The sequence below is a fragment of the Lepisosteus platostomus genome, chromosome 12 (assembly GCF_059453375.1).
Source record: "Lepisosteus platostomus isolate fLepPlt1 chromosome 12, fLepPlt1.hap1, whole genome shotgun sequence".
In the NCBI taxonomy this organism is placed as follows: domain Eukaryota; kingdom Metazoa; phylum Chordata; class Actinopteri; order Semionotiformes; family Lepisosteidae; genus Lepisosteus; species Lepisosteus platostomus.
Window position 1 is genome coordinate 9667821 of NC_142622.1, and position 70961 is coordinate 9738781.

Genomic DNA, 70961 nt, shown 5'->3' on the forward strand with positions numbered 1-70961 from the left:
TAATTATTTGCCGTGAGCTGTTGCAAAGATGACGCAGAAAGCACCTACACACTGGTAATGGCAGCACCCTGTTACTCGACGTTACCATTACGGCGTTGAATTTTATGGTCATATAGAATGATTGTACCGAATAAGCACCGGTAAAGCGTTTTCACTGAAATGCGTGTCCACTTATAACGACCTACGGTTTATGCATTTTGATTTATCTTTTTTTAAAAGATCGGTCTCCTTAGTAGTTTCAAAGCGAAAGGCGAGACTAGCACAGGTTTTGAGGGCTTCAAAGGTAGATGCGGCTCAGTTAGCATGGTGAAGTGACAGTTTTCCATTTCATTCTGTTGATTTTATTATGCTCTTCAACTACAAGACTTGAGTGCCCTAGTTTACCACGGTAGCCGATTAACAGAAATCCATTCAAATAACTGGAGCACAGTTGCATTTAAAGAGATTTGCGATCCCGAATACCAATAATTTTTCTTTGAACATCTGTAGTCACTTAGTTTCCCTGCAAAACAGGGTATTTTTTTTCCCTACAGGATGAAGCTTTTTTGACATGTGTGGAATTGCGAGGCGTTCCTTGTTCTGCGGTGTTTTGTATGTGGCCTTTATTTAGCCACAACGATTGTTCTACTGAAGGTATATAGGAGTTCCAAAGTTTTGAACAATTAATTGAATACTCCTTCTCATTATGTTGGAATCTATCGTTCAGCTACTTTTAAGAAGCACGACGGTGATGGTAGATTGTGATTTACGTTGTTATGCATAGGAGAAGCACCGAGGCCCTGAGTTAAATTCCTGGAGCGCTATCTGTATGGAGTATGTTTGTTCTCCCCAAGTTCACATGGGTTTCCTCTGGGTGCTGCCTCCTACAGCCCAAAGACACCCTGGTAGTTTAATTGGCTTCTGGGAAAATTGGCCCTGGGGTGTCTGTGTGTGTGTCTGCCCCACGATGGACTGGTGTCCTGTCCGGGGTGTCTCCCACCTTGCGCCCGTTGCTTGCTGGGATGCGCTCCCGCTCTCCCGTCGTCCCTTACTGGATAAAAACCGGTTGAGAACTGGATGGTCGCAATGGAACCGTCTTCTAAGTGTCTCTCCCCCCCGCCGGGGGCTTCTTTCCAGCAGGTAAACTGGTGCCCGTCGGCGCAACATGACCGAAAGCTTCCGGAACATAGAAGATGAGCCGTTCCCCAGCTTTCTGTCCAGCTCCCTGAGCAGCAGCACTGGCACTTTAGGGAATGTGACCCTGGGCTCCACGCTGGGGCTGCCTGTTGCTGCTTCCACTGTGGCTAAAATTAGAGCAGGAGCTGACAGCAGGTGGGTCCCGGCTGATGGGGGGGGGGATTGGGGGCTCTTTTTTTTTTTTTACCACGGGCCTCGTTACAGAACGGGCTTCCTGCTGAGTGGCCGATAACTCGGCCTGAGACCAGCTCCCTTCCTGTTTCCAGCCCAGACTGTAAATAAATACAGTGCAGAGAAGAGTAACAAAGGGGTCTGGTTTTAAAAAACGGGTTGCCCCGAGCTGTGCTCTGTAGAAACTGCTGGGCGTCGGGATGGTGGTGCGACTACGAGGAGAGGAGAAACGTTCTTTGAACGTAATCTTCCACTCTAGCTGCTACTGCAGTAATTAAAGCCAGAGTGATTGACGTACACAACAAGCCTCTTTTCGAAAAGGATGCGGAAAGCCCATTCACAAAAAGATAATTTATTGTCCGTTAAATTCCCAGCCTCTACAGTAAAGTGTTTAATTTTTTAGCACTGAATTAAAAAAAAAAACAAATTGATTCTGACACATGATTTGCTATGGCAACGTCTAAATCCAGTCTTTGATTTTTCTTTTCCTTGCTGCTCAGTTCTGTGTTCCAGTCTGTCAATGGAGCATGTATTTTATCTTGTGCAATAAATGTTGCCTTAATTGTAAAACACGGTCACACAGGGTATAATAGAGAACATTTGAAAAACAGCGCTGGGATGAATTACTGAAAACATCAAAAGTAATGTTTCCCCCCCCCCCCCCTTAATTTCTGGTCTGTAATAATGTAGCAGCTATTATGCTAGATCCGTGCACAAATGTTAGAAAGAAACGTTTGGATCATTCTGTCATGGGGTCCTATGTGGTGATGAGTATATTAATGGCCTTCTCTTATTGGTAACCGGCCCTTTGTGCAAGTGGATGAATGAATATCGCCTTGCTTCGTTCATTTGTACCCAATTCACAATTTTAAATGCTGGACATCTTTTGCAGAGCTCCCGATGTCCAAGCATCCTACCTGGAAGATGGCCCACTTTCTCTTTCAAACTCCCAGTCATCTAATGGGGACAAAAGAAGATTTTCTCTGGGTTTTAAAGATGACTTGTAAGTAACCCTGAAAAGGATCTCTCAAAGTGTAAGGAGACTGCTTCCTTTTAGAGCTGGGAAGACTTTAAATCAGCCATGTCAGTCACAACTGTGAGTGGCGTCAAATCCAGTTGGAAGATCTTAGAAGTGAACAGATACGATGGAGTTTTTTAGTGACGACCCTGCTGGCCCTCTTTACCATTAAAGTGTATGGGAAGAATTCCTTGAGGAATGGACTGCAAGGCTTGTGAGATGTGGCAAGATCTCCCTGAGCACTGCTGATGGAATTTAAGGGATCCCACCTTGTTTCTTCTCCTTGTTGCATTCCTGGGGCCTGAGCCGAGGTCATTCTTGCTCTGTTGTAAAACGAATTGCCTGCTTCTTCACTGGTGTGTTGACCTCAAACATTCCGGGACTCGGATCGTGCCTTTTCCAATAGGTGATTTCCGACAGCAATACATGCAAACGAGGCTTTAAAAATAGTGCAGGATTTTTGGAAATTGCAGAAGTATTTCAAACCTAGTGCTTCCACTTTTAGTTGGAATCGAAGTTTGAATTTCCTCTGCGAACAGAGAGAGGCATTGTGGTGGTGGGGGGTGAAATGTTCGGAGGTTCTTGGGTGGGCTGCAGCATCATGGGTTTCCCAGCGTTCTTCCGAGAAGCTGTTTTGCTTTGAGGGGTGAATCGGACGCTTCTGGGCGGTTTGTTAACGACCGTGGCCCTTGTTTTCCTCCTCTCTCCACGCAGAGGCGACGCCGACAGCTTCATCGCCGCCCATCGGATCTCGGATGCCCTGGTGAAGGTTCAGCTGGACGACACGCAGCCGGCATGCGAGGCCGAGCCGCGGGGCCGGTCCACGTGGAGGAACTCGGAGCACGGCGCCGGTACTGGTGGCTCCGTCTTGATTGCGCGTCCGCCGTAGACGCGTCGCGCGCCGCCTGTAGGATTTGTAAACGATAACTGTTGGGTTGCATGTTAATGCAGTGGTTTTCGGCCTTCTTAACTGGCTGACCCATTGGTCAAATGTAAAAAAATCTTGCTGTAAAACCGAAGAGGGGTTGTTAATGGGTGCGTGGCTGTTGAGTTGGAGAGTGATGGTGGTCTGACCCGTTTGGCGAGTGTGGGGTTAACCCTGGTAACTGCCAATATGGGTAAATTGAAAAGGGTGCCTGGAAATACTGTGCATTTTATGCTGATTTTGGGTGTTTGCAGTGGAGACATACCATGAAACGTCTCAAGTTCTGCTTCTTCATGAGGCTTTGGCTGGAGTGTTCTAGCATTGAGATGTTCCATTAGTCTATCAATTACATTGATTTTTTTAAATCCTCTTACACCTTCCGTCTCATCTTCAGAATTGTCAAACTCTGGAGTTGTGCTTCATCCTCACTGCCTAGCGTGTAGCCCATAATAACATTTTTATTTGAAATGCTTTGGTTTTCTTTTGGCATATCCTGCTATCATTGATCAAGATGGGCAGTGGGTACCGGCATGAACCAGACTTCATGTCTGTGTCTTATTGCAGTGGAAAGTCTACTTTAAAGGCAGAACGGAAGCTAAGGAATTAATTTCACACATGTTTTAAAATGAGTGAAACTGAAGTTAAGTGTCCGAACGGCTAAAATTCTGTTTGAGCCCCTAAGACAGATTAGCAGAGGTTTGAAAGTGGGTTAGCCACATGATGTATTGAGCACTTTGTAACTGGTCAGCAATATGTATAAACAATATAGTCTGTAAGTAAAATTTCCTGTCAAAACTTGTGTACCCAATGGATTTTTTTTTTCTTTGCAGAACTTTCTACGGGTTTGATTACGCACTTGCAGCTGGGAACAAAAATCATGGCAAAAAAGGTGATGCATCCGTTTGCAAATTAGTAAAATCCCATTTTCTACAGTCTTGCAAGATTGCATACTAAATGATGTTATTTGTAATGGGATTTCTTTGGCTGCTCTGGGATAAGCAAATCTGAAGTCTTGGAATTCATGCTATTAGTGTTGTATTTCCGTTTGCTTTCGTGCTCTATGCAGTTTGTTTTTGCTTTTGTTGCTGCTATGCCTTTTCGTCTGGCTGTTAGAAAATGCCAAGTGGTGTCTGAGTATGTCCATCGAATAAATGCTGCTGCCATTCTTAAGTGGCATGCTGAACAGCCTTTGAAGACAAAGTAATTCCTGGCCTGCAGATGCGGCACAATGCTCTGGTCGTGGTGATTGTAAGATTTTTAACCTTTTGTTCATTTGTCCTCAGCCCACATCGGCTGTGCCCAAGACCATAGTGGAAGAACACCTTGCCAGTGAGGGAGCAGACAGTGATAACTGCAGTGCCAGCCTCTCAAGCTTCCTGGAGAATGAAAAACTGATGTCTCTGGATAGCATGAACAGCGACAGTATGGGTATGCCGTGCTGTTCCTCGGTTATAACTTTTTTTTTTCCACTGGACAAAAGCTGATGTCGGCGAATGGTAGAAGTTATCTTTTCAGATATTGGTGAAAATGTCTTTCTGAAAGCGGGTCGATTTTTGAGTACGATGTCAGTCTCCTGTCTGAAGACAAAAACGAAACTGAAGTGAATGCAGGATGACCTCAAACCCTGAGTTTCGTGTTGGAGTACAGGGGGTGTTTGGCTTCTGGGCGGTCTGTCGACTGGGGTTTGTGATGACTTTTCTTTTTTTCCCCCTCAGATGATGATGACATCGATGTGGCTGAACTTCCTGACAGTGAGCTGGAGCAGTACTTTAAGACATTGGTTCCTCCAGCTATGCAGAGAGGACAAGTGGAAGGGCAAGAGATCCCTGCAGCAGTGAGTAAACATCATATTTCTTGGAGCACTGAGTCATTAGCGAAGACCTTGGGTGGAATGATTGTTCTGCTTCTTTGGAGCACTGGGCTTCCCATGCTGAATAGGAATAAGGGACTCCTATAAATTGCTCTGTTTGGCTACATTGAAGCAATTATGATTGCTTTTAATGACAAAAGTAAAACATTTAAAACTACTGTTTTTTCACCATTTGTTGAAAATGTGTTGTTCAAAGGACCCAATTTTCTAAAATGAAGAAATAAAAGGGTAACGTATTGCCAAAACTGATTGAAGTTCAAAACGCGGACATTTTATTAATCTTATTTTGTTCCCGTTACGCACTTTGTACATTTTAGGAACTTAACGGAAATCAAGAAAATGAGTCTCTCCCAAGTTCACCTGATCAAGAAAAGAATCGCTGTCAGTTTCTTGACGATTATGAGCAGGTATTTGCCCAATAAGTTACAAATCATTGGAAATCTGTGCTTTGCCCACTAGTAGTTAATTGAATCACTCTTATCCAGTCAGGTCTTGAAACAAAACCCTTCCTTATAGTTCCAAGAAGACAAGAACGTTTGGAAATTGGGATAAGTTAATTGGGTTTTTAAACTGGTTGCAGTTTAGTTTTTGGTCCAATTGGATCTCCTCACGTGCTCAAAAGCCATGTGCAAAACCTTGTGTAAATGGAACTGATTTTAATGGTTTCTTCCAGTGGAATTGTGTAGTCAGATGTCCACCCCAGTGCATGACTTCCCTGGAAGATCCTGTGATATGCTCGGGAGTTAATTCTGAATTGAATGAAGGCCTCCCATCCAAACCTTTCAGTAACAATTAAACAAAATAAGAACATTTAGAATAACTCCAAATGAGAGGAGGTCCTTCTGCCATCATCATCATGGTTTGTTTTCAGTAACTGAATGACCTAAGGGTCTCATCCACTTGTAAAGAATACAAATCTTCCAACAGCTTTTTTCTTTTAATTTGCCATTGTTTGTTGTTTCAAGGATGATTTTCAGATGCCCCATATCCGATTGGCGGCTACAGGTATGGACTCCTGTCCTGCCAGTGATGAAGAGGACACGGAAGATGAGCTGGAGGCTGCCCTGCGGTGTAGTGCCCCAAGACGGGCATTCCTGTTATCCAGCACTACCAGACAGCTGGTATGTAATGCGAAGACGGGACATTTCAGTCTCGTATCAATAGAACAGTTAAGGATTGCTTGCTTTAGTAGGATGTTGGGTAGTTCTGTTTTTAAGTGTTGCTGAAGCTTGGTTTCTGTTGATTTGATGCACAAGACAGTTTACTTCTTTGTACAGAAACAAAAGGTAACTTGGCTCAATGGCACTTAAAATGTACGAGCACACATATAGCACAGTTCACATTTTGGAGGTTTCGGTCTCAATTCCTCTTGAGTTGGTACTGTTGCCCTGACTCTAGGGGAATCATTGTCCTGCGTTTCAGCAAGAAGAATCACATGGCATTGATTCAAACCCTTAGGGGGGTGGTTGTGGTGGTGGTTTCAGGCCTGTTCTTGAGTTTTAGGGGTTCAGGATGCACCAGTTGTAATGTGTTTTTATTCCAGGTTGGTGAAAGCAATCATCCAAGCTTCAGGCCTGGTTTGGAAGGGGGAAGCTCTGATGATGATGAAACCCCCGTCAGAGCACGAAATCTGGCCACGAACTCCGGGATTGAGTTCAGGCGCTCGGCTGAGGGTCAGGTCATCAGCTCACCAGTTACAGGTACAGTAAAATGTCTGGTTTAGAAAAAAACCTCAGTGCTAGGACCTCCCTAGTGGATCATTGATGCACATAGAGCTCTGTGATCACGGGTTTGGGCCTGGGTCACGTCACTAGCCAGCTCGGGCTTCGATTTCTCAAGCAGCTGTACACAGTTGGCTGAGCATCACCTAGGAGCAGTGTGGGATTAATTGGCCTTGGCTCATGGTGAGGCAGCCACTTCTGTGGTCTCCCAGGAACTCCCGGGTGTGCTGCGCTGTCAGTGAATATCGCGCCTCATCTCCTGTATGGGGCTCTGTTGCTGGTGGCCGGAGTCGTCAGTCTTCACCTCCTCATTCTTCCCCTTGCCCAGGTGTTATCGTAACTGTAAGCAGAGACACGAAAATACTGGTTGAGTTGACTTTTCCAAATTGGGAGGGTATAACAAAACTGGCAATTCTGAGTATTTTTCATAGAAGCTTTTAACATGTTCCAGCAGAGACCTTTAGGGTTTATAAGAGTCGACGGTGAAAGTGATATTGACGTAAATCCAGCCTCTAGTTTCCTTCAGGTATCTGATGAGTAATTCCAGCAGGTGGTCTCATTTGTTATTTTGTGGCTTTGTTCTGGACACCGGGACAGGTGGAGGAGGAGATGGGAGCAGTGGAAGTGACAAGGAGGGCAGTGATGGTGGCGTGTCGACCGTCCCCTTGTTCTCCAATAACGCGCAGACTTCCTCTTACGACGTGCTGCGGGGCCTGGGGATCGTGGGTGGGAACGGCGCCGAAGATGAGGCGGACGACGAGCCTCTGCCCTCGCAGCTGGCGAGCGGAGAATTGGTCCCAAGACACAGTGAGGTACGAAACTCTTCTCTTCGTAGCCTTCGTGATAATTGTCACGGGGAAGAACGTCAAGAAATGTAGGTGCTGGATTGGATTAATGCCGTGTGAACTTGAGCATTTTAGCTTGTATAAACAAAAGTTTATCAGTTGCTTCGATTGTGTAACGAGGACAGCGGCTTCCCTTATCCTGTGAAAAGAGCCCGAAAGGTCACTTGAAGTTCTCTCTTGAGGAGGCTGAGAAAGCATCCAGCAGCAACCGTAGTAATGGGCCTCTTTGAGGACAGAGGAGTTCGTGTCCTTTCCCAGACAGGCCTTTCACTGTTTTCGCGTAGTTTTGTGTTTAATTCCTCTACTGACCATCGTGTCAACGCAGCTTCTCTCTGGATGTACCGGGCCTCGTTTTCTTCTTCAGTGTTTTCAGGCTTTTTAATGAGTTTTTTTGGTTCTCTGCTCAGCCACAAATGTTGAAGGGTTTTTTCTGGGCACTGGGATGGTTTGATTATGCGTTTCAGATGGGTGATCGTGTGGGTCCGGTAGGAACGGGAGAAGCTGGGTCTTCCACCACTGGGCTGGTGCTTTCGGCTGCATTTCCGTTTCAGAGGACCACATCTCTAGACCGACAGGAAGCCTTGGTAAACCCATGAGCATTACCTTTCTTGGAAATATCTGAAGATCTGGCTTTTTTTTTAATGCTTTATTTACTTTCGTCACTCTTCAGCCTTTATTAGCCAGCTGAAATTTATTTTAGAAGCATTTATAAAACTTGAGCAAAGCCAAAACTGTACATGTGACTCAGTCCTTTTATTTAGCGTAGCCCTCTTCTGCGTGCTTTTCTTTAGAGCGCGTGAAACCTGTTTCTTGCTTAACACCTCCGTTTCAGTTTTTATTTTGCGTTGCAGGTTGCTTTACATCTAGAAATGATCATTTTCTCCTCCTTTAAAATGTTTTGCGGCCGCCTTGACTAGAAAAGCTGTTGAGTCGGTGACGTGTTTTTCATGTTGCCCGGCTCTTTCTGAGGGTGCTCTGAACTGTGTTTTGGAGGGTGCCATGGACAGCGCGGAGGCCGCCGCGCTCGCCAATGGGAACCTGGACTCGCTGTACCTGAGGATTGCCCCCCGACCTTCCGTGCCGCCCGACCAGTCGGACACCTTCCTCGAGGAGGCCCCCGGCAGCTTCCACCTCTCCCAGGTGGTGGTGCCTCCGCACGGCGCTGAGGGCGAGGCGCTGGGGCTCCGGGGGGGGCCCTGCGGGGACTCGCCGGCCCCCGAACCCCGGACGGACAGCCCCAGCGAGGAGGAGGAGGAGCACCTCCCCGCTGCCGGGTGCCGGCCCTCCCTGGAGGCCAAGTACTTGTCCCAGACCTTCCCGATGGAAGACTCCGACGATGGCTGGAGCAACTGCCCTGACAGCACGGCCCCCGACCTAAATCCCGGTGAGTGCATTTCGAATCGCAATAAAGGTAAAATGCGCACAGTCACGTGTAAAACATTACTCCAATTTGCATCACGAAATAGACTAGCTTTCCAGGTATGCGCAGTGCCATGTTCTGTGATTCAGAACTAGGCAACAAAACGTCCGGTGGTGACGTGTGTGTGTGTGTGGCCCTATGACACTGTAAACAAGCCAGCTTGTGAATACATCTCTTTTAACCCAATAGAAATTGTTTTTGTTCTCGATGCCCTTTTACAGCGAAATACTGCTTGTTTACTCCCCACGCAGATGCCATTGAAACATTTCTTTATTGAAATGCTTGGTCCACAGCCAGTATTTATGCGCTCCTGCATTACGGTGACTGGTGAGCAGGAAGGCCTGCTTCACATTGAAATTCAAGGGAACTCGAATGCGAGTTTGCGACATGATGACTTTAAAAAATCGATCTGTAAAATTGGGACCTCAGGTGCCCTTTCAAAGCTTTTGCTGCTGCTCTGTCAGGTTTCACAGGGCTCTTTTGAGCCGTTTTCCGTCGTTTTTTAAGCTACGTAGAAGATGATGAAAAGCCCCGGTATTTCTCTTGTTTCAGAGGGAAATGAGAAGCATGATGTAGTCTACCAGAACGAGGAAGGGAAATGGGTGACCGATTTGGCATATTACTCCTGTTTTGAGAAGGAGCTGGAGGCTAACGGACTAGAAAATGCTGCTGAACAGTTTCAGACTGAAGACTTCATCTCGGCCAGTAAGCAGAGACCATCTGTGCAAAAAACAGGATTTGATAAAATAATTGAACTCGGCTACAATCATGTTCGCATATGATGTGTAATTATAGGTGTGCTATGTGTGTCATGGTGCTATTACTTAACATAATGGTTTTAATGCAGTGTGTGGCACACGTGGTTTAATAGATCATAGTGTTTCATTGTTTTATAGGAATGTGTGCAATAAGAAGTGTTGACAGCTTATTTAGTGCCACCATTGTTCTTTTTAAAGAAAAGGTATCTGGATTTTTTAGAGCATGTTAGAAATAAGATCATGTCTGTTCTTGCACCTGCAGACTGAGCCTTTGAAATCCACTTAAAGGTTATTTTTTTGAGTGTGCCAGGCAAAAATCTGTTGCCATTCTTTCTTCAGATGTCTTAATCTTGTGTTTTGCCTGTTTTCCAGGCAATGCTCTTGAAAAAATTGCTGAAGCTGAAGAGGAATTTGAAAAGGAGCACCGTTTCATGCAGGTGGGACTTCTCGTGCGCTAGGCGTGACTGCACTGAGTTGAAGCGTTGAGGTTGAAGGTTGGTTGAACTCTAGAAATAAAACCAGCCCAGAAGACACTGGTCTTCTTCATGCCGTGGATAAATTTCCCTTTAGTGTGAAGGCTGGCTCTGTGCCATACTGCTCAAGTTGTGCTTCCATTTCTTTTGCACTTGAATTCATATCTAAATTCAGATGTGTGTGTAACTCTGTCTTTATATGTAATATTAAAGGAAGAGCAGATGGTGGCCCAGAGCGCAAGTCTTGGGCTGGGAGACACTTCCTGGAGGCTTCCTTCCAGAAACTCAATACTCATGCGAGCTTCGCAGGTCTCCTCCGAGTTCGAGCACAGCAATCAGAGCTACCTGCGTCTGTCCTTGGGTCAGTTCTTCGGACAGAGGTCCGAGGCTCTGGGGTGCCTGGGAGTTGAAGGTCAGGACGACGTGAAACGGGTCAGTGGCCTTTCCTCGTCTGTTTTACCTTGACCGCTAAAAACATTGGTTTGACAACATGTGGAGGCAGTGTTATGCTAGGTCCTGGAAAAACCTTTTGAGTGTTTGAATGTAAAACCCATAAAATCTCTTCTGTGAGATGTACCTCATCGGGTGTGTAGTATTAAGAAGGTCTTGGAACATCATAATGTTTGGTATGTCTTTCGGATCGGTCTTCTGTTCCCATTTCTTGAATTCTTTTGTTATTGAAGAGTGGGGTTGATGGAAATAGTGACGCGTTCTTTTCTCACAGCCTTCGTTTGGTTACGTCATCACCTCTCCGGAAAAGAGGGAGCCTTTTGCACTGATCAGGCCCTCCGGTTTCTCCTCCCAAGGCAGCCCAGGGTCTGACGATGCTCTGACCTTCAGCGACGCGGACGAAACCATGAACCCAGGTGTGTGAGAATGGACAAATTCCTAATGATAGGAATGGTATTATGATGGAAAAACTGTTTTAATGTGTTCATGCTAATTTATGTGAATATTACATTGCTTCTAGGGTATAGTATGTTTATGTAAATTGTTTTTTCTCTTAATCGCACGTAGAAGATCTGGACAGAACATTAGAAGCAGAGACGTCGGCAGCTGTACCTGAAGCAGAAGTTCGTAAGGAATCTCTTCAAAAGGACAATCAGGTTTGTTTTAGGAAAGGATAATTCTGTATTCAAAATGAAATTTTTGTTTGTGAAGTAATAGAATTCCTTGTGCACAGATGAGGAAAAAGCAATCTTAACTTGTCTCAATTACAAATCACAATGTTGGGGAAAAAACACATTTTAGTTTATGTAGAATTGTGATTTTTTTTTTATCCATCTTCTTAATTACCTGCCAAAAGAGCATCACTGTAAACGTTAGAATAAGACTTCTATGAGAATGTGACTTAAGTAGCTTTATTTTGTGCTGAGGCACCGTTCATTCATTTTCCTGCTTCTGGCACAGGGAAACCGAATGCACTGTCACTTCATAAAAGCATTTTTATCTCTAAATCATGTCGTTATTTTTTTTTGTAACGATTCTCTGCTGCTGGTGAATTGATCAAAGTGTGCATAGGTACGCTCCAATCAGTGGTTTCTTTTCCATCTTCAGGATCTGCAGCCTAACACCCCCAGTAATCAAAAAACGTGTAAAGGAAATGGAGGCTCTTCTCATGAAGACTTTATGCTGAGCATAAGCACCATTGCATCCGCAATAGCAGATGCCTCTGTCAGTTCCGATCCAGCGCAGCTTGCTGCCATGATAATGCAGCTGTCTAAGAAAAACCAGAGCAAGAAATCTCAGACAGGAGTGCAGGGGCGTGCTGTCCATTCTCAGTCGGAACAGAACAGGCTTCTCGAAGCTCTGCAGAAGAGTACCTCAGCTGGAGAGCTGAGTGTGTTGGACATCGAGAAGTACCTGAAGAAAACCGAGATTCCTGGTAGTGACACTGAAGCCGAGACGCGCTCGGTGTCCCCCTACAGCTTTGACTCTCCTGACTGGGCTGACGGCGCTGGTGTCCCGCTGACGCTCTGGGACTCTTTTCCCCCTGCGGACAGTGGGGGTGCTTCCAGGGTCAAGGAAGGCGTCTGCACGAGTGCCTGTGATGGAAAGGACAACACTGCTGATTGGGGAAGTAATGCAGACATTTCCAGCACTACCAAATTGTCAGTTCCTTCCCTTGGCGCGAGTGTGACCGGAAGCGCAGGCTCAGCCAGAAAAGAGATCGCACAAAGAAGTGCTCTCCCGAGACCAAAGACGAGCTATGCTCCTGTTGGTTCCTCTGCTGCGGGTGAGAGGTCTGTAAGCAAAGGGGAAGCCTGTGGTACTGCAGTAGAAGGTATTCCTGCTTTTAATGTGGGTGGTTTGCAAAGGCCGATACCTGGCAGCACTGTAAAGAAGCCCGGCAATTCGGGGTTGATTAAGGACAATGGAAAAAGCGGCACAAAATTAGGCAAGGTTAGACCAAATGTTTCGAGCTCAGAGATGACGCCTCTTCAAGCCCTTGGCGCTAGCGGCCTGAAGGCAGAAGAGCCTGGCTGTGCACTTCCGGCTCCCAGATACCCGCCAGGCCAGCGGAGCCCGCCGTCGGGGCTGCCTTCCAACAAAAGCGCCAAAGCCGGTCCCCGGGGTCCGAGCGACGCAGGGGAAAGTCCTCCGAAGATGAAGACGGCGGTGAAGAGTCCAGCGGGGAAGGGGGGAGGTGGAGCAGAAAAGCGTGTCAGTTTTGTGGGCCCAAGTCCTTCTCCTGTGGCACCGTCGCAAAATAGAGATGGTAAGAATCGCTGTGTAGAACACTGAGTGCTTTTCTGATTGAGGTTTTCCTGCACAATTTAAATTTCCTGTTGTGTATAAAACCTGGGCTATTGCCAGATTGCAGTACCTATGAACGCAGATGCTCTGTGAAAGTTATCCATTTTAAATAAGTTGTGAGATAAATAAGCAGCCTAATGTGACCCATAGAGGTGTTGGGGAAATTTACTTATACTTTCATCTACAGGGGTTTTGTTTCAACTAATGGATTTACAAACTTTTTTTATTGCTGATTGCTATTCATTCTTTTATGCTACTGCAGTGCTTAGAAGTCATGGTCCATTCTGTGTGTTCTTTATCTTGACTTGACCCAAAGAATTGCCCTGTTGCAGATGCTGTCTGCTCCAGATCCCCTGAGCAGGCTTCCAAGTGTCCCGAAGAGAGCCACATGACCTTCAGGCCCTCCACATCCCCTCTCACTCACTCTTCTCCCAGCCAGACCTCGTCACAGGGTGCTGAAGGGTAAATCACCTCGCCCTCTTACAGAGCTAGTTTCTATCTGATTTCTGGACCTGTTGCTTGTGGTAACATCCTCAGACAGTTTTGTTCTTATGGGTCGGGGCCAATTATGAAAAGGGACTAACGGGTTGATTCAATTAAGAATAGAATTACCGTAAACATATCAATTGCTTGAATTTCAAATTAAAGGCAGTTCGCAGTTGAACGTTAAAACTTAAGAATATGGAAAATGTGCTTCAGGGTTAGAGGTGTATTGAGAGGTGTAAATTGTGATCTGCTTTAATCTCGTGTTTTTATGTTTAATTTGGTTACTGGATTTTCAGAGAAAACAAGGTCATATTATATAGTACAACATGCTGCTTTAATTTTGCCTGCTTGAATGTGGCATTCAAGGCCAGGCTGCTAGGAAGATGCCTTTTCTGAGGATGACTCGCAGAAAAGTAACGCAAGTATGCATTTTGACTCCATCTGAATGTCCGTTGTTACCATGTCTTGTGGTGTGAAGAAACAAAACAAAAGTGATCTTTTTGGACATGCTCATTAGCATTGTGTTTAATATAAATCTCATTGCTACTGTGAAGTATAGGTTTGTGTCTGTTATGTTTTGGAGGTGTTTTGCTTCTTCAGGTCCTGGAGCCCTTTTTGAGATCGTAGGATCTTGGACTTACTTGGACTTTTTAGCCAAACAGCCTTTTTCCTGTGTTAATAAGCCTAAACTTTGCCAGCAATGGACATTCTAGCATGACCACACTTCAAATAAACAAAAAAAATGCTCAACTCTTACATTTTTAGGCTAGCCATCTAAATCTCTGGACTAATCCAATGAAACATCGGTGATTCAAAATCATGAGGGATGTTCATACCCTTTAGTTTGTGTTTGTGAAGTAACTTAAATAACTCTGGAGGAATGGACAAAAATGCTACAACCTCATAGCACACTAGAGGAGTCGTCTTTTCAGTGTAATTCCTGCCAGAGGAGGATTTGCAAATTATTGAAAAAAGGGCCACATTTCCTTACAGCCCTGGGTTTTGTTGGCTTAATTAATGATTAATACACGTCTCAGTCCAATGCTACAAAGATAACTGTAATATTTAGAATTATGTGAAATTTTTGTTCCATCTTGTGCTGTTTAGAAAAACTCTGGGAGCCACAAGTGATTCCAAACTGCCAAAGCAGAGGCAGCGATATCGCCATTTTCAATTATATAACAGGGATAAAATAAGTCTCTGGTGTACCTTTCCTTTGCTAAGAACAAACTCCACCACACTTGCCTGCTGTGTATGGATTGAGAGCAAAAGGGCGTCGTCTAAATTAGAAATGCATAGATCTGCATGTTATTATTCCCTTAAGGACACATGCTTTAATGCTCCAAGCAAACCGTTCTTTCCACTTTGTTAATGCCTAAATGGGAACTGACAGGCATTACTTACATTGCACTTAATGCCTACTGAGCGAATGGTATTTAACAGACCAAACATGAATAAAGTATTAACAGACCTGTTCTAAATGGGTGGATTAGTCGGCCATCAACATGAGAGAGAATAATTGATTGAAAGAAAATGCCATGAGTAAAACCTTTACTATTAAGTAGTTAATTCATGAGCTCATTAGCCATAGGTCTGGTAACGTGTACGAATAACTACTTCCTCCTTAGTTTTTGGAAAGCATTTTCTACACTTCTTTGATGCACATTTGTAGGTTTTGTCAATTCCTTTTTTTAATGTGGTGAGGGGTACTTTGGTATTCTTGTCATCTGTAGCCTGTAAAATTTAAGTGTCATAACTGAGGTACTTCATGTAACTCCTACATCAGTTTGAAATATGTATGATAATGTAATATTATGAGACAACCACACTGGCGAAAACTGTGTGATACTGCCTGCTAAAACTCTCACAAAGGGTTGTCTGTCATCACAGAGGAAGAAAAGTCATGTGCACCCAGAAATGTGGACTTGAAAACCTGTTCTGTGAAATCAGGCCTTCCAGCACCGTAACTACTGATAAACTTTAATCTGTCAACTTGTTAAACTGAATCAATTTTCACATTAACAGTGAAGGGAAGGAGATTAAAATTTAAAGGTCATTGTAGTTTTGCCAAAGTTTTACAAATGACAGTTTTTAAGATACCTGTATTCTGAAAATGCATCCATATAATTGGGGGTGTTTTTATTTTATTTTATTTTTTTTGGTTTGCATGCTGTGAGCATTGTGTATTCCTAAAGCAAACTAGCAGACATTCATGTGGCCATCTGCATTGGTCTTAAGAGGGAATACATTTGTGAAGTAATGGACCAATGTGTTGATTCATGCCAAGAAGATTTATGTATTGAAATAACCACAGGGCATCCTAGGATAACTCCGTTATCTTGGCTTCACTTCAGCAGTGGCATTCTAATCAGAAGATTGATAATTCTGTCATTGATAGCTGCAGTCTGGTTATGATGTCTTTTTGTTTGCTAGTAACTACAACTCAAAAGCAATAAAATGCTTTGAGGATCTCATCTTTCATTTGTATAAAAAACAAAACTTGACTTATAAAAATGTCATTTGTGTATTGGTGATGTGTCAGTTTTCCTGCACCATCTCCCCATCCCCCAGCGGTCATTTTAGATTTGCATGGCCTGTGATTGGTGCCCTCCCTCTTCTGCTCCAGGTCCGGCGGCGCCTCTCCTCTGCCCCGCGCCGGGGCCCCGGCGCAGTGCGCCTGTGGCCAGCTGTCCCCGCAGTCCAGCTGCTCCAGCCCCAGCCTCAGCCGGCTGACCTACATCTCCTGCAGCGACAGCACGCTGCAGAACAGCACCAGCATTCCCAGCCCGGAGAAGAACAAGGTGAGGAGCAGGACTCGCCCCCCTGGCTTCGGCCTTCAGTACTAAGCCAAGAGCCTCGCATGGTGCGAGGAAAGCCACAGTGGAACTTTTCTTCTGTGCGTGTAAGACGGTCTTGAGGATTCTTCCATAAATGGTGCAAGATGATTCTTGCACTGCAGGAAAGCGAATTATTGTATACGCCATCTGTACCTGTTTTTTTTTTTTCCCCTTCCCTCCCCCTCTGCATTCAGACTAACAGCAGCATCGCGCTGAGCACCACCATTGTCCGGGCAAGTCCGACTCCCCCCATTCAGCAGGACGTCCCTGGCGGAGCGGAGCTCGGGCCGGCGTCTCGGGCGCGATCCGTGGGCGCCCTCGGCCCGAGACCCAGGAGCTCTGGGGACGACCGGCGGCGGGCTGCCGCGGATCCCGGCGAAGCCCGCAGCCGGAGCGAATGCGGCGCCTATCCCGCGTGCGGCGGCGGCTCTGCCTCGGGCCCGGGGAGCCAGACGCGGCGCTCCGAGCCCGCTGCCTCCCGCGCCGCGCAGACGGATTCGGGTTATTCCACCGCCGCCAGCATCCAGCCGCAGCTCAGCGCTGACCAGAGTTCCCAGCAGTGGAAGCACGCCGGAGACCCAGCCCCCGCCAGCGTCTTTGCTGGGAGCCATCGTCATTTCGGCTCAGAGGACCAGAGATACGTTCCCATCTCCAGCTTCAAGCCTCAGGGGTCTGTGCAGGATCTCCCTCCCGCGGTCCCCACTCTCCTTACTGGCCGCTCCCTGTTCACTTCTCAGATTGCCCAGCAGTACCTGGGAACTGATATCCCTCTGCATCTGTACCACGTGGGACCAGCCGCTGGGCTGTATGGGGTTCCTCCCAGCCTGGCTGGCACCAGCAACCCAGTGGGGCACGTCCAGAGTTCAGGGCCCCTCGGTGTTCAAGTCTCCACTCATCTCCTGAATCCAGTCCAGCTTTACAGGACTCCTTCCTCTCTGGAGCCACCCCTGATCAGTGCCGCCAAACCGTACACCTCCCACAATGACCTGGGAGCGCTGGACCTGTGGGCTGGAGGAGGGCTTGCGGATGTCCAAGGTAGGTTGTCCGATACGTGTGGATGTCATACAGTGGTCTGTGCTTATTCCTCAGTTTAGCTAATGAGTGGTTGTATTTTAGACTTGTCTGTTGGGGTGAAAAGTTGAATCCTAGTTAATATATACAGTGCCTTGCGAAAGTATTCGGCCCCCTTGAACTTTTCAACCTTTTGCCACATTTCAGGCTTCAAACATAAAGATATAAATTTTTTATTTTATGTGAAGAATCACCAACAAGTGGGACACAATTGTGAAGTGGAACGAAATCTATTGGATTTTTGAAACTTTTTTAACTAATAAAAAAATGAAAAGTGGGGCGTGCAAAATTATTCGGCCCCTTTACTTTCAGTGCAGCAAACTCGCTCCAGAAGTTCAGCGAGGATCTCTGAATGATCCAATGTTGTCCTAAATGACTGATGGTGATAAATAGAATCCACCTGTGTGTAATCAAGTCTCTGTATAAATGCACCTGCTCTGTGATGGTCTCAAGGTTCTGTTGAAAGCGCAGAGAGCATCATGAAGACCAAGGAACACACCAGGCAGGTCCGTAATACTGTTGTGGAGAAGTTTAAAGCCGGATTTGGATACAAAAAGATTTCCCAAGCTTCAAACATCCCAAGGAGCACTGTGCAAGCGATCATCTTGAAATGGAAGGAGTATCAGACCACTGCAAATCTACCAAGACCTGGCCGTCCCTCTAAACTTTCAGCTCAGACAAGGAGAAGACTGATCAGAGATGCAGCCAAGAGGCCCATGATCACTCTGGATGAACTGCAGAGAACTACAGCTGAGGTGGGAGAGTCTGTCCATAGGACAACAATCAGTCTTACACTGCACAAATCTGGCCTTTATGGAAGAGTGGCAAGAAGAAAGCCATTTCTCAAAGATATCCATAAAAAGTCTAGTCTAAAGTTTGCCACAAGCCACCTGGGAGACACCCCAAACATGTGGAAGAAGGTGCTCTGGTCAGATGAAACCAAAATCGAACTTTTTGGCCACAATGCAAAACGATATGTTTGGCGTAAAAGCAACACAGCTCATCACCCTCAACACACCATCCCCACTGTCAAACATGGTGGTGGCAGCATCATGGTTTGGGCCTGCTTTTCTTCAGCAGGGACAGGGAAGATGGTTAAAATTGAGGGGAAGATGGATGCAGCCAAATACAGGACCATTCTGGATGAAAACCTGTTGGAGTCTGCAAAAGACCTGAAACTGGGACGGAGATTTATCTTCCAACAAGACAATGATCCCAAACATACAGCAAAATCTACAAAGGAATGGTTCACAAATAAACGTATCCAGGTGTTTGAATGGCCAAGTCAAAGTCCAGACCTGAATCCAATCGAGAATCTGTGGAAAGAGCTGAAAACTGCTGTTCACAAACGCTCTCCATCCAACCTCACTGAGCTCGAGCTGTTTTGCAAGGAAGAATGGGCAAGAATTTCAGTCTCTCGATGTGCAAAACTGATAGAGACATACCCCAAGCGACTTGCAGCTGTAATCGCAGCAAAAGGTGGCTCTACAAAGTATTAACGCAAGGGGGCCGAATAATTTTGCACGCCCCACTTTTCATTTTTTTATTAGTTAAAAAAGTTTCAAAAATCCAATAGATTTCGTTCCACTTCACAATTGTGTCCCACTTGTTGGTGATTCTTCACATAAAATAAAAAATTTATATCTTTATGTTTGAAGCCTGAAATGTGGCAAAAGGTTGAAAAGTTCAAGGGGGCCGAATACTTTCGCAAGGCACTGTATTTAGTACAGTGCATACTTTGGCCATCATTTCCACATGCTGTTGCACGGATGCCAATATGAGGTCAAGCTCTTGGACCTGGCCCTTAGTACTCCTCTCTGTAACTGGAGCCTGGACTTCCTGACGGGCAGACCTCAATCTGTGAGGAAGTGTTGTTGCCTGTTCTCCACTCTGATCCTCAACACAGGAGCCTCCTTAGTCCCCTGCTCTACTCCCTGTTTACCCGTGATTGTGTGGCTAGACACAGCTCCCACTCCGTCTTTAAGTTCGCTGACGGCACCACCATTGTAGATTTGATCACAACTAATGATGAGATCGAGTACAGGAAAGAGGTCAAGGACTTAGTGGTATGGTGCCATGAGGACCATGCCCCCTGTCTATATATCGAGGGGGCTGCTGTGGAGATAATCAGCAGCTTCGAGTTCCTGGGCATTCATATCCCCAACAACCTGACCTGGTCCCATCACATAGGCAAAGATATCAGGAGAGCACACCAGAGCCTGTACTTCTTCAGGAGACTCGGGAGATTTGATACATATTCACAAACGCAGATGCGCCATAGAAATCATTCTCGCTGGCTGCATTACAGTTGGGTATGGCGATTTGCTCAGCTCATGCAGAAGGTGGTGGAGACAGCCAGGGTCATCACTGGCACAGAACTTCTCTCTATCCAGACCATCTTCCCCACACGCTGCCTCAGAACAATAATATAACCAAGGATCAGAACCACCCTGGGAATGTGCTTTTCTCTCTTCCTTCTGGCAGATTTGAGAATAAAAGCCCTGACCTCTGGGTTCAACGGAAACTTCTACCCAAGCAGAAGTTCTGCTCTACTCTTAGAGTGCATTTTTTCCATTTAAACACTGCTGATTACAGGATTTATTCAGACCTGAGTTCAAGAAAAACCTTTTAAGTGCCTTTTTGTGCAGTGCCTTTAAGTACCGATATAGCCTGTTGGTACATTTACACTTAGTATGAATAGGATAATGGCTTGTCTTGATAGACCCTTCCATAAATTTTTTGTTTTACATAATTTTATTTTTTGTGCATTCTAGAGCACCTTTTTTCTTGCTTGAAGTATTGGATTCTACACTGCAAACTTTTTTTTTTGGTACATGACGTTTTTAAAAACGGAAATGCTGGGATAACACAACAACAAAGCACGCTCTTCCAAAAGTTCATGTCAGTGTGTTTATTTTTATTTCCTCAGCACGTGTTGTTGTGCCAGAAGAGCTCAAATTTCCCCATGCCTGCTGTGTTGGAATTGCATCGCAGACCTCTCTGAGCATCTTCAACCCAACTGAGCGCTGGCTGCAGGTCAACATGGCCCCCACCAGCCTGTCTATCGATGGGGAGAAGGTCCGTTTATGAGGATGGAAGATTTTAAATTTCCAGAGGGGCTTGCATCTTTCTTGGTGTTTGCACAACATTCGTGTTTGGCCCTTGCAGAGATTTTCCCAGCATATTGATTCACTCTGCGAATGTGATCATGGATACGAGTGTGTTCTGTTGCCCTAAGAACGAACGCACCAAAAAATGTTAAATATGATTTAGTCTGTCACCTTTATAAATGTAGATCTTGTTTAAAATGTAGTAAAGTTTCAATGTTAAAGAAACTTAAAATATGATTGGCGTGTGTCGTCGTCATCTGAAAATAATCATTTCCAAAAGGACTTCCCGTCCGTGTGAGCCCGTCTGTGAATGTGTTCCCCTCTACCGTGTGCATGTGCCGCAGGTGGAGTCCTTGCCTTATCAGTTGCTGATCGTGAAAAACAAAACCATCATTGGACCCAGAACGAGCGAGGAGCAGAAGGTGCTGTTCATCCCCCTCCAGGCCGGCGTCTACCATTGCGTTCTCAGCGTGTCCTCCTGGCCCGTCTCCGCAGAGTCCGGCACCGTGGCGCAGGCAGAAGCCTTCGCACAGAAAGTGGTCCTGATGGCCATGGCGGAGACCCCCTTATTAGAGGCACGTATATGGAGTCATGCTGGCTCTTATGCCGACTGCAGAACGTGGAGTGAAAAGCTCCTTTTGTGCTGTGCTTATGTGTTCGGTGTTCTTTTAAAATTTGCTTGTTTTTCGTTGTTCGTTTCTTCGTGGCCCTTGCTCGCAACGTTGTGGTACCAGCTCATTTCTTGCTCTTGGTTGATCATTCTCCAAAAAAGCTGGCGTATTGACTAGTCAGTATTGCGCAAGGTTAAATGGCAGCACAGTAACATACCGGGAGCTCTGGATTGAAGTACGCAGTTCCCATGTAGAGAACGAAATTGACTTACCGCCTCACGCAGTCAGGAGCTCAAATCATAGATTTAATCTTAATGGCCCGTCTGATTTTTGAGTAAACTGGTTTTCATGACTTTAGTGAAGCTCAGTCTTTGGTCTGACCCAAGTCAAGAGCTATAGTAAGCAATGCATTTCTTTTCAGGTCGTGCTTAATTTCTGGCCTCTCCGTTTTAAAGGTTCATTTCTTTGCTTCAGCCCTTTGTTGTAAAATGTGTCTCTTCTGCTCAAACGTAGGTGGACGTGGGGCCAGCGGGTGTTCTGGATTTTGGCGACCTCACAAGTGGCAGTGTGAAAGCCCTGCCCCTGAAACTCATCAACCGGACCCACGCCACCGTGCCCGTTCGACTGGTGATCAGCACAGTGAGTGAGGCGGCTTCCTCGCCTTTCAGCTTTGCTTCCTGCAGAGGCTGTGAGAGGAAGAGCCGATCAGGTGCTCTACCTGTTCAGCAGCCACGGGTGGTCCTCTGTCATCAGATACTAGCTGAGGCGCTGTTTGGGTTGAAAGCGCTGTTTGGATGTGGCGTGTTGAGTGTCACATCAGGGTGGATGTGTATATTCATATTTTCGGTTATACTGTCAGAAAACTTAATTCCTTTACAAAGTGGTGTCTTATATTACTGGCAATAACAATCAAAGCATCACAATTTTAGTGTTCTCCATCTTTGCTACTTATTATTGACAATGTAAAATGGGTATACAAAGGTCGAAAGAAACGGTGAGGTTTAGTTGTTGGAGTTCTTTTTTCTTTTTACTTGAGCCTGCCTTTTTAACTTAAAAAAAATGAAAATACATTTTAGAAAATCGGTAACAGAGCCACACCAGTGTGTGTGTGTGTGTGGAGCCGTTTGAAAATTCACAAAAAGTGAGAAAATTGTCATGTGGCGGAAGTTTGTGCATTTTCTTTTATTTGTATGAGAGAGAGGTTGGGGGGGGGGGGGAGATTTGGTTGACCCTTTTATGTAGTTCCTGCATCTTGTTTGGGTGGAAGCACCCCCTTCCGAGGACAATCGTGAATTTCTGAAGAGAAACGGCACCTCCTTTGTTCTTTGCTCTAGAATGCCACAGCCTGGCGCTGCTTCACTTTCTCCAAAAGCCCCGTCGCCGCGCAGGCGGAAGGAGTGCTGCAGGCTGGGAGCGTCTCCCCGCTGGCCGCGCCGTCTGTCATGAGCCATGTGATGCACGCCAACTACGGGGAGGTACGCGTCGCCAGCGCCGTCTCTGCCTTTGGCGCGACTCAGTGACTGAGAGCTGAACTGGCACGTCCACTCCACACCCGCGATGCGGAGGGGCGCTCTGCTGGGGTTGAAAGTCTCGGTTTCATGCAGCGCGATCTGAGCGCTGTTCACAAGCTGTTAATAGCCAGTCTGTCCAAAATTGCTTTTTAGGGAGTTAGCAATGCCCTTATTTTTGTTTTTTGCATGGTGTAAGTCATGTTGGGGGTGGATCCTGGGGAAGTGGGGGGGGGGGGAAATCTAAAGCTTATACACTTCTTTTCCTTCTCGTGTAGAATCCAGAAACCTTCTTGGTGTGGGTTCATTTCCGTGCTCCTCAGAAATACGTGTCCAGCTCAGGTACAGTGAGAACACCTTTTTGGTTCCTGTATGTACTGGAAAAAAACATCTAAAATTTAAGATGGCTGTTTTCTAGATGGAGAATGGTGTAGAGAACAGACAGATGTCCCAAAACAGTCATGCAAAAAGAGTAATGGAGTGATTGAGGGATGCAGTAGGCCACACTTTTGTCTGGTGGGGTCTGTAAATATAGAAACTATTGCCTTGGGTGCAATAACTTGAAGAGGGGTTGGATTGGGGAAGGGTTAGAAGATACTTTAATGGCTGTCTAGTGGCATTGATATAATCTATAATGAAAATGCCACTTAAATGCAGGTCTGATAAGGCACAACTGCTCTCCTACTGGATGGGCCAGCCCATTGCAGGGCTAATGTAGCTCAAATACAACACAACCCCCCCCCAACACGCACCTTAAAATGTGACCTGCTTAGTTCGCGAGTACTTTTTATATATCAGGATGTATAAAATATATGTGCTATAAATGTTATTAATCATAACTTTTATACTATTATATTAATAAAATGAGATATAATGTTTTTTAACTTTATATATTTAAGGTGGGTAGCTGGGTCCGCATGGGTGTGAGGCTTCACAGCCGAAACATTTTCTTTCTTCTCTTTTCAGCATAGAATAAACCTATTACTTGTTCCTTAATGGATTTAAGCTTGTCGTTCTTCAGTTTGGGTGTTTTGCCCGTGGCAGTGCTTTCCTGCTTGAGTGCAGAGGGGATTCTTTTCTTGCCCTGCAGGCGAGCTGGGCCCAGCGGAGGAGTACGCTGCCCGGGTTGACATTGAAGTGGACAGCCCCGGCCCCAGCCAGGTCATCAGAAGCGTTCCTCTCCGAGCCCGATCAGGCACTGCCAGAGTACACGCGCCCAAGGACCTGCAGGTGAGCCCCAAGTGTCCCTGTCGGGCAAAGACATCCAGCAGCCATATCACTCTGCAACTCACAGCTGGCAGCCCACTGAAGCTCAGCAGGTGTGAGCCTGGCCAGTACCTGGATGGGAGACCTCCTGGGGAAAAGTTTGCTGCTGGAAGAGGTGTTAGTGGGGCCAGCAGGGGGCGCTCACCCTGCGGTCCATGTGGTTCCCCAGTATAGTGACGGGGACACTATACTGTAAGCAGGCGCTGTCCTTCGGATGAGATGTAAAAGCGAGGTCCTGACTCTGTGGTCATTAAAAATCCCAGGGCGTTTCTCGCTTTTCGCGTACCCCAGCTTGTTCTCCATGAAACGCACAGACAGGGAGAGAGGCTGGGGGTCAGAGCATAGGGTCAGCCATTGTACAGCGCCCCTGGAGCAGTTGGGGTTAAGGGCCTTGCTCAGGGGCCCAACGGAGTAGGATTCCTCTGCTGGCCGCGGGATTTGAACCTTCCAGCCACAGGCACAGATCCTTAGCCACAGAGCCACTGCTTAGCCCCTATTTGGAAATACTGCCTTATTGAAATGCATTTATTTCTTGCAGACTGTTCATCTCTTGGCAGCCTTTGGAAAAACCGTCCAACAGACTTTACCTTTAAAGAACGCAGGCAACATCAATGTTCATTTGAAGATAAAGGTAATGTTGCTTCGCCTGTGTTGTCTCAGTTCTAGTTTGACAAATGCCAAATTTATTCAAACTGTGTCTCTCTTGACCTTGATATTTTTTTATTTTGGTGCAGGAACCAAGAAGGTGTCACCAACTGAATAAGTCTGGCAGTTTGTTAGGAAGGACAGTCAAAAACCAAGCAAATGTTTAAGCTGTTTTACCTTTTACCTTTTATTTTGCTTATTAACAAAACTGGGGGATAAAAAAACTCATTTGAAAGTTTGCACTGTTTTTCTCTGGAAACCACTGTATTCTAATGACTTTTTTTCCCCATTCAGTTTTTCATTTTTAATTCACCATTTTACAGACATTCTAACTCGGATGTTTTGTTTTCTTGAACCCACAGTGTACGGACTCTGAAGACTGCTTTTCAGTGAAACCAGAGGAGCTTCACCTCCATGCTGGGGATGAACAGGGGCTTGTGATCTCTTTTACTGCACGGGGGAGCAGCAAGTACAGAGAGAGGTGAGGCAGCTCTCCATCTCCTTTTCAAGAGCTAGCATAACGGCGGTGCGTACAGAGATGGAGATGACCGGCTGTGTTGCTGAGGTGCACAGTAGTACTGCCCCGAGCTTTTATGAGGTTAGACGTGTTTTCAGGAACGTGCAGGCTTTGTTTCTGTAAAGCAAAAGATCTCTGAAAAAGATATTTCAGAGTTGGCCTAACAGTTAGGTGCCCAACAGATCGAAGAAATACTTCGGCATGTTCAATTGGTTAATTCGGAGCTTGGGGAGAAGAGTCACCAATTTATCTTCTGGCCCTCCTGGAGAGGCAATGAGCACCACTGTCCTACCAGCACCAGAGGTTCTCAAGAGAGTGTCTTTATTATCCCCGGAATGTTTTAAAGCAGCAGTGTTGGTGTAGGAAAAAACAATATATATTTGCATAGTAAATCAAGTGTTAAGTAAGGATATGGCTACAGGTACGAATGAGAACTTAAATCGATTGGTTTTGGAGTAAGTATCGGTTCAGATGGGAGTAATTGGAATTCATTAAACAAGGGGTGTGAAGGATTGTCACAGATGGATTTTGCTTTACACAAAACACGTGAGTGATAGGTGGTGGAGAGGAAGATCAACACCTTCTGACGTTTTTGCAAAGGCTGCCCAGTTTGTTCTTGCCTCTTTGATTCAGATCAGTGTTTGCTCTAATGTAGTTATAGGGGGTCACACTTCTTGCGCCGAGGTCAACTATATTAAAATGCATCATGATCGCCTTATGTCTGTGGGTGTATGCATTTCTATTTCAGTGTGTTGACGATCCTGGTGCTGCCAACTGGGCCTCAATATGAAGTTATGCTGAAAGGGGAGCTTGCGCCGGAGGTGGCCGAGAAATCGCTCTCATCCGGAAAACCGCTGTCTGCAAACCCCGTGCTGCCCAGTGAAGTGCCTCCCATTCTCTCCAATAAGCAGTTCATGGCCTGGGGAGGTGTCACTCTTGGCAGAGCTGTGTAAGAGATGTAGGAATTGGGTTCTCCGTAGTGTATTGCATTCAGAGTTTTGTTGCAGAGTTTTTCAGTTTTTTTTTATGCAAGAAAATGTTACACCCTACACATGCGGCTTTTCCTTGATGTGTAGTCTAAAGTCTCAAGTTCGCACTTAAGAGCCTGTGCACTGCAAAATTCTGCAGCTTAGCTGTGATCGCTAATGTATCTGTGAAGTGAAAGTTCTCGGTGTGTGTGCTTGATCTCAGCTCATTTGATAACTTTTTTTTTCCATGGCTTCCTCAGTTCTGCTATGGTTCTTCCAATAACTTTTTGTAACCAAGTGACACTTAGGAATAAATTGAATTAATTCTCAACAAAGATTTTTTTAATTAGTTTTAGGGCATAGCTCTATTGCAGCAAACTTTAATTCATGTAAAATAGGTTGGAATACATGTTAAGTCCTAAATTACTTCCTAAACTGAATTGGCAGATGTCTTTCTTCTTGTCTCACGTTCACTTCAGCCAGTAGAGATGCTGACTTGGGAGTGCAGGGTGTAATCTCTAAAACCGTGCTCCCCAAACAGTGTTGTGGAAAGTGTGGATCAAGAGTGTTTCACTCTTTCCAGCACTGAACCAAATACTTAACGGTTTTGTTCACTGAGACAAGCTCGCATTGTGCCTTGAAATTCTAGTCAAATAAGAGCAGTTCAAAATTTCACATTAAAATCAAAGTCTGCATCTCCTTGCAAAATTAATGTTGATTTAAAAACAATTTACTGTGCCATGAAAAGTTTGTGTGCTAGGAGCTGAGACTGTTGTGGAAACATTGCCCTGAAGCACAGCTATTGTGGAATGGAGCCTGGACTCTGACTGTGAATGGCCTGGAGGACAATGGACAATGGCAGACTGCTGCTCTGATTTAATAGGCTTGTGTAGGGCAGGAGGTCTTTGATCGGATCCTGATTGAAGGTTGATCATTCCAAAATTCATAATTGCGGGGACTTAAATGTTTATTCCTTGTTTGCTTTTCAGACAACAGAAGCTTGTTCTAAGGAATAACTCCTCCAGCTCAGTGCAGCAGCTGCGGCTCTTAATCAGAGGGCAGGATCAGGACTGCTTTCAGGTGGGCTCTCCTGTCTGGACTGCTTTAATGCCCTCTTCCAGTCTCTTTGCTAGTGTTACCTCACCACTCCATCTCCTTCAGAATTTCTCTCTTCCTTGTCGTCCTCATGCTTGTCTGTTACTCCAGTTCCTCTGCCACCTCCCTCTTGGTGTTGATTTCAAAACTTGCCTCCTTGCACACCATATAGCCCTCTATTCTTCCTCTTGTCTCCCAGTTCCAGAGCCCTCCTCCTCTCTCTCTAGCCTTGCTTCTCAGTGGTGGAATGAGCTGCCCACTCATTGGAAAAATGGAACAGCACAGTTTCCCTACACTTTTGCTCTAGACTTGTCTTTTTAGATACCTTCGGTACCTTCTTAAACTGCATTGCAGTAATGTCTTTATTTCTTAAGCTTTCTTACAGAGTGTACCTATTACTGCTTTGCATGCATGCTGTGTTACTTCAAAATATTTCTTTTTTTTGTGAATCACTTGATGCACTTCTGGCTTTGTGCTTAGTTATTTTTATTCATTTTATTGTACTTGAATGATTTTCCTTGTATCAGCACAGTATGAGCTCTGCATACATTGCAGCTCTTCCAGGATTAGGGTGTCTTTTAAGGAAATAGTTGTATGCAAAGATGGAACTTGTTAATGGTGGGGGGGGGGGGTAGTGTTAAGGGTAATAAAGAATGCTGGAACTGAGGAACTGCTCCTGCATAGCATATATTCAGTTTCTGATGAGCTGGAATTGACCAGTGTCTTTTCTTGATGCGCTGTTCTCATTTTCAACAGCTTCAGAGTACCTTTGGTCCAGAAGAGAGGCTAACAAACCATCGTGAGCTGGCTATCCGCCCCAGAGAAGATGCGTCTATCCATTTGCTGTTTGCTCCGACCTGGGTTGCGTGTATGCTCGCCAAGCTGGAGATCAAGCAATCGGGGATGCGTTCCTCCCAGCCGGGAATAAAATTCACTGTAAGCAAATGTCGGGTGAATTTGTAAACGCCGATGTGTAGGTGTTCATGAGTCTTGCCTGCAGGTGAACAGCTACAGCTAAGTAGCTGAATGAGCAGAACGTCCGTTTCTTTGGATCGGTATTAACGTTTGCATCAGTGTTCAGTCTCTGCCTCGGCTGGTTTTCAGCCTGTAGATTGAGGCCGGAATACTGTGGTTTTCCGAACGTTAACTGGGTTTTGTCCTGCTCCCCCCCCCCCCTCTTCAGATTCCGTTATCAGGTTACGGAGGGACGAGCAACATCATACTGGAGGAGGTGAAGAAGTTGTCGGAGAGCTACGTGGTCACCTTGCCCGGCATCGCTCCCGGCCAAGTCAGCAAACTGACCTTCTGCATGCGGAACACCGGCTCGCGAGCCGCCTTCGTCAAAGCGGTGGCCTTTGCGGACCTGCAGACGCGGACGCTAATGGATTCCGCGGTCATCAGCATATCTCCAGCCCAGTTTGTCCTGAAGGAGAGGACTCAGGAGGTAAAGTGTGAGGCGGTCTGGAACGAGGGCCCAAGACGCAAGACATCCGGGGCTCAGTAGGGCCCCCGCAGCACACTTCCCCCCCCCCCCCAATCCCGCACAGTCATAGTCGCACCGACTTGACCCCAGAGAGAAGTGAAGGGGATGGTGAAATTCCTGAACTCCTGGTGTATTTTCACACATGCATTAAGAGATTTTTGAAGTGAAAAATGTGTACGGATTTTTATACTTTTTAAAATAAGGAACTGTTGCTTCATGCTAACAGATGCCTTGGTATAGACTAAGAAATAATGATGCTCCTGTTTCTTAATGAGCTGCTTACCTATAACATGGAATGGTTCAGGATTCAAGTGGGGTTTTTTTTCTGTGTGAGAAATTGTAGTTCTCTTCCTATAGTAGCCTGTTCTAAGGCTGATGGGGTTTGGCTGCATGTCTTGTGGCTCAGGGGAGGTATTACTTCTGTTCTCAGTGGCGTTCGGCTTTAATTGATGCAGGTTATCACTTTGCTGTGCAAGTCGACGAGAAGGGAGCAAGCTTTGTGCCAGTCCAGCAGTTCTGTCTTGTCTACGGTCTATTTCTTCTGTGGAGATGAAATTTCAAGACAGCAGCTCAGGAGGTAATTATAAAAAATAAAGGTGTTCATTATGGTTTGATGCTTTTGCAATCAAAAGATGAGAGTGTAAGTCTGCCTTTGGGGGGGGGGGGGGGTTATTTATCAATACTTGGTGCCATTGTACAACTTAAGGTTCATTTCCATATTGAACATTTTGTGCCTTTCAAAAAGCAGCTTCAGAACATGTAGACATACACAGCTCCAGCATCCAGGCATAGTTTGTCGTCTAACCTTAGAAACAGGAGGTTTTAACTATATGATTATCAAAGTGTGCATGGGGGTGTTTTGTTTTTCAGGTTTTTGTGTAACAAACCAGAGGTTGGAAGGCGGGTACTCTCTGAAAACAGCCTTTTGAAGAATATAAACTTCAATGAAAGGTTTCTTAGAGAGGAGCAAGTAACAGAAGGTAAAGTTGATGGGGGGGAGGGGGAGAATAGTGTTATAGGGTTCAGTGTAGAAGACCCTTGCAAGTTTCTTCTTTTAAAACTACCCTCTTGTGTAAATGAAAACTAGTGCCTGATTTTGCCTTTCATAGTATTAAGATTGCACCCAGGTCTTTTTCATGCTTTTATAGTGTAACGAGCTAAGTAACAAGCTATTTCTTTGAATTGATGTGTAAAGACAGTATGTATAAAATCCAAGGTTCCCCGTTTCCCCAAAATAAGGTTGTACATTCCAATGTTTTAAAACTGTACAACAAACTTAAGAACTCTTAATGTGCTTAGTGAAAAGTGGAATGATACCCAATGGCATGCCAGCAGCTATATAATTCTGAAACTCACAACTGGGAACCCAGTGAAGCTCAGCAGGTGTGAGCCTGGCCAGTGCCTGGATGGATGATCTGGGAAAGCTAAGGTTGCTGCTGGAAGAAGTGTTAGTGGGGCCAGTAGGGGGTGCTCATCTGGCAGACTGTGTGGGTCTTAATGCCCCAGTGTAGTGATGGGGACACTATACTGTAAAAAGACACCATCCTTTGGATGAAACGTAAAACCAAGGTCCTGACTCTCTGTAATCATTAAAAATCCCAGGGCTTTTCTTGAAAAGAGTAAGGGTGTTAACCCTCTTGTCCTGGCCAAATTTCCCCCTGGCCTTTTAGCAATCATGGCCTCCTAATAATTCCCATCTATGTATTGACTTCATCACTCTGTTCCCCTCCTCACTGATTGCTGGTGTGTGGGGAGTGTACTGGTTCGCTTGGGCTGCTGTTACATCATCCAGGTGGGACTGCTCACTGGTTAATAGAGAGGTGTCTGCTTTAAACTTAAAGCACTTTACCTGTAAAGTGACCTGAAATAGTGCTCTATAAGTAAGGAATTATTATTATTGAAAGTTTGATTTTTTTAAAACTTTTTTTGCAGTGTATGATCTACCTGAGAGGCCTAATGATGCTCAGCTTTTCTATGGCAGCATGAACAAAGTAATCCTGTCTGTGCTGGGAAGTTCAGAAGCTCCTGATTGTACAGAGTCGCACCAGCCTTCTCCAAGACGCAGTTCTGAGGCAGACAGGTAAACTGGACTGGGCAGCCTTCGGTCAGATCTATCAAAGACTCTTATTGGCATGTTTTCCTCATTTCATGGGTTTCTTGGACACTTCTGTGAGATTTTGTAAGGTTTGGTTTTCCAAGGGAGTTATTGAATGCGTTTAAAGAGGGTGAGAACTTTATAGAAGATGGCAAAACGGCTATCGCTTTCACTACTGTAAATTGCAGAAGTGTAAGAATTGCAACAGCTAGGATCGATTTTTGTTTTGTTTTGTTCGGTAGTTCTGGGAAAGGGACGTGGCTGGTTTTTGGATTACTTTGAGCTCAAACAAGCAATACACCTCAAGTCTGTATGGTGGCTAAAGATGCAAGGTGCTGTTCTTTTTCTGATGAGTCTCAGCCCTAATGCCTCATCTAGGTAGCTGCAGGGAGTAAGATTTCAATGAAGGTGGGGAAATGCGTTTTTGACCTCTCGATGTTTGTGTTACAGTGGATTTGGGAGCTCTGATCGTCACATCGGCAACGTTTCTCTCGATGTGCTCCCGGTGAAAGGACCTCAGGGCCCTCCTTTGGCCCTGAATGTTCCAGATCCCGCTCTGAGCACATCCTGCGAACCTCCAGACACCTGGAGTGTCGTTCCAGAGCAGCTGGTTCTGACCGCTCCTACAATCAGTGAGTTCCTGATCGCTGGGATCTAGAGTAGGAAGATACTTAAATGGGAATAATTGTTTGCTTTCTGTAACTTCTGGTTCTCTTTAGTGATCTGTGCAAGATGCGTACACATTGTGTTCGGGGAATATGCAGCGCGATGTTGCTGGAGCCACTTGTGTTAATAGATCCCATTTTTTGCAGATTGTGCTGCTGACACTGGACATGTGAAAATTATGAACAAATCCCCCAGAGTTCTCGGTTTTGAGCTGTCCTGGCCTGCCCACTGCCTGACCATCACTCCACAACACGGACTCATTGAGCCAGAGTATGTACAGAATACAGAATTCCAGTCAGACAAACCTCATCATGAGCTTTGAGCTTTTTCCTTTTTATTGTGACATTCAGGTTATAGGAGGCCCATAGAACCACAGAGTTAAATAACTGAAACCTAGGTTAATCCTTCCAGTAAAATGCTTTTATCTTTATAGATCAATTTGTTTCTTAATCTTCATATTCTGTTGGTATGTTTTAATGCCCAAAGGTCCCGTTTAATTTTTTTAATATGAATTGCTTGTACCATCTAAGGATTTAAAGAAAAAAAAATCATAGGTATGCTTTAAGAACTGTATTTAGTTTATTTGCTTCATTAATAGAATAATTTAGTCCTTTCCACTGAAATATGTTGTAAAATGTCTGTTTTGGCTTTTTCATCTCCTAGGAGTCACTTGCAAATTCTAATTAGTCCCAACCCATCCCTTGCTACCAAATCTTCCATTCTGCCCTGGAGTGGGAAGATCTACATCCAGTGTGACAATCAGCAGAAGGTAAATGCTGCTTTAGTTTTAGGGGTAGTGGGGTGTTGGCAGCTTCCATATTGGATTTTTTTTTTCCTGCAAATTTGAAAAGGGATGGTACTTATACATTTTAGCCAGAAGTATGGAAAAATGGAGATCAGACCTAATAAATGGGCTTGCGTGGCCTTCATATTGTTTGAGTAGTGACTTCGTTTATTTGTAGCTCCCACTGTGAACATCCTCTGCTGTCTCTTGATGCAGTTCGTGAAGGTGCAGATCCGCGAAGGTCTGGCCCTCGATTTGTCGGCCACAGCCTCTTCAGCAAAGCCGCTTGGCGTACTGACTGCGCAGCCAGAGACCCCAGTGCTTCACGTGGCTAAACCACAGCCAAAGGCCCTGCCTACTAAAGTGGAGATCAAGAACAGGACCCTGGTGTTCCCCACCACCGTGTCTGGAGAGAGCTCAGGTAGAACTCCAGCACTAATGTCTCCTGCAGGCTCTCGGGCCTTTAATAAATCCCCAGATTACCCTTTGAGGGAAGAAAGTGTGTATATTTTCCATTAAAAAATGAATAATTCTGTGGTTGAGAAGCTGCTCGTAAAAGGATGACAATTGTACTGAGCTTTGCCAGAACATTGTTTAAATTGAAAGAAAAATATTGTTCTTGGTTGAATCGCAAATATTGTTTTAAACAATGTTTTTTTTAACTGGAAAAACGGTGTGTGTGTCTGCTTAGAATGTCACAGAGAATGTTGAATTTTTTTGGGATATACGAACCTTGGTGAAATAATGTGGAAAACAAGCGCATAAATATATATATATTTTAAATGAACTTCTTGAATCTCACTTTGTGCTTCCCTCACAGCAGCTCTGTGTGACACAAGCGAGTTGCGACGCTCCTTCCCTTCCCTTGTTCTGATTCGAACCCTCTTTCTTCTCCAGAGTCCTGTCTCGAGGTAGAGAACAGTGGAGAAGAGGAAGTTCGATGGTATCTGTCATCATTTGCACCTCCTTATGTTAAGGTGATTTCCCGCCTCCCTCTCCAGAGTCTATCATGTAACTTTAATCTTGATATTAGATGTATGTATTCAGCATGTGCACTGCTTATAAAATGTCTACCAGAGTCCTGACTGAGTGGCGTTCCAGATGAAATTGTGAGCTTTTTCTATTGCGGAGCTGTCTGGATTTGCATATTTGTAGTGCAGTTGGCAATGCATCGTTTTTTCAGAGATGCGCAGCGAATGGAGCCTGCAGTCAGCCTGAAGCCGAGCAATACTTAACAATATACATCAAACGATATGCATCGCTCCTCTGTGATGTTGCCTGTAGTTACTATTGAAAGTGCTGCACCTAACTCCCTTGCAAAAATCCCTGGCTTGGTACTCAAAAACAAAAACGCGAGGTTGGCAGGCCTGCCAGCATCATACTGGGCAGTGCAATGTGCAGTATCAGGTTCAGATGGGTGTCTGTTGACTTGGCTCTCTACGCTGTACAAAATGGCTACACAGATGCAGGCTACAGAAACAGCTGGGTTCAACGGGATGTGGTGGAGTAGAAATCCATCGGCTTCATCTCTTTTTAAAAGCCCTCTTTCCCAGACTGTGGTAGCAAACTTTTCTCTAAAATGTTCCCAGGGGGTGGACAACAGCGGAGATGTGTATCGAGCTACCTACACTGCCTTCAGGTGCTCCCGGGTCTCTGGAACCCTGGGAAGCCAGGAGAAATTGAAGGTAAGGTCCAGCTTTCAGGGGAAAAGCAGGATTAGGCAAGGAGGAATTTCTGGAGTCCGTAAAAGAAGTGGTATTTATTACCATGAAAGTAAAACACAAATTTGGCGTTATAAAAAATTTTATAATTATTTTATGATTATTGCAAACTATGAAGATGTTTTTTGTTTCTCATCTTTATTTCTCTGTTTGGAGGTATAGAAAAGCTTTAAGAAAAGCCCTATTCAGGCCGGTTATTTTAATGAACGGTCTTGCAAACCCGCTCGACCAGTTTGAGGACTTGAAGCTTTTGTCTGTGTTAAAACTGGAAGTTGCGGTCAGATGATTAAAATGTTAGCTGCATTAATGCTTCCTAGCTTTGTTTTGAAAATGTTTTTGAGCTGCAGCCTTGAATATTTTCAACAAAACTGGATGGGCATGCTGTTATTTCATCGCGTAGTGAAGAGTCAGCTTTCAATTGTTGTTGTGTTTTTGCTTGCCACAGGTGCCAGTCTCCTTCTTGCCTCGGGACCGAGGAGACTATGCCCAGTTCTGGGACCTTGAGTGCCATCCTGTAGCAGAGCCGCACATGAAACACCGGATTCGCTTCCAGCTTTGCGGGACAGTGGGTGCCTTAAGTTGTTCTGAAGTTTACGTGCTCCCAGAATGAAGCTAGAATATAGTCTAGTGCAGTATGTATATATGTAAACTATGAGATTAGAACTGGCATGTATTTTTACATTCTGCTAAACAAGTTCACTCAAGAGAAGGTCAGTGTATGCTTTAAAAAAAAAAACAGCAGGCCATTTAAAAAGCATTTTTTCCAACCCTTGCAATACAGATTACATAATGTCCTTTATATAGTGCTTTTCTGAACACTCCACTCAAAGTGCTTTACAGGTAATGGGGACTCCCCTCTACCACCTATATCTATCCTCCACCTGGATGATCCATCCACATAGATGGGCTCTGTACTTTTTTCACACTTAGATTTTTAAAATGGCTGTAATGTCCCAATCTCTAAAATGTATATACTGCATGCACAGGTTCTACTAATGAAACTTCTAATGATTTCATTTAACCGTCTCATTAGAAAGCTCCTCTCCCTCATTACAGAGGGAGGAAAAATCGTGAGGCCACAAATAAAATTTGTTTTCGATAGATGTGTGAAAATCCACCAGGTGTTTTTGTCAGGAAGCAACTCATAACTCATGCATTTAATGGTTGGTTTGGGAGGGCTAAAGAACATTAGACCTCTTACCAGTTCTGTGAATACACAATACAGTGCTTTCTAAAAATACCACAAATACCAACATGCAAATGTCAATCCATGAACTTAAAAATTGTTTACATTTAACAACCGGTTCTGTAGATCTTTTAGTCAGAAATAAGTAATATGGACTCATTAACTGTTTTTAATATTACATTATTCATGATTCCACAAACATAAGAATTTGTGTCTGAAATCTTATTTTCTGTTCAGCGGTCAGCACTAGAAACAGCTGTTGTTATTATTACCATAATTCTAACTAACACTACTTCCCATCACCTTTTGACAAACTGAATCCTAAGGCTATAAATATCTAATTATCAATAAGCTTTTTCATCGTTATTAATAAAATAGCACTTTGCAGCAGTTTATCTGACTGAAGAGAAACAAATCATAAACATCCATTAGCTGTCCTGTTAAACTGTAGATATTCATCAAGATGTACAGTTAAATGTCTGTAGCTATCTACAGCACTATGTATGCATCTGCTGATGAAATACTTGTGGTAATGGGAAGATTAATTGAAATGATTAGTATAATGGAATGATTAATGATGGCTCACTGCGTGACCTGACTTGCTCCATATTAATGTCTTGAGGCTGGTGGCCTCAATTACTGGTTTAAAAAAGCAGAACCTTGGTCGTAAGTCTGATTGTAGTTATTTAATTTTTTTTACCCCAGTAAACTGTGACCTCATAAGTGTCCCCGCCCCCCTTTTCTTGATGTCAAGATTTGAAGCCTTATTTTAAATTTCATCCTAGGGAGTAAAAGATGGGGCAACAGCAGGCCAAAAGAAGAAGACGGACCCTGAAAACACCCTGATAAGAACAGAGACCACTGTGAAAGTGCGGAAGAGATCTGGGTCAGATGCTTCTGCAGTTAAACCTGGGTAAGAAGCTTGCATATTAAACCCATTCTGTGGAGAATTGTTAAAGGCCCGTTTTGAGTTCCAGGATCCATTAATGGATGGTATATCCCGTCTTATTGCAGATAGATTTCAGGCTGTACAACTCGATTTGCTCAATGTAGGCATATTGAGAAGGCCTGGTTGCCCATTGCTTGTTACTTTTCTGGATGGTTGTTTTTTTGCATCTTTCTGTTTTTAATTGGGCTAACCGTCGTAAAATCAGAACCTGATGCCTCGGCACTGTGGTGCTGTACTGGCCTGTACCTGTCCATGGGCTGTGCCCTCATGCCACTTTCCGACGTGGAAAGTGAGTCGTAGGAGTTTGTCTTCTGCCCATTCCTCTGGGAACAGTAGGAAACTCTTGCCCTGCTTTTCAGCGGCGAGGAAGCGACTCGGCGGGGGGTGTACGCGCCCCAGGATCTCTATGCCTTCCCGTTGACCAAAGTGGGAGAGTCCAGCACTCTGAAAGTAAATGTACGCAACAGCTCCTTCGCAACTCATGTGGTAAGTGAGGAGTCTTTTTGACTGAACCACTGGTGACACTGATAGGGTCATAGGAGGAGGTAGCCACAGGAAATGCAGTGAACCAGCAACATTTTTCTCAATTAACCGAATGTCACTTTTCATTTAGAGTTTAAATATCTTAAGTGCACATGGATCCCCGAGTGCTAAAAAAAGAAATGGAAATTTCAGCACGATGTCCTAGCTGCAAGAGTTATGCTGTCCTTAATTTGGCGAAATGGGTTATTTTAAAACAGGCTAATCAATTCCTCTAAAGTCTGTGTTATGAGCAGTGTTGGTTCTCAGTGCTGTTCACCACCACAGGTGAAATTATCACCAGAGGTGTCCCACGAATGAGGTCTACATAGACCAGCTGTTTTGCAGTGTTCATATTGCACTCGGCTTCTGTGGAACACAGAAGCAAGCACTTTTGAAGAGTTTGCTTTGAGGGTTGTTAAGAATTTGAGCAGTTTAAATGCACTTTTCCCATATAATGATATTGGGGTTCTTCATTAATTGTGCATGGGCGTGCTTCCTGCTCCATGTGTGAGGAAGTCCTAGTTAACCATGGTCATTGTGATTAGCTTCACAATAGAGCTTTTTGACCTCCATTGCTAGTTAATGAAAGCATGTGTTTGTTAACATTGTGTGAATGTTGTAACTCCTGAGAATGTTTTAATATACCTGCATGGACTTGATGTTTAGCTTTTCTAATTGAATTGCAGCTGAAATTCATAAGCCCTAGGGAGCCATTCCACATCAAGCATTCCAAATATTCCTTAAGGTGAGTGATCTGTTCAGAAAATCCTCAATTTCCAATGTCACAGAGAAGCTTATAATGCTGAAATAGAAATTGTTAAATACAAGGGTTTTAGTTGACAGTGTGATTAACTCCTGTACAGCTCCCACTGGAGAAACCTGAAGCTGTTAAGAGCAGATCCATCGAAAGTCATCCTACCAGACTTCTTTTTTGTCATTTTACTCAGATGTTTCCACTTGATAGCGCAGCGTGAGCACTGCTGTTGTGACAGTTTTTGCATGTTTTCAGAATGCAGTGTTCTGCGTACACCTTCATATGAAAGCTATATAGGAAGAACAGGTTTTGTCTATTTGTGTTTATCATATTATAAAGCATTTTTATGTATTGTTGCTTGGATTGCAGAAGAGGTTATATGTAAATGATCAGTGATGGTGAAAGCTTTGAGCTGATCTAAAGTTGTAACTCACAAATGAATAATGACTACGCAGAATATGAATGATTAAAGTAAAATTGCTTGTCATTTCCCTTTTGGTTAGATTACTTGCTGCAGTACTTAAATCAAGGTGGAGGAGGTCTCAAACCACTTACTACTGATTTTGTTTATTACTTTGCATTTTTTGTTAATGGGAGGCTTTCAAACATGAAAGGACAGTGTTCTCGTTAGTGCCTGCCATTACATTTTATTTTAGTTTTGTGTGCTATTGAGCATAAGCAATTTGAAGATGAAGGGAACTGTTCATCGATCCGTTTCTTGGTAGATCTCTGCATTTTCCTTTTAAAAACGTATCTGCTGTTCTTCCTTGCAGGTCCCAACACTATATCAACCTACCAGTCCAGTTCAAACCAGGGGCGGCAGGGAACTTTGCCACCTTACTGCTCATTCAGACCGGCGCGTGCGGAAGTCTCGCTATTCAACTTACTGGTGAAGCTGTAGAAAACGTCTAATTGCCTTTAGAGGCACCAAAGTCTGTGCATGCTGTTGCCTTTGGAGGTCATTAGTTGTACTACATGACTTCTTCTGCCTTGAGGAGTGGTGTCGGTATCATCATTCTAGCAGTTTGTTCCTTTTACATTACAAAGGGTTTCCTTTTATTTTTCCTTCTTCCATTTAATGTGTGCGCCAAGAGTGCTTCTGCACAATACTTGGGTAGCTCTCGCCAAAGTAAAGGGGTCAGTTTCATTTCCTTGCTTTGATGGTGGTTGGAGGTTTTAGTGATGTCCCCTCTTGACAGGATTTAGATTTGAGCGACCGTGCACAAGTAACTCCCTGCAGAGCTCCAGGGGGTTCACCTGAGATGAGCAGATCGAGTGCTGTAGTCTTTGACAGATAATGAATGGCCCCTTTCATGCATCCACAGTGCCTTTTACACAGATAGAATGATAGACAATTACCTCTTGTAAAAACTGGGTATTCAAAATCAAGTGCCTTTTCTTGTCCGAATAAAGCTTTTCAGAAATGACTTTTCCTCTACACATAGTAAAGGGCTTTCATAGAAAATAAAGACTTCATTCAATATGTTTTTATAAAAAGTGAGTAAAACATCACCACTTGGCTTAACTTATCCATTCATTAGTTCTCAGCAGTACACGAGATGTATGAGCCCCTGTAACTTAATATGACCATTTCAGCAGGCATTGGTTATAGTCTTTCTAGTGTTTTTTTTTGGACTGGACATTAAGAGGAAAATCTGGTCCACATAAGCAGAGTAATAGTCACCACTCTAAATGATGCCATGGACGTCTGTTAAACATTAAACATCTGTTAAGGTTTGCTTGACTACCATTTTTTTCAGGCTGTCTTTAAGATAAAAAATGGATCCTCTATGTTTCTAAGATTGACGTGCCTGCATTTGTGGTGGAGGGATGCTGCTATCCCGCTGGCCAGTGCTTAGTGCCATGTGATGGCCCTTGGGAAGTGTCCTGGTGTGTAATCTGGATATGGGCTGTCCAGTCCTGGTCCTGCGGGGACAGCTGTGTCTGCAGGTTGTCTAGGTCTCTATAAAGCAGTGGCAAATGAAGAGCTGGGTTTATTCAAATGGGCTCAGTTGATCCAGTAGCCATCTGGATAGCTGGAATGAAAACCTGTTGAAACACATCCGCCAAGACCACAGTAGCACATTCCTAATGTAGATCAGGGGGTCACCAACTCGTGTCCTGTAGAGCCATAATCCAGCTGTTCTTATTGGTTACCCATTAATAATCAGTCTGTAAAAAAAAAAACTTGGAATATGTGAAGTTTTGATTTACTAGATCTATTGATTGCCAAGAGTCAGGAATAGCCAGCTGTGATCATTAAGAGCTGCAGAGTCATTTTCAGTTCAGATAATCAGTAGACTATTTGAGCAAATTATCTGCTGAAATTGGCCAAAATAAAAATGCTTTACATTTTTAGGAGGTCATTTATTGATATTAACCAGTTAAACCTGCTTGGTTGTGGCTATTCAAAATCGAGGATGGCCAGTCTTGGTTTACACTACGTGCTTATGATCAGGCAAGCGCAGAACACATCTACTAAAACCGTGCCTGAAACTTTTTCACATGTTTGGCATTAGATGCTGAAAGTTTTAAAGCCAAGCTTTACTTTTAAAACTACAACCAAAACTTCAGTGATACAGTAGGTAGGCAAGCTGATGTCACTTTACTGTGCTGACTCTCCACCCATCTCTTGTCTATCAGAATGTGAATGAATGTCTGAAGTCTTTTCCAGACCACTGTGTAAAGAACCTGCAAACTGCGTGCACACAAGAATGCTTGAGTGTGGATCAAGGCATGGCCAAGGATCTAATGGCAGTGTCTCCAAACATGCCACTGTAGTGTAATGTGTTAATGTAAGCAATGTGATGCTTCAGTAAAGAGTAATAAACCTTAATTAGAACAAACATTGAAGAAACTTAAGTTTTTTTACTTTTTCCTAATAACTTTAGAAAGGGAATCTATTGTGAACTTTAAAAAAAGACTGGACCTCTATTAGCCTTCATAATTAAATCATTCATGTGTAAAATGACAGAACACCATATCTGGTTAATGTCACAATCTGCTAAGATGTCTAGAATAACTTATTTAACTATGACGGGGAAACTAAAACTTGTTTCACACTGCTAAAGGGCAGAAGAAAAGTATTTTGCACATGTTTTGTATTTTTGTTGTATCTTAATGTAGAATGTATTTATTTTTAAAAACCAAATTGTATTAAAATAAACAGTTGTGCATTTTCTGCCTGTTTTGTTCCTTGGCTTATTTTTCGAAAGGGTAGTGGATTATCTGACATTCTTTTCATTCTTTGGTCTGGTTTGAAAGTCTTCTATTCTTTCCTTTACCCAGGTCACAAGTGATCCTTGTTGAATATATTAGCTAGGTAAATGGCTCAGCTTCTTTAGTAAAAGTTCAGGTGGGTAGCTGCGTCAGCATGCGTAGGCTGCAAAGGAACAAGTAATAGGTTTATTCCATGCTGAAAAAAAAGAAAGAGAACACGTTTCGGCCGTGGAGTCTTCTTCAGGTGTGAAGATGACGCCTGAAGAAGGCTCCACGGCCGAAACGTTTTGTTCTCTTCTTTTTTTCAGCATGGAATAAACCTATTACTTGTTTCTTTAGTAAGAGTCACTCGTGTCTACGACTAAAGAATTCTTCACTTCTGTAGTTTTTGTTTAAGCTTTTTTGATAACACTTTATCACCCATCTTTAATCAGACAAGTAATACCTTCTTATAAAGGTCATTTCAAAATTACTGCAGACTTCACAGTGCACTTCTTTCCTAAAACGGACAGGGTGGAGTTGAATGGGAGCACGTTTTCAACCTAAATCGAGTTAACGAGCGAGTCTTTAAAGGGGGATACTTTTCTTTTTTGAGGGGGGAAGGGTCTACAGAATGTACCAAAACCACCAACCCTCATTCAAGCTGTTCTGTCGACTGATCTGGCTTGCAACTTGTAGGGGCTGTAGCCTTCAGGACTCTAAAGTGGAGCCTGCAGAACATATGGTGTCCTAATTGGGCACCTGACAAGCCTCTAGCTCTATCTGAATTGGACAACCTTACAGCGTTTGGCAGAAATCTTAAAGGCTATAGAAAGCTTATGTCCTATGATCTAAAACTAATAGTTTATAAAGGTGTGGAAGACTAACAATGTGTAAACCAGAGACATTGAGGGAACCGGTCTAAATGTCTAAATACTTGGCATGCCAGCCAGACTGTACAGTGTATTTAACAAGATTGAATACACATGTTACCAAATCCCAGGAAGTAAGTGTTCCATTGAATACATGTGCTGTATTTGGGTTAAGAGGTGGTTAACAGGAAGCGGGGCAGGGATGAGTGTTACAATTGGGCTGATGTAACGAACACAGTAACACAGGTTTGTTTTAGAATGGCTGCTGTTCCCAATGGATATCAATGCCCCAGTTGTAGCATAATTGGGAAACCAGCGAAATGTGCAGCTGATACCAGAATAGAATGAGTAAAATTTGTAGAATCTGCACATTACATTTTAAACCATCTAGGTCGAAGTCAAACCACCTGGCTGATGTTTAAATGTACATGTACAGGTGGAAAAATCTCTCAATTTAAAATGGGAAGTATTGAGTTTTATGGTAGCTACCTGTGGAAAGGATGTAGGTTTTTATGTTGACATTTTCATCTCTCCCCCCCCAAAAAAAAATGTAAGGATAGTCACAAATGTAGAAAATAAATCAAGAAGTACTATCTTAAAATTTCACAAAACACCAGTGAGACCTAATTTTAACTATTGTAACTTTGGTGTTCATAATACAAAAATGGTTTTGCTACTCTGGAATCAGTCTGGAGAAGAGCAAGAAAGTACACTCTTCAAGGAATGTTCTTCACTGACACGTGAATAGAACTAGAACTTTTCAGTCTTGAGAAGAGAAGACCACAGGGGCTCCCAGTTCAAGTATTCGAAATCCCCAGTTGTAATGAGATTTCGTTCTGTAGAGTTCGTCAGCTGTGAAAGTCCAGCGAGGGTGGAAATTATATGGAAGGATATTTAAAACCGAAGCTCGTCAAACCTGATGCCTTCACTGTCTTTAGAGGTAGACGGCATCTTCTGATCTCTTACAAAGGACTGTTTTTCCATCACTTTTATTTCACCTGGATTGTTTGCAGTACAGGAGTGCACTTAGTATGCCCGTTTGCAAATGAAAGGGTGCCGTTCAATTGGTTTTTGGTAAGTGAGTGAAGGCGAATGGATGAGGGTGACAGTCTTCAGGAGACCAGGAAAAGAATCCGAGTCCAGCTACAGAGGTGACACGATCATGTGGCCTAAACTTCAGGTGAAGTTAAGGCACCATACAGCAGCATAGGAGGAAGAAAATGCCTTTCTCACCTTCTTTCTCTGCCCGTTACCCCTGGCAGAGCTCTCTTATAGTCGGATAACAAAAGTTACAATTCTTGCAGCACCTGGATGAACGTACCGTTTTGTTTAAGTTGTAGCTACCTGCAGACTACGCATATTAACAAACAACACCTGACGAGTAGCTCAATCAAATTTACCTTGAAGAACATCGGAAACACTCCAAACAAAACAATTATAAAATATGAATATAGAAATAAGCATCCGTTGTCACTTTAGAATTTAGAATTGAAAACATTATTGTACTTACTGGAGTACAACTCTAACATGCATTACAAATGCTAGCATAGGTACCAGACACAGGATAAGCAATATTTATATATTATATTTAAGTTAAAACGCCCATTTGATTCATCCATTAAAACTGCAAGGGCGCGGCTTCTAAATCTTTAATGGTAAACGCTTTGGGATATTAATTGGTAAATTGTGGTGCGGAACTACCTATTCAAGCGATGCTAGTAGCTGTGGCGATGGAGAAGAGGAGAGAAAAAAAAAACTTCTCTCTTCGCCACATAGTGTTGGTAGTACTCCTCTCCGGCAGATGTCGCTGCAGCTTTTTGCGAGTGACGAAGGCGGGTCGCCCACCCCCCCCTCCGCTCCCCCCTCCCTCTTTCCGTACTGATTAACAGTTCTTGTGCGGCTGCTTGCGAGTCGTTGGCATTGAGGTTGAGACCAGTCGCATTAGACAAGCCGGAGGGAGGGAAGTCGAGTTGCAACGGACTGTTAGACTCAGCGGGAGAGCGGGGGACGGGTTTGGAAGGTAAGGCAAGGCGTTTGGGGTTTTTTGTCTCTCTCTTCCACCACCACCACCCCCCTTCCACCTATTCCTTAAAGTTCCCGGCAGCTAAAACTTTGAAAGGTTGGGTCTGCGGAAGGGAAAAGGCGAGGAGTGAAGGAGTTTCATTGCGCACTTTTCGTGGAGGGGAGGAGAAGCGAGGCGGCGGAAAGTTGGGGACGAGCACCCAAGCCGGGGCGAAAACGGTCTCAAGTTTAAGGTCTCCGGCTCTTAAAGGCGCCGCTACGGCTTTTCGGGCGAGGGTGTGGGCGAGCAGGTGGGTCGGCGAGTCCCGCCTGCCGCGCCGGCGGTGGTCTGGCGTGTGTGGAGCGGAGCCCGTGTGTGTGCGAGTCGGAGTTGTGTTCCCGTTAAACCCCGTTACTGCGGGTAACTTGTGTGTCGTTTACGGGGGCGGACGGGGGGGGGGTACGCCCGATTGCTCTCCAGACTAGACGGTGGAAGCGCTGTGCAGCGCATAACGTTAGCCCGTTCTCCGCGCACAATTGAAAATGCGGCGTTGTGCTATTTTTAACTCGGTTCAAGCCAAACCTCTGAGCCATGACCCGGTGCAGGCGTGGTGTCGCGGAGCCCTCTCGCACTCCCGGCGGAAAAAGCTCCCTGAGCCCGGGTGGCGATTTTCCTTCCTGCCTGCTTATGAGTGGCAGACCTGTCCCCGACTCACACCCCGGTGAACTGGGCTGTGCGGAGCGTGTCTGTAACCACGGCTCTCACCTGTGTTTGCCCGGCTCCCCCGCCCGGGAATCCTGCAACAGCCGTGTTGGGTTTCGAGATGTGTTCAGGTAATACTCGGGGGTTCCGATGACCGCTTTCCGAAGTCCGAACAGCCCTTCCCCAAAAGTTCACATTTCTCAATGGGAGGATGCTGGCGTTCAAATCTGTAGTCGTGGCCGAGGTCTGAAAGGCATTGTATGATTTGATAGCTCCCCCGTGGAGGGCTGAATTCGCGTTAAAAAAAAGGGTGCGCGGCTCTTGTTTTCCCACTCCGTGACTGGATCAGGTCCTGCTGACTAATGCGGCAGCGTGCTGTCTAGACTCCAGCGATTTCACGAAAGATCAATGCGGTTTGTTTAGGACCCACAGATGTGCCACTAAATGACAGTTGCGCATATTTAACTACCTGTTGGTGTTCGGCAACGAGCTCAACTGCAGTGGTTGTGAGGTGTATGCAGGGTGTTGCGTGCCACCTATAGATCATTTTTAAAGTGGTGAACACCTATTATTAGTTTCATTCAGTAAGCTGTTTGGAAGATACTCTAAGCAAGCTTCTCCGTTTCACCAGTAAGTTTCCCCTTTGGGAGGTGGCCGCTTAGCAACCACACAAACTGCCATGTATATGTTTTTCCTGAGGGCAAGTGGTTCTGCTCTGTGATTAGGCGGATGTGCACTGGTTGATGAGACGAAACCCTTGCTGGATAATGTGAGTTTTCTGTGCAAAGAATTGGAAGATGCCGGAATGTTTCTGACGGACTGTAATGTAAGATGTTCTCTTTTTCTTGGATGTCCCCTCCCTGCAATTTACCGGAATACTGAGCCGGCTGCCGTTGCAGTTAGACATGTCTGCTGACCGCAGACGATTACTCGTTTGCTTTTTTTTTTTGCCCAATGTGGCAAACAGAAAACCAAACTTGGGTCTTGAAAAGCTACAGTTTTTAAGGATGGCATAGAATACCCGAATGTAAGCCGTTTTGTGTGCGTGTGAATATGTTACTTGAGGGCTTGGCCACATGCTGTCAGTATTTAAGATTTTTTCTTGCAAACTAGTGTGATGGCGCGTGGGGTGTCTCCAGGAGGGACCAGTGCCGACGGTCCGCCCTCGTACATCCCATCATTGTTGTTTGCATCTCCATTCAGTACGGTGTGCTCTCCTCCGATTAGTAATGTTGTGTGTCCCCTCGTCAGGGGGCAGGCTAGGACTTGAGGCCAAGGAAGCCTCTGTGTATTTTTCTCTCTCGCTCCGTCTGAGGCTCGGAGATCTGTGCGCCAAGTGGCTCCGCCCTCGGTGGCACCACCTTACGCCTGGCCCTACTCTTTTCACGCCCCAGTCCTAGTCTCTTGACATCACACCTGTGGTGCGAGTTCCCCTCTCGGTCGCTGCCCACGTCCCTGCGGACTTGGCACATCGGGGCATGAACAGCTGCCGTCTCCAACCCACTAACGCCTTCAGGGAACTAGAAGTGAGCCCTCTGTGGGTCTTTCCTTGTCGGCCGGAGCAGCTCGACCCCCTTCGTTATCTTGCTGGCGGCAGTAGGGACAGCAGTATCAACAGCTGGAGCAGCAGTAGGGACGGCATTACCACCTCAGAGCGCCCACGCCTCGGTGGAACTCTAAGAGCTACTGGCTCGTCCCCTGCTCCGCCCGGCTGCCCTTTGACCTGGTGCTGGGATACGGCTGCTGACACCTTAACGCTGTGCCGCCGGGCCGTGTCTGACAGGCTCGTTAATCATCAATAATCACACCAGCAGTACCAGCTCCCCTTGGGTTCCTCCGGTCTGCTTCGCTGCAACAGGGTGCAAGCTGAGAACGTACCCTACACTGTGTAAATCTTCACTCCCTCCTTCAGATGGGGGGGGGGGACGGTAAGTATCGTGTTTTTTCTAACATGCTGTTACCGCTAAGTGTAGAGGCTGGTCTTTCCATGTTACGGGCTCTCAAAATAAAAGCATCGTGTGTAGTACCTCAAAGAGTATCGCTGCTGGCTCACTCTACAGCCTTCAGAAACATGACACTCTTTCTGGTTAATGTTTTGCACTGCCGTTTCTCTGAAAAGAGGTGTGTGAGTACCAGAGTTACATTAGTGTGCAGTATTTGCTTTAGTCGGGTGTAAGGCCATTGGCGGTTGACAATTTTTGATCGTGCCAGGCAGGAATGGCTTGCAGTTTGTGATCCGGGGGGGCTGTTACTGTGATTCGCTGTCAAACATTTATTTTATAATATGCTGGCAGAGTACCACTACACAAAGATGTCTTGCTTTTCCGTTTCCTGAATGTAATGGCAATCACAGTCCAACGAGGATAGACTTTTTAAATGGTGATATTTGCCCTCTCCGTGTTCCTTTTCCACTGACCTTGAAGAAGTATGGTAGCCACTTCATTTTCTTTTGCTTGCCTTTATTTTTTTATTTTTTACAATGATCCACAATTTAGCAAAAAGAAATGTGCTCTTTAATTGTAATAGACAGCATCACGATATTAAATATTCGGTGGTTTATAAGGCAAAGAGATAAAATGCTTTCCATTTCAGATGGACAAAGGTTAGTTTATGAATAGTCCATTTTGTCAACAGTGCACTCGGATCCTTTGTGGGAATTAATTGCATCATCCACCTTTTCCCTTGATGTGTCCTTGTATCTGTTCTAATGACTTCTTTTGGTGGCACTGAAGGGGCCATCATAAGGTGTTCCATTTTAAGGCAGAAGTTGTCTGCTAGATGAAGTGTTTTATATTGTAAAACAATTGCAAGGTGCATTGCACTGTTGAGACTAATCAGTGGCTTTTCTTTGAAGAGTCAGAATTGTTAGGTATTTGCTTTTTGTACTCTGCAAAGAGTGCTAAGTTGTTGGTGGACCAGTAGGTGGCACTCTTCTCCCTTCTCACTATCACTATAATCAAACCCTGGTTGGGAATAGTCTGTCTACAGTATGGTAACTGAGCATGCCAGTCCTTTGATGGGATGTCCAGACTACTGGTCATTACTCTTTTAGTTTAAACAGGGATGTTAAGCCCTGTGTCTTGGCTAAAATCCACCATTGTACCATCTAGTCTACCTCATCTGGTGAAGGGTCAGTAACCCAAGATTTTTCATCTTTCTGCTTTTTAGCTTGGGTCAGACCTTTACTTGTCAACAATGCATGTTGCATACAATGTATGCATGTCAACAATGTTCTTTGACATACTGCAGCAGGCCAGTCAGCATGAATGTCCTGTAAGATTAGCTGATGGGTTTTTCTGTGGGCTACGGGATTTCACTATGGCATGTTGTGATAATTTAGAGCGATCATTACTACTCCAGTGAATGTCATATCACGTTCCCGTTCTGTATTGGGCAATAAATGGCGAGTGTCCAAAAAAGTTGTCAGATTTTCAATCGCAGGTATTTTGCCGGTGGAATTCTTCAATATTGTAATAGCGCTCTGTGTTGATATCGGCAGTGCATTATAATATCTCAGAAGGAAAGTGACAGTATGACTAAGTTCCAGACTCCAGAAGCCCTCTATATGAAGTAGTGCATCCTGTTCTCTTGATATTTGACAGATGTAATCTTTGGAAGATACTCTAAGCAAGCTTCTCCGTTTCACCAGTATGGAAATCTGAGATTTAGGGACTGCTTTGTAGATGGGTAGAAGATGTTTGACTTTATATAAAAAATTTGTAGAGTAGACCCCAAATTGTTTAAGGTGAAATTGTGCACTTCTCTCTCCAGCTGCTTACATGCAGGTGGTCTCCATGTTGACATCTTTTAAGCTCTGCACTCAATACTGTAGAGTAGATTGTGATACACATCTCAACTACATAAAGAGATTCCTTTGGTGGTAAGGCTGATGGATTTTGTAGCATCATTCTTTAAATACGGTGCATTAAAATCGCTGAACAGGCTTGTATAGCTTGGTTCGGTATGTTGACGTAGGTATATTAGGGTGGGCCACTGTATTGAAACACTGCGAGTACCCTTGTCTACAAGTTTCCGGTTTCGTGAACCAGATGGGAATTTTCCGCATTCTGTTCCGCATTTTCTGTGAAAATTGTGCAGACAAATGGGGCAGTCTGGTGAAAAGTTTGGTTGGGTTTTCAGTAAAACGGGTAAGTTTACACTGTTCCTAAAGGCTACAGTGTGAACTTGTGGTTAGGATTAGACTTTTAGCTGGAGGGTCCCAGATGGGGATGCTGCTGTACCCTTGAACATGGTACTTCACTTGCATTGTCCCAGTACAATGCCCAGCTATATAAATTGATCTTCAAGTATAAATCGCTTTGGGTAAGAGTGTCTAGCAAATGAATAATAAAGCTTCCAAAGCTGTTGTACACTAAGTTCCTTCTTTTTTTGTCCAGCAAATGCTGAGGTCTCACTACCTTACCAGATGGTGATTCTTATCTTTAGAATCAAGACAACCAGTGCTGCTGTAATTGACCCTTTTTCCTTGAAAAATTAATGGAAAATTATTTAACATAGAAGAACTGAATTTTTCATTCAGTTTAATAGCTGCACTCTTAAGTTTCTTTGAGATGTGCATCATGGAGCTGGTTTTCTTTTATGGTCTTTCATAATGTGCCAAATGCAACAGGTTTTGTTTTCATCCTCGAAGTGGCTTTTGGTTGTGCACAAAACTTATTTGGTTACTCCGACAGTGGCAGCTTTTTCTTCAAGTTCTTGGAGATTTCTCTTAATTTCTGTTTGGAAAATCTTGCCAAGCCCTAGCTGCTCTTTCCTTAGGTCTTCTCGTTCTGCTTTTGTGTACCATTATATCTGTGCATCCTGCAGGATGAAGTGGAAAGAATTTAATTTTCTTTGGCACTTGTTGATTTTTAATATGGACACTAATGCACCTTGAAGTTCTGAGCTCAAAACCCCCACTAACCATAAACCATCCCAAAATAACATCTCTTGACTTTTGTAATATAAATGTGGGGAAAAAAAAAACATTTTTGGAGAAAAGGAGTCCTGCTGAATTTGATGGATTCAAGTATAGAGAAGGTTGCAAACATCTTTGAATCCAGGTAGAATCTAAGCATTCTGTTTAATTTTATTTTAAGATCTTTCCACTAATTTGAGGTTTGTGTTTTGTGTAGTCCATTGTTGCATGTGCACACCTGGTCCTTCTTCAGCAGGCCTAATGAAATAAACCAGCTCCACAAGCACTTATCGAAAAGATGTTGTATAACTGAAGGAGAGCTGTACCTGACAAGATGGGAGTTTTGAGCTGAATTTGCATGCTCTTAATTAGTCTTTCAAATAAACCAGGGCCTTTGCTCCTGTTAGTATGGAGTATGCCCAGCAGCCCAGTGGGTTAGGGCTGATGAGTTTATTAAAATGCTTTTTTCTTCCAATTCGTTTGAACTTCCTTTGAAGAAGTCTGTTGAAATATGTGCCCTATAAATATTGATCAAAATCCCTGCTGCCCTCATCTGTTACTCCAAAGGATTTTAGTGCCGAGATGGATTCGATTTTCCTAACCCTTCAAAACTACAAGAATAATTCATTTTGAGGAAGGGCAGTAGCCACAGGGATTTTATAGTTAAGAAAGCAAATCTGTGGATTTAAAATGAGTAGTTGAAGGATTGGAAATGGGGGTAACTCATATTCGGAAGGCTAAGAAAATGCTAAAAGTATTTCAGAGACTAGCCTTGCTTGTGTTTTGTTTGAATGTTACATCTAAAACGCTACTCTCTGTTTTAGGTCCCCTGAAATACTCAGGAATGTATACTCACAAGCAGTGTTTGATACTGCTGATTAAAAGTGAAATTTGTAAAGTCTTTTAAAATGAGATTTGTCTCCAAGTATAATTTGCAGCCATCCAGGGCTTTGTTGGAGTGATAGCAACCATCCCGTCTTGTTAGTGTTTTTTCCCCCTTCAGTGCCATATTGCATTTCTGTTGCTACACAACAGATCTGCTGTATGCCCAAAAGAAATAGCCTGAGAGATTTCTGGAAAGCCTTCAAGGTACAGTAGCTGCCTCGCCCCAAGGATGCTTGAATTGAGTAAATTGAAGGGGGTTTTGCTGAATAGTTTACTAGTCTTTCATTGGCTCTTCATGGGTCTTTTTGCATGTGTTTAATCAAATGGTTATTGCACTTACAGTGCAAGCCAAAACTATTGTAAACCATACAGATATCCTTTTTCATAAATAAACTGTGCCATTTTTATTAGCCTATACTCTTTTTCCTCTTGGGTCAGCTAAGTTGATAATGTTGAACGTCCTTTAGAAGGAACAAAAGTATTGGGTCAGAAGTTAGTTGCTCATCGAAAAGCTGTGAACAGCCCATTAAACGGTCGCCTTTGACTTAAGAATTCAGGGTACATAGTGAAAAGACGGTTTCAATTAAATATAGGGAATTTTGAAGCTGAGAATTGAAGAACGTGATTCAGGCCGAGCTCAACAATTCAGAAGACAGAAATCGCATGTGTTTGTCAGCCAGGAAGAACAGCAGTTGATAACTGAAAAATTCAGAGCTGTCAAGCACAACCCAACATTTCTTTGAAATCGCCAGTGTACTTCCCATTACCCATTCCCATCCCACAGACTGGGATGGCCAAGTCTCACGTTGATTTGGTCTTTTCCAAACTATCCTGCCTTGCACCCTGTGCTTCCAGGCTAATTTTGGTCTTTTTTTTTAACCCTTACCCGATATGTTTATTACTAATGGTGGATGGATGGAAACACCACAGTTGGACCAGTAGTTGTTTTTAAGCACTATTCCAAATGAAAATGTGAGAAATGCACTTTTTGAGAAAAAAGCTCTAGACTTGTTTGTTATAGATAAAGAATGTTTCTTTTTTTGGAAGGGATTATTGTAAAGCGTCTTGAGATGGTATCATTAAAGACTGTATAGAATAGCGGAGTACTGTCAGTGATTCTCCTCATCATGATGGAGAAAAGTAATTGCTATTTCTTTAGGAACCAAGGACTGGAAGGCATGACAACATCTGGTATACATGTAGATAAAAAAACAAACTGGAAGTCAGCAGTACATGAAAGACATGTATGCACATACAACTCAAAAACCACATTGGCAGAAGTCTCTTTAATGTGCCACAAACAATTTGAGAGGGAGGCTTGATACATACTTCAAGAAGATCAAATCCCTTGATCTGATTAAAGCAAAGTAGTATTTCCCAAAAATGAACCCTGACATTTTTGGTGGTAATTGGGTAACAATATGGCGATTTGGTAGTTCTGGGCTAAAATGGATTTAATTTTAACTAAGTTCCCTTGTAAAGATTTGAAGTCAAAAAGTGTTTTTTTTGTCAAAGCTTAATTTACTTAAGTTTAAGGGGTTTTCGAAAAACATGAATCTGAGTTTGTCAATTACGAATTATTTGTTTATGGCTGCCAAACCTGATCTAGGATTGGTATTTATAATACCATTTAAATTTGCTGCTGTTCAACTGCAGGCTGTTTTTATTAAAACATTGCATTAAAACTGCTTTCCACTGACCATAGAACTATTTCCCACTTTTCATAGAATAAGACTTTGCTCTTTTGACCAGTCTAATCGTTTTGCAGTTAGCCATACAATAAAGCTTTGCTTTGTGAGACCGAAGGGTTAGAAGGGTGATTTCGTGGGTGCAGTTTCATTTACTTCGTTCTTTTCACTTAGGAAGCTGTTCAGATGTCTTTTTAAGACCTGTCACAGAACAGAGATTTAATCTTTTTTTTCCCTTCTATAACTATTTGTGGGAATTTGGGAGGATCTGATCAGCTTATCTCTAACATTTGGAACTCCCACCTCGGGGACACCCCTATAAAAACAGCTGGATCTCAACTTTCCTATTCATCTCATTTCTGCGATCTCTGAAGTTTTCATGGAATTGAAACGTGAATATCAGTTTTGTTGTATAGTGCACTTTGCCCCAGTGCTTTACAGATCTCTATAGCAGTTGACCATGTGGGCATGGTGGAGGTGAAAACAAACTCCAGGGAGAAAAGACACCTCTGGGGTTCCCAGGCCAAGTAGCTGTCCCTACCCCCAATCAGGATAGTCTGTGTATATACATTTCCCTAAAGACTGGTACAGAGCAAAATCTGGTCATTTCATTGCTCACCATGGGCATTGTACTGGAATCGATACAGATGAGGAAACTTCATGCATCACAGATGGATGTCTGATGGCTGAAAAATTAATAGACGGCTTGTTTCTCATATCGGCTGTTCTCTTCAGTTAAAATGAGCAATGAACAAAATGTCAGGGGGTTACTGGGGGCTTGCTGGTCCTTGTTGAAGTCACCAGCACGTTCCGGGAGTCCCTGGTCTAGGTACATGCACACTGTGATGAAATCGCCCCCAATCAAATTGGGAAAGGGTTAATTACGTGCAGTTAAAGCCTCGGCTGAAGTCCTTTCCTGGAATCCCGGGTATTTCTTGGCCTGAAACCATTCTCTCTGGCTTGACATGGATGGCCAGCTACTTGTGACATATGGCACAAACATGCTCATGGGGACAGCTCTCTTGGATGGCGCACAGCTCCTCAAAGGACAGACAGATGGAGGCTCACTCATCCTTGAAAAGAAGTAATACTGCGTGCTGGCAGCAGACTGGAGATGGATGGTTCTTGCCTCATGGAATCGATTTGAGAGAACTTCCTTTAGGCCATGGCGTGTTTGAATAACCTAGGGTGGGGGCTGCTTCATGTGTGAGGACTTGGTCAGTCAGTACTTCAAGCAGTACTGTGTGTATTAGTATAGTCTACTTTGTCTTTAACAGAAAGATGCATCTGTCAGGTTTATTATGTTTGCGGATTGAGGATATTCCAAAACTAATTTTCCCCAATATTCCTATACAGGAAATCTCGCAGTCATAATCACCAGTAAATGGAATAAAAACTAATTACAGCCTAATGATTCAGCCCATCTAGCCTGTTTCATAGCTAGCAATAGATCCAAGGATCTCATCCAGCTGTCTCTTGAAGGAAGCCAGGAGTTTGAAAACGTCGTGAAATGATCGTGCCATCTTGGTGTTGCCGTTTTCTTTGTGCTGGGGAAAAAACTCTACAGTGGTAAGTGTGACTTGCCTCTACTAAATTTAAAATGACCCAGGCAAAGCGAAATGCAGATAAGCTTGTAGCTATCGCCTGCTGTTTCAGATCTGCTGGCGAGAGGTTTTGTAACGCTGCCAACCAAAAAAAAAAATCGATGTTTTACATGGAGGTACTTTTAGTTTGCTGCTGAACTTTAAAAGACATTTGTTCTCTTTGGGGGTGGGGGAGGAGAGCACTGGACAGAAAGGGGGGGGGGGGGGGATTTTAAACGAAAGCCCTGTGTAATGTAGATAAGCAGGATGTGCCCTGCGGCGCAGTGGTGGGCAGCTCTTGCTTGCAGTAGCGTACAGGTGGGACCACGTGAATGTCACCCTGCTCTGCTGTGCTCTGACTCTGAAGCGCGAAATGTGCTGCAGCTGATCTGTAGCCCGTCTTCCGTCTTGCTTCCCTTTTCGTCTGCCGCCGCAGCTCCGCCAGAGTCAGCGTTTTGCGGTGCCTTTGTGCTGCCAGTCTGGACGGTTTTCAGTGTCCCTGTGTGCCCAGATCCTCCGCTGTGCAGGTTCAGCACGGTGCCAGTCTTGGCAGTGTGCTGTGTGACAGTGGTGCTCGTCTGACAATATTGTAAAGAATTAGTGTGGCGGAAATCGGTGGAAAAGTTGAAGAGAAGGAAAAAAAAAATTAAAATTGATTAGCAGTCTTAGTCTGGTTAAGTTCTATTTTGTTAGCATATTGTATATGCAAAATCTCTACCTGGTTGCATTACATATTGCAACAAAGGTAGGACCTGTGATTTGTTTTGTTTTTTTTAGAAAATCTAATCATAAAAACAAGGCTTCTGTAGGGCTGCCTTTATCCCTCCAACTTATCCATTCAGTTTGCACGTGCAGACTGATTGTAAAGTGAAATGCATCTCCTTGCAGTATAAATTAAGCCTGGTCCCATGCAGATAGTCTGCATTGTACTGAAATGTCACAAATCCAGCATGCTTAATAAAAGGATGCAGTAAAACTATTTTCAGATATATTCCATAAATTATTCACCGGTTACCAGCAATAACAGACAACTGCCCCTCTCCCCACCTCTGTCATCCTGGTTAATATTTAGAGTTAACTGTAGGATTCCTTTCGGCCTTGGGTGTGTGAATACCATCTGACCTCGGCGCTGAACTCCAGAGCCGTGTAGGGCAGCATTACTGACAAGCAATAAATGTCTCCCAGTCTAGACAGTGTGAATGGAATTCTGAGAGGCTAGCAATTGATTGGATGGAAGGTGAGCTTCACCAGGCGGTCTGACACTCCAGCATGTCAGCCGCTCTGCTTCTGTATCGCCATGGGAAACCACTGCTGAAGGTGAAAGCAGCGCAGAGCAGGAATTTATAAACAGCTGACAGCGGATACACTTTTAAGGTCCCTCTTTAAAAGAACGCTTTAGTGTCCTAAATCACCTTGAGGAAAAGCAACTAACTGACCCAACTTTGGTAGTTATTGGGGAATGAAGAAAGTGCCTTATACATCTTCATATTGTGTTCAAATGCCGTACTGGTGAATTAATCATTCCTGAAAGGGGGAGGGTAAGAGTCTGAATTAAGGGGTGTAATTAAAGAGGCTTTTACTTATCTGTGAAGAAATCAAGTTCACCTTGAGTATTGCAATATGTTGATGCAGTTTTAATTGAATTCCTTTAAATATTTTTCAGTTTCCTGACCCATATTGTAAGTAGCCATGATATTTCAAAGGGGGTCCACTTTGAATATATCGCATGTCTCCCGGGTAAGGGATCTTACGTGATACCCAAACGTGACATTTACTGGTTTGTCCTGTCAGCAAAAGCTGTGCTTGTGGAGCAGCTTGACCTGTAATGTTCTGACACCTTTGATTTGAAGCTTAAAGTGTTGTTCTGTATCCTAGGAACTGAGGCGTTCATCTGTAATTGTGTGGTGTACTGTACCAAGAGGCTGTTGCTTCAGAAGAAACTGTAGCGCATCCATCTGTCATTATCCGAGTTTATCAGGGTTGAGAGATGGAGGAAAGCCAGGTTTGTGTGTTTTTTTGGTCTTCCCTTGACTGTTTTAGTAGTTCAGGTTGGATATTTCTATTTCATCACTATCTGAAAACACAGGTGTAGTTGGACAGGCCCACTGACGCACAGTCAGTGGCTTTTATTTGCTCTGGCTTGTTTTTGATCGCTTTCCCATGCAAGGTCAGTCGAGTTTAAAGATTCTGGATCTTGGATTATATACCAAGTATTAACTGTTGAACATTGGCATCAGCTGGCAGGTGAAGGAATGAATCAAGATGTCTGTACTCAATGAATATTGTTAACTGTTAATTTCATAGTGCTGTGCAGTTTTAAAGTTTGAGTGAGTGAATCATTCATAAATAACCTGTCCCCTTTTAGTGGTCTTGTGAGCTCCAGTGTTTTGTGTATTTTCCAATTCTACAGCTTATAGAGTGATGTGAGGGGTTCCCTGCTGTAGGGTGGCAAGGTCACCAATCCAACCCTGCCTGTGATGATTCCAGGTAGCAGCTAAAGTGGAACTACTGTCCCAATTTCTCAGACCACTTATTAAATCTCAGTAACCAAATAAATCCATCGCTAATATAGAAGAATTTTATAGATTTCAAATTCACGATTTTGTGCTTAACTTGATGAACATACTGTATAGTCACCATTGTCGTTGCAAGCCACTGGTCTTGACATGGGCGAGAGCAAGAGTTCCCATGAATTGACCCTTCCCGCTCACTAGTAACTCACGTGACTGATGTGATGTACAAGGGAATAAGTTCAGGTTGTGCAGCAGACATTTCATTGCAGAAATGTTCCAACGTGATCTGCATGCAGGGTTAAGTTGTATTCATATGCATGATTGGAAGTCAAGAGCAATATTTCTATTGGATTAAAAGATGTCTTCACAAGCCTGCTTGCTTACAATGTAATAAGGCTGCATCACCTCAATCGACATTTGGTTGCCTCGTGTGAATTGCAGAATGTCGCTGCAGGAAATTGTCTGTTTTAGTGTATGTTTTACATTTGCGTTTTGAAATGCACTCATTGTTGCTGGTTCTGAAATATAAAAATAGAATTGCAGTTCCCCTTTATAAGGAAGATTTAAGCTTGTCCTCATTTAATATTATGAAGAAACCTACCACATCATCAGAAAGGGAGCCACAGTGTAGTTGTGGAAAATGTAACATATCTGGGTGCGTAATGTGTAAATTACGGATCCTGTATTAACATGAATTTCATGGTTGCACGACCACCTTCTAGACAAATCTGATAAAATTGAAATTCCGCAATGTCAACAAAAACAACAGTCACAACACTAAACATTTTGTTCCAACAAACAGTCTTTGATGTAAGTAAGATGAAGAAATACAAGGGTTTTTAGAACTTTTGACAGTTTGTCATACTGCTGCTATGTAAAACACATTGGATTTAAAAGCTTTAAGGAAATCCATTAAAAGTAGAAATCATAAAAAGGATAAATCCATTAGAGGCTTCGGAATTGTAAATTCAACTGGTAAAGAGGACTAGATTAACAATGAATTGCTAATGGCACTGTTAAGTCCTCCTGCTTTCAATTAATCTGTGGAATGAACTTGAGACTCAACCTCTCATGGTTACGTCACACGAGCAGATGTTTCCCGTTAACAGCTCCGTTTTTCATTTAGGCACATGGCTTTAGAAAATGAAAGGTTAGCTTCTTTCAGAGCGGGTATCCTGTTTACTGTTTTAACAAAAAGCTCTTGGACTGAGAGCTGTGCAGATGTAAAGTTAAGCTCAAGGCAGTTACAGAGGTGGAAATTCTTGTCCATCATCTTGATGTGCTGTCCCATTAGGGGGATTAACTCTTTAAATGCGCTGACAGGAGCATTCAGGATTATTAGATTTGTGAAAACTCCTATTAAAGCTGTGCCTGAGTAGTCAGTTTTGCGATGTGTTGAGAGAATGTGCGACAGTACGCTGTAAGCTATAACACGCAAGCTTCAATGTCCTGGAACCAGTAGCATTGAAATGCCTTCTGGTTTCCTTAAAAACCGCGATTACAGTATCTGGTCAAATTGACTGTAGGCAGCTTTCTGGGATTTTACCGTTCCACCTTGGTGATGTTTTACAAGCAGTAAAATATGGTGTGTGTGTATATATATATAAACAGACAAATGCTTGGCACACTTTTTTTTTTCGTCCAACCAAGCTACAGTATGAGCAGCTGCATGTCCTCCTTCTGAATGAAGATCTGCTTTAGTGGTTTCTTGCACCAGTTCCAGATCCAGTTGACATGGACACGGCTGAGCACAGGTGTTTTACTGCAGGTGCAGCACTCTCACGACCCTTGCAAGCTCACTCTAGTTTCACAGTCTGTATGGGGACACGGTGCTCTTATACAGTCGAGTGACTTGCTGTACAGGCCATGTTACGTCGGTACTAAGCAACTGTTTTAGATGCATGCGTATTGAGTATACTGTGGTGGGGGGAGAGCATTTGAAGCGACATTTAAAATCAAAAGCCTGATTCTGGGTAAAGGCTGGAGCTGTTTGTCCTTGTATTAACTGGCTTTGCACCAAATGCAGCTTCTGAAGCCAAGGGAAGGGGCCGCATGAATGAAACCAGAACAGTCGAACAAGGAGCAGGCCTGGTGGGTCAGGGAACATCCCACCCTCTATTTTCTCATCTCCTTTCTTGGCGCCCTCTTTCCTCCTCCGTTCCTCGCCGTGTCCTTTGTTCTTCCTCCAGCTTGGCAGCCGGCGCGTCCCCTGCACAGCAGCGCTCCTCAAAGGCAGCCGCTTGTGTGCCCTCTGCCCCGCTGCCACCCCGCCACTTCTCTGGACCGACCTCTTCCCCTTCGCTGGCTGTGGAACAGGTGGAGCCTCCGGGCCTTTGAAGTCCGAGTCCCTGGGATCCGCGGTCTGCGGCGCAGGCCCTCTGCGGCTTGCTGCTTGCTTTTAAGCGCCGCACTTGAGCGCCAGTTTCGGCGCGCCGTGAAGCTCATCTCCGAGCCCTTGGCTGGAACGCGGAGTTTTAGAGTCCTTCTGCAATAATAAGTCCTCACATTGGGCTTTCTTGCCTCTGACAAATATGAGGTTTTCATATGGGTGTAAACTGAGAATTATTTATCTTTCAGTAGGATTTATGGGTGATTTTTGTCTTCTATTTATCCTTAATTATTACAGCCTCGTATTTAATCCTTGCAAGGTAGAGTGCATTTTCCATCTGGTTTTGTTCTCTTCCTATGTTGCTGCTTCTTGCTCTGTTCCTTGAAAAACTCCGATAATGGCTGTTTTGGCCATTTTATGATGGAATTGCTGTAATGTTTTGCCATGTTTCATATCCCATTCAATGAGTTTGCCAGGCGTATACATTTTTGGAATGGATAGTGAAGTTAATGCTATTAGGCCAACATTAACGCTGAATGTACACCTATGTTAACTTGGACAACTGAATACAATCGGCGATCATCTGTCTTAAATCATAGCATTAATTGCACATCTTTAGTTCTAACAAAAAGTAGTTTTTGAGAAATAACAGCAGGTGTGCATCCTGGACTACAACTAATACCACCTGTCGGGGCTGTTTGATCAGTGCTTCTAAAACTTAAATCTCATCATCTTGCATGAATATTGGTATATGATCTCATCTGAAACCACAACTTAGTGTGTCCCAGGAAGAGTAAAAGGATTGCGCAAGAATTTTCAAAGCAAGTTGGAGGGGCAGAGGACAAGGACAGCATCATCAAGAGCTGACCAGGTTGCAGGCACTCACACTTTCACAGTCTTTCAATCTTTTTTTTGCTAAAGATGCTGTGTCATTGCAAAATATGGTTACTACATATTAGATACAGCCTCCACTGGAATTATTTTGGTGCACCATTAAAGTTATTTTCAATTCCCAAAGCCAAGAATTTATTTCTAAATATAAAGAACCGGGTCTACGTTGAAGTGTAGGAGGGAGTCTGGGACGGTACTGGAATGTGGTTTTTATTTTCTTAATAGAAAGTGATCTGAACTGAATAGTTTTTTTTAATGGTGAAAATAGAAAAACCTATTGTGCCCTTGTGGGAAGAAGAGCTGTTCAGTGGCTGTTACGGTGTCTGCAGAGAGATTATCCGTGTGGCGCAAGTGAATAATTTACGATACACCTTGGGGTGACTGTTTTACTGGCGTAACTGCTGCACCTGAAGTGTTCTGTGTTAGGTGTGTTTTCAGATGTAGTGCGTGGTGTCTGGTAGCATCTCCTGGGTTACACGGGAGCAGATCAGTACCGTGAGAACATGTGATCTGACTGACAGTGGTTTAGAATTATACCCATCCCTTTCTAACCTGTTTTTGTATGCAAAAGTGTGTGCATTGGTTTTATTTTCCATGAGCAGTGACAACACTTTCAGTAGGCTAATACAGCCTGTGGCCCGTAGATAAAGCCAGGCAGTGTAACGGCATTTTTAATCACATACCGGTCATCTTGGTCTCTGGGGGGGGGAGGAAAAGTTTTTGAAGAAAATTCCCACAATCACAGTGGATACACGGGCATGTTCCACTTGCTGTATGGGTGCGATTGGATGCTATGAGTCCTTGTCTGTTTGAATTTCTAGAAACAAATATAAACGATAACCAGAGAAGCTTGAGATATAATGCACTGACGAGAAGTGTTATGTATGAATAAATATTCACCTTTTTACTGTTGGGAGGGAAAAATGACAGTCTCTGAAAAGTGCTTCAGTGCATCGATCAAGTGTAATGATGGCAATAAATCCCTCCTTGAGCCCTCCTGCTTCTTGTGGCGGTGGTTGGCGCAAGTCGTCCTCTCTGCGGAGTGGGAATGTGCTTGCAGTTGCTCTCCTCCCCAAGGCTTGTTCAATCATCCCTGGGCTGGCCGAGAGGCCCAGCCTCTGTCAGCCCTCTGATCGACTCCAGGCCTCACTTAGCCTAGGTGAAGCCTGTCGGAGGTGCAGCAGGGAATAATTCGCTTGCTGGAACGCTCGCAGTAGTTTCAGAAATATTCTACCCGATGACTAAATGTTGTCATAACGAGGGTGCTGAGCACCTTTTCTTCCCAACAAGGAGAACAATTCGGATTGTTTCTGCCCAGAGTTAAAGGGGAACTGCGGTCGCACTTTCGCAGACTGGTTATTAAATCTCAGTAAATGTGTTGACGGTATTACATAATTTTACAAATTTAAATGTAAAATTGTGGACTTGGCAGCCATACAGTTCCCAAGTTCATCATGTCGTCGCAGAGAGGTGACAAAGCACTGGTTTGCCACGGGCGAGAGCAGGAGTTTGCACGAATCTATCTGTACAATATTTCCTTTTTAATCCATTTTCTCCGTCGTGGGTGAACCGTTTTATTTTAGTCAGACTCTGGCATTGTAGAAAAGAAGTTGTTAGTTCATTAATCAATGTCAGAATTACAGTATACCCACCAGGTATACTCATTGGGAACATTTTGTTGTATCTCATTAAATTCATTGCTGTTGATAACGCTCACAGGAATGTTTGAAACCATCTTACATATTTTTGTTGCCATAAATTCAAAATCTAGCAATGGCCTTTTGTGTTGCTCATTAGGAATTCATAGAAAATCCAAAATGAGTAGATTCACCAAGATATTTTAACATGCTTAGCATCTGTCTTTGTCTCCCGTGCATCCAAATTTAGAATCATCAGTGGGAAGACTTCAAAGGCAAGAGTAAGGGGAGTTTGTGGGTAACCCTGATGAAGTTAGTAATTGAATAGTGGGGGGAAAAACATTCCATCCAAAAATCTCCCTCCATTCTTCTATCATCAGAAAGCTATTTAATCCTTAAGCTTGTCTTGTGGCACATTCAAAGAATTTGGATACTACTGTTCATTCTATGTTGTTCAAAATTTTTCAAACCGATAACAGGACAGCACTTAATACACAGGATTGTAGGAATACAGAAGGAGCTGGCCAACCATGTTGCTGAAGTAGATAAGAAGGCTTCTTTCAAAAAAGACTCCTGTGTTAATTAGCTACTGAAAATAAAAACAACTGAGCTAGATGCTTTAAAGTCTTCTCGTTTGTAGCCTTTCTTTGTATTTCAGTTCACTTTTAAACTAAATCTGTAGTGGAACGTGCGTATGGTCTTGATGGCTCTTTTTAATATAGTTCCAGGCTTACTAAATTGATTACAAAAAATAGTGCTCAGTATGAGGAATTCAATCTGTTAGGCAAAATTTTAGCCCCACTCTAATTTCTGTGTCCTGGGTGTCAAGCTGCAATTCTACCCTGGAGTGAGGGGCTTTGCTCAGATCGTTCCAGTGATCACCCGGTTGTATATCGCGTTTGTAAAGCACAATTCCTTGCTATGTGACTTGGTAAAGGGGCTCCACTATAATTCAGGCATGCTGTACAATTAAGTCTTAGTTTTGTTGTACTTGAAGAGCAAATGTTAGCAAGGCATATGGAGCCGAAATACTTTTGTAATATACTTGAGTAGCATTAAAAATCTTCAACACTAATATACACGTGGGATTACAAGGATGAATTCCACCTGGAATTAAGTAAATTTTGCTACTGGACTTAAGCATAGCACCACATAACGAAAAATAAGCTTCCTATAAGTGTGCTGTGATCAACAAGGGAATCGCAAGTCCTTTTCCCTGAATTTATGGCAAAAGTCTGTTACATCGGTCAGCATCAATCCGTAGCTTCGGCCACTTTGTTGCACAATTGTACGTTGAGGTAACTGCTGGAGAAACGGCTCTATTTAAGATGCATGAAATGCAATTGACATGTTTCGGGACAAATAATTACCAACCCTCTTGATAAAGGAATGAACAATCTTTAGCATTTACATTTGAACGTTTTTCTTTGCCTGGAACTTTGCGATTTTTCTAAATGTAATTATTCCCACATCAGTAGTTGCAGTTTTTGGCAAGCAGAAGGTTTCTGGGTCCTGAGCTAGCCAGTGATGGATTGTGAAGAACACAGCCCGTTTACTTTTGAATGTTTGCTTTTTAGTTACATCTTTGCTAAAATGCCAGTTTAAGATTCATTAAATTTTCTTGTAAATTGGTATTGAAAGAAAGTGGAACACCTAGTATTAGTCTCTGTACTAATCATTTATTTATGTACCAATGACATTTGCTGGATCAGTGTTTTTGGTTAGATGCGTGATAGATTTAAATGTTAGATTTGATGAGAAATGCAGAATTATCATGTTAGCTTCTAGGTTTGATTGTTTCACTTTTCTGTTCATTTTGTAGACCTCAATTTGTGAAGATGGCTTTGCAGGGAATGCTAATTTTTGTACATGTTATGAGACATGGTGTCTTAGGAAGAAAAGATGGGGAGTGGAAGGTTTCAGCACATCCAGTACCACTGAATTATGATTAGCTTGTTGCAGGATGTCATAGCAGTGCCTTGGAAAAAAGCTTTTGCGCTCTGTCATTTTTTGATACTTCAGCAGTGCAGGTTAAGAAAGCCTCCTTATCTGCACTGCACATTACTCATTGCAGTGTAGTCATTCCTGTTGTGTTTTTGTTCTAGTCTTGCTGGTTGATTACCAGCACAATGTTAGGGGCTTAGGCAGGGTTGCTTCAGAAGAGAAAATGGTCGGGAAGGTTAGTTGCCCATCTCTGTGGACCCTTGAGGGCAGAGGGGCAGCAGGAAAAGGGGATGTCGGCTAAAGTGTCCTTCAAAAAAAGGCAGCACTACTGGTGTGCTTTTTTTAACCGGTAGTCTTCCAGCTTAATTAATATCATACTCTGTCCTGGCCACTGTAGGGACGTTTGTGGAGGCCTGCGGTTTCCGCTTCTTAATGGGCACCCCTGATGGGTAAAAAAAAAGAAAGACATGTTGTGCCCCCTTAGGCACCCTTGTGGGTACGTTATACATCTCAGGGCTACAAACGATGAGCTGTCCAACTGGCCAGAAGCGCATGGGAAGAGTATTGCATCTTAAAGGTCACATCTGCGGGAGTTTCTGAATGAAGTTCAAATCGGCGTCCGTGCCATGAGCTGCGAGTTCCAAGCCGTGTTACTGGGCATGAAAAACTGTTGCTCTTTTCGGACTTTCCATTTACTGACTCCAGCTTGTCTGCTTAAATCCTTAAAAATGGAGTTCTGTCTGGGTTTTGTTTGTGGTAAAAAAAAAAGTAGACTTTCCTGCGACTTGACTCGAATTCAACAACGCTGGTTTATTTCACCCGCATAGTGGTCGCATGTCTAGCTTCCTAAAAGCACATGGATAGAGTGTTGCATCTTAAAGCTCATATCTGCAGGAGCTTCTGAATGAAGTTGTGCCACATAAGCTGTCTTCTTTTTTTTTTTTTTAGAAAAGAGAGGGGCTTAAGAAAAATCAGCATTTTGTGTATGTGTAAGCTTCGTGTCCAGTAAGTCTTTGATTTTAAACAAGCTTTGTACAACAGTATGTATTAACTTGTTACAGTATCATTTTACCATTTGCTGGTGGTATACAGTTCTTCTGCTGTACTGACTCAGTACAGTAAGTTCCACAGTACAAGTGTTGGATTTTTGGATGTGAAAATAGGTGCTGTGACAGACCGAATGCTTGTCGCCTTTTCAGCTTGACTTTTGTCCTAGTTAAGCTGACCTTATGTGTGCTTCTCACCTTCCTCCTGGCTCTGTCAGTTTTCTGGCTGTCTGCAGTTATAACGCCACCACACGCACGAGACTGTTATTTTCGCTAACAGGGAACCTCTGTGTGGTGCTCTTTCTTCACAGGCCAATGGTATTTTCTGAAGACAGCTCACACGTTCTTTGCGTTCTGTTCACCTACCAAGAACACCTGCAGCCATTTACCCCAGCTAGTTATTCCGAGTGTATCCAAACCACTCTAACCAATTTCCTTTTTACAAGATACATTTGTAATGACCAGCAGCCATATCACTCTGCAACTCACAACTGGCAGCCCCACTGAAGCTCAGCAGGTGTGAGCCTGGTCAGGACCTGGATGGGAGACCTCCTGGGAAAAACTAAGGTTGCTGCTGGAAGAGGTGTTAGTGGGGCCAGTAGGGGGCGCTCACCCTGTGGTCCATGTGGATCCTAATGCCCCAGTATAGTGACGGGGACACTATACTGTAAACAGGCGCCGCTGGATGAGACGTAAAACCAAGGTCCTGACTCTCTGTGGTCATTAAAAATCCCAGGGTGTTTCTCGAAAAGAATACAGGTATAACCCCGGTGTCCTGGCCAAATTTCCCCCTGGTCTTTGCCAATTATGGCCTCCTAATCTATGAATTGGTTTCATTACTCTGCTCTCCTCCCCACTGATAGCTGATGTGTGGTGAGCGTTCTGGCGCACTATGGCTGCCGTCTCATCATCCAGGTGAGGCTGCACATTGGTGGTGGAGGGGAGTCCCCATTACCTGTAAAGCGCTTTGAGTGGAGTGTCCAGAAAAGCGCTATATAAGCGTAAGCAATTATTATTACTGGGTTTTGTCATTTTCCAGAAACGTTTTTACTTATTTTCATAGAACTTTGTTTTGTGTTTTTACACGGTAGCAGGAAGAAATGTTTACACTTGAAAAAGGACCGCGCTGACAACCTTGTACTGGATGTATTTGATTAATCGGAAATGTGAAGCTGGAAAGTATTAGAAAATCTGCTGCTTTCAGCTATTCCTTAACCCGGATTTGACATTTTAACAATAACCGTGATGTACGGCCAGATTACACTTGTCAGCTTTTTCACACCTCGCTGCAAAGCAGTGTGACACAGAGTAGATCAGGAATATTACAAATCATACCTCTGCTGCTTTCCTCTTCCGTGCTTTGTCAATTATTTTGTGCTTCCTTAATCCCTATGTGACAAATTGGCCTGCTCTTTTGTATAGGCATTGGTCTTTAAAAACTTTTAAAATCTAAAGAACGATTTCCTTTAAGATGGATTACAGTTTCAACCCCCAGAATCAACGCTTAAATATTTTTTTAGAAAAGTTTGGGAGCTATAATCAATGATGAAAGATTTTTCTTAGAAATTAAGAGCTTTCAGGTCTAAATCTGGACATCTCTTGGTTCCTAAGCAGCCCATAAATTCAGAGAAACTGTACAGCAGTACATTTAGGGCAACAATTGAGCAATGAAGGAGTAGGGACTTGTACAGATGCATTCTGTTCTGCTAGTCCTTCTGCCTTTGTGCAAGTGGAATATAACTGGAAGGACTGAAACAAAGGACATACATGAGTTTTTGCTAAATGTCTTTTACTGTAAAAATGGTATAGACATGAAAAGTATAAATGTTCAATAAATGTCTAACTGAAAAGAGAACATAAATCTGTAATTTATGGTTGTCTCTTGTATCTTGGCTAACTTTATTGCAGAGTTATTTGCATTAAGCTCTAAAAGCAATGTAAATGCAGTAAAACAATGCATACGATATGTATTAAATTGGAAGCTCTTTATTTTGACAGGAATATTAGATTTATTGCATTAAAACATTCTGCAGCGCAGATTTTCTGAATCACCGTGCTGTCAAGTGATGTAAAAAACAATTTGAAGAAGTTTAGGGTGACACTTTGTTTGAATTTGGAGTCATGACACTTAATATTTTGCAGATAGCTCTTGAAACTAGAATAGGAGAAGTCTCAAGTACTGAGTAACACAAATATGCCGAACTGTAATTCTGATGCGTTAGAGCCAATATACTTGCTCAGCTATCTTGGCTAGCAACTGTTTAGGTTGGATACTATCCTGCCCGTTCTGGGAAAAGTGATTTGCAACATTTTAGACTTGTACCAATGACTGATAGCGTTCTCGATAATGTTTTTTATACAGGGCCAGATTGGGTAATGAACACAGATTACTAAAAATTTTAAACTGTGTTCTGGAAATGGATAGCTTTGCAAGCAAAGTGCTATTAAGATGCAGTCTTGCAGCTGCTGACTGCCTGCAGAGACATTAGGGAGATAAAAGCAAATGACATGAATCAAGCAAGTACGGCAGTGTATCACACAAACTGTCAAATACTTGTGCATTAAGAACGGCTCTTATTTAAAAAGATAGAAATGTAAAAAGCTTTATTGTCTGTGCTATGGAAAATCATAGTTTACAAAAAGTAAAACTGTAACCACTATAATTTTGCCACTATAACCTTTTCTCTGTGATTTACTTTGAAGGTCCCTCTTAGCTTAGTTGCGTAAGGATTCTTCCAAGAGAAAATGGGTATTGCTGTGGGGGGGGGGAAGAGCGCAAGATTAAATTTATAATGCTGCACCTCTCGGACATTGGCGATGTGCATTTTGGCCCCTTAAACGTGTAATTTAAAATATAGGGGTTCGGTAGAAAGGTGAGATCACAGAAAATAAGTGTTCATTCTCCTGTTTCCTATAATAATCCCTTTACAGGTGACGTTTTGAATGAAGCTGATCATTATAAACCCTTAACAGCCATTACTAATCGGAAGTAGGCACTTGCATTACATATGCCATTTCTTGGGACGTGATTTGAGATCATCCAAATTCTGCCTTAAAAAATCAGATCCACATTTAAAATTTCTAAATATACGTTTGATCCATAGTAGGTAGTACCATACGAAGTAAGTCTTGAATCCCCCTTGTACGGTGTTTGGGGGCGTGAGGGAGTTTGGGTTTGTTTTACCCTTTTGTGGAGTGTCCAGCTGTATAAATTTAAGAAACTTTTTACATTTTTCTTAATCTGGCATATGCTTTGATTGCTTAGCAGAGCAAATAATTCAGTTACAAGCGAGGTGAGCTCTTTCAGAGGAGTGTTAAGGCGCTGTTATAATGTTGGATGCATGTTCCCTTGATGTACACAAGTCCTGAAACAAATCTCTTACAGATAAGTCTTCCTATGGCCAGTTGGAAAACTGTTGCACTGTAACTCTGATGTAGGAACTCTCTCACAGTGTGTGGAAGAATCCTGGAGTCCATATTTTATTAGTGGGAAAACAAGGCCTGAAATAAATCATGATTGCTTACACTTATATAGCTCTTTTCTGGGCACACTTCATTCAAAGCGTTTTACAGGTAATGGGGATCCCCTCCATGACCACCAGTGTGCTGCCCCACCTGGGCCATAGTGCGCCAGAATGCTCACCACACAGATGAAGCCAATTCAGAGATGGGGTTTTTTTGGAGGCCATGATTGGTAAGGGCCAATGGGAATTTGGCCAGGAAGCTGGGGTGACATTCCTGCTGTTTTTGAAAAACGCCCTGGGATTTTTAATGACCACAGAGTCAGGACCTCTGTTTACGTCTCATCTGAAGGACGGTGCCTGTTTACAATATAGTGTCCCCGTCACTATACTGGGCCATTAGACCCACGTGGACCACAGGGTGAGCGCCCCCTGCTGGCCCCACTAACACCTCTTCCTGCAGCAACCTTAGTTTTTCCCAGGAGGTCTCCCCTCCAGGTCCTGACCAGGCTCACACCTGCTGAGCTTCAGTGGGGCTGCCAGTTGTGAGTTGCAGGGTGATATGGCTGCTGGCTGAAGTAAGTTTATTGCACTGTGGTTTGATCTCTTTATAACCAGCTGAATGAGGACATTTTGTAAAGCACAACATAACTTTGATATTTACACTGCTGTTTAACGAACTCTAAAAACCTTTAGTTTGCTTTAAGCCTCAGGTTATCTTTTATATTGTAAAACCTCTTTTGTGGGTCAGCCCAGGTAAAGTGCATTTGCTTTGGTGTTCGTGGGTGTGCCTAACATATGATGGTTCGAGACTGCATCTCCTGGTATGTTTATTTTTTGTCTGGTAATGAGGGTCAAGGCAGAGTTGCAGTGCCATTTCCTTCAGCTAATCAATATAATTCTGTTCATGTTTCTTAGATTGCATGTGTATTTATTTAGAGTTTAAACATCTGGGGATCTTGGCTGTTTTATTATTACTAAGTATTTTGTTTAATTGTAAGTTGCCTTTATGAATAAAGACAAAAATGAGCTCAAATTTGCCTCATCTTGAGAGAGGCCTCAAGACCCATTAGAATGCTTTACTTGTAAGTACTCTTTGCTTCTAAATGTCTTTTTGCCGGATGCCATAGAGCTAGAGATCTGTTGCCAAAGGTGTCATGATCAAAATGGCTCCCTTATTTAAGGGCTGATGTTTCTTTTAATACAGTGGTACCACTTTCACTTTCTGGATATTCTTGTGCTGTTTTTTTTCTTGGATGTAATGAATGGAATTACTTGAGTGCTCTTCTACTACAGTTTTGGTTTTGGCAAATCTGGCAGCTGCTTAACCTCACAGTGATAAAGGGCTTTACCCTTTCCTAAATCACAGTGCACATGTTAATCCACGTAGTCTCATTTGTTTGCCCTCTTCTCCTACTGGGGCAACACAGTGCACATGGCAGCTGCAGGACTCCACAGGCCGTCACTTCCTGGCTTTTAAGTTGTCACCTGACCAGTTATCTTCCTGCAGTTGGATAGGTGACAAAGGATGGCAAGTCATTCCATCTAGCTTTTTAAAAAGCGTGGTCAAGATTCTCCATCTTGTCTGACTTACAGACACTGCCGTCTCATGCCTTTCGTCAGTGTGACTTGTACCAAGTGCAGTAGTTTTACTGCTGATGTTCGGCTCATGTTGGTGATAGCTTGTGCCAGCAATTCTAATGAAAACTGGGTGGATGTCAGACAACAGTATCGGCAGCACTCTGTAGGTGTGCAGTGTGCAGGGCTCCAAACATATTTCACCGATTCTTTTTCTTCCTGGTATTTCTAGTTCATCTTAACGCATCTTTACCTCAGTCTACGTTATCTTACTCGGCCAAGGACCCAGCGGATACGCATACAGTTCTCTAAAGTTCTTGGTGTCCGTACCATATTGATTTTGAATACGACTCATTTTCAGGTGAGGGTGTTGAAGTCCATGGTTGGATTCTGGAGTGTCTGTTTCATAGCATCCAACTGAGAGCGCTTCAATTAAGTGCCGTTAAGTTAATTTAGACCTGGGACATTTCATGTTCATTTCACCCTTGTCACATGTACCTGCATGTTTCAGGAGATCCTAATTTCCCAAGTCTGCAAATTTACCTTTCTAGCAGGAAGTTCCTACACTAAAGTACAGCAGCGATGGTGTGTTTCCTGTGGTTTGGCATCCTCGTTTGTTTTTTAGATTTTTCTTTGGAATGTCATCTACATGAAGTGTAAGGGACTAACAAAAATGTCAGTTGCAGGTAGTTTTGTGCTCTTTAAAATAAAATGGCACTTTCATCTTGTCTGGGTTGTTACAGAAATCTGCAATCTGTCAGACCCCTATGCACCTAACAAAGGAAAGGGGTTCATTTTTCAGATGTTTCTCATTTCATATCGGAGTTGCTGCTCACCCAAGCCAAGAACATCCATCAATGTGATTAGAGATTTTTCTGCGTAACATTAGTATATACGAAATAAGCAGGGAAGTAAACCTAAGAGAACAAGGGGTTAAATGGAACTGTAATCTGTTTCTTAATGTATTTTTAGTATATGTGCGTAACAGGATCTCCTGACTTGCTGTGCAGAAACGTATAGACCAGCACAATCTGTCCTTCAGGCTGCTTGCTCGGCGTGCTGTACAGTGCTCAGTAGTGACACACACTGGCCAAGAGCAGTGATGCTTTCATTGAATTCAAAACCTGCTGATCCCAATTTAGGAAACAAAGTAAAAGTGAACATTGTAGAAATCGGTCTCAGCAGTTATGGGACATCTGTCAGAAGTTAATTTTTGCTCCATAATGCATAATGCTGTACTGACATCTGACTGCATAATATTGTACTGACATATCTACAGGGAGGAGACATCAACAGAAAAAATAGATAATTTATTGGAAATATAAGTCTACTGTAAATTTTCTATACTAGAATAAATCTGAAAGTATCAGCCAAGTACAGTACCTTAATGTCGGCATTAAAGTATATATCTAGATTAAAATGTTGCACATTATACCTATGCAACCATCTGTGTTTTGATCCTGATGCTTAATGTGAACTAATTAGGTTCTTAATACATCCAGTTTTTTTGAGACATTTTAAAAAGTTCCAATTGTATTTCCACTGCTGCTGTTGGAAAGGCTCCTTCTCTACACACCTGCTTCTTTTGCTTATAGAGCAGGTGATTGTTTCACTTCCATCATGTTCTTCGGATGGCTTCCTCGTTTCTTTGTGCGTTTATGTAAGAACAGCTCTCCACATCCCTGGTAGGAAAGCCCACTGAGAATGTGTGTGTGGGGGGGAGTTGGAGCAGATTGCTTGCCATGTTAAGGCAGGATGACAGTCAAAGAGGTTCATCTGTCCAGCTAGCTCATGCATTTTCAATATTTTACGTGGATTATTTGCAAAATAGTGATTGTTCATCCTGTAACATCCTTAGTAACTGCAACATGGTTTGCGGTAGACTGCAACTCTTCAACACTTCCTTATTCTGTTTTAGTGACAGTGCCTCTGAAAGTGTTAAGTTCAGTGATTTTTTATTTATTTTTTACATTTGACATGTAAAACTTTATACTTAAAATGGCCTTCCAGCAGGGGGAATTACCAGAGATTAACGATCAGTCTCAGCGTATCAAAAACCCATAATCTGTGGTAATTCTCTTTCTGACCGTGTTGCCGTTTATGTAATTAGACTTTAAAATCTAAGGAAGTTGCAGCATTTTTTGTGACTGAAGGCAATGAAAGAATAGCAAATAAAATCTGTCATGTCATTAGAATCTCCGCCAGGGACCAGGCGTGTTTGCTTTGTCTGCATTCTTGGCAAAGAAACCCTTCTGTTTAATTTTTTCGTCGGATTTCTAACTAGCGCGGTGTAATGTATTCCTTTG

At 43.5% G+C, this 70961-nt stretch overlaps 2 protein-coding genes across 5 annotated transcripts in view; both read left to right on the forward strand.

Moving 5' to 3' along the window:
• Positions 1-1144: 1144 nt before the first annotated feature.
• On the forward strand, positions 1145-40589 carry cep192 (centrosomal protein 192). Of its 3 annotated transcripts, none has more exons than XM_088600836.1 (47): positions 1145-1311; positions 2240-2350; positions 3080-3216; positions 4121-4179; positions 4574-4718; positions 5006-5124; positions 5478-5567; positions 6126-6281; positions 6704-6860; positions 7479-7693; positions 8191-8310; positions 8720-9110; positions 9699-9851; positions 10277-10341; positions 10591-10809; positions 11102-11243; positions 11395-11483; positions 11935-13096; positions 13467-13596; positions 16247-16421; positions 16652-17492; positions 20458-20606; positions 20983-21213; positions 21763-21888; positions 22584-22724; positions 23036-23099; positions 23848-23987; positions 24562-24654; positions 25031-25149; positions 25934-26134; positions 27143-27233; positions 28005-28184; positions 28432-28692; positions 29187-29308; positions 29602-29711; positions 30664-30811; positions 31277-31458; positions 31639-31762; positions 32156-32261; positions 32493-32697; positions 33174-33253; positions 33866-33961; positions 34443-34562; positions 35969-36096; positions 36492-36618; positions 37341-37399; positions 38182-40589. In XM_088600836.1, the coding sequence occupies exons 1-47, from the start codon at positions 1145-1147 to the stop codon at positions 38318-38320; spliced, it is 8385 nt and encodes a 2794-aa protein (XP_088456962.1). In that variant the 3' UTR covers positions 38321-40589. The 3 variants fall into 3 exon arrangements, with proteins under 3 accessions (XP_088456962.1, XP_088456964.1, XP_088456965.1); XM_088600838.1 differs by having other exon boundaries at positions 11398-11483; XM_088600839.1 differs by lacking the exon at positions 37341-37399.
• Positions 40590-43349: 2760 nt separating this feature from the next.
• ldlrad4a (low density lipoprotein receptor class A domain containing 4a) overlaps positions 43350-70961 on the forward strand; it is a 90606-nt gene continuing 62994 nt past the window's right edge. Inside the window, exon 1 of one of the 2 annotated variants that reach the window (XM_088600847.1) lies at positions 43350-43498. The gene's annotated coding sequence lies outside the window, so the exon portion shown is untranslated. Of the gene's footprint in view, positions 43499-43566; positions 43791-70961 lie in introns of those variants that run through there. The other variant, XM_088600848.1, reaches the window with a different exon arrangement.

Coding starts and splice junctions, on each gene's coding strand:
- cep192 (XM_088600836.1), top strand. CDS start 1,145: ATGACCGAAAGCTTCCGGAACATAGAAGATGAGCCGTTCCCCAGCTTT. Junction 4,719..5,005: donor CATGAACAGCGACAGTATGG/GTATGCCGTGCT, acceptor TTTCCCCCTCAG/ATGATGATGACATCGATGTG. Junction 37,400..38,181: donor CATTCCAAATATTCCTTAAG/GTGAGTGATCTG, acceptor TCTTCCTTGCAG/GTCCCAACACTATATCAACC.